General features: G+C 33.2%; 7 protein-coding genes and 1 pseudogene across 8 annotated transcripts; 3 read left to right on the top strand and 5 right to left on the bottom strand.

The window, feature by feature from the left end:
- The first annotated feature begins 2494 nt into the window (after positions 1-2494).
- On the top strand, positions 2495-3411 carry LOC114724341 (uncharacterized). Its single transcript, XM_028910681.1, has 2 exons — positions 2495-2653; positions 2746-3411. The coding sequence occupies exons 1-2, from the start codon at positions 2495-2497 to the stop codon at positions 3409-3411; spliced, it is 825 nt and encodes a 274-aa protein (XP_028766514.1).
- A 10006-nt stretch (positions 3412-13417) lies between these two features.
- LOC114724340 (uncharacterized) lies at positions 13418-14964 on the top strand. Its single transcript, XM_028910680.1, has 6 exons — positions 13418-13517; positions 13606-13738; positions 13822-13997; positions 14133-14421; positions 14535-14695; positions 14804-14964. The coding sequence occupies exons 1-6, from the start codon at positions 13418-13420 to the stop codon at positions 14962-14964; spliced, it is 1020 nt and encodes a 339-aa protein (XP_028766513.1).
- Positions 14965-16774: 1810 nt separating this feature from the next.
- LOC114724339 (uncharacterized) lies at positions 16775-18261 on the top strand. The gene is made up of 6 exons (XM_028910679.1): positions 16775-16868; positions 16959-17088; positions 17184-17356; positions 17472-17769; positions 17866-18032; positions 18134-18261. Exons 1-6 carry the CDS (start codon positions 16775-16777, stop codon positions 18259-18261), a joined length of 990 nt encoding a protein of 329 aa, XP_028766512.1.
- A 2302-nt stretch (positions 18262-20563) lies between these two features.
- LOC114724331 (magnesium-chelatase subunit ChlI, chloroplastic) lies at positions 20564-23669 on the bottom strand. Of its 2 annotated transcripts, XM_028910672.1 has the most exons (4): positions 23502-23669; positions 23167-23279; positions 20909-21977; positions 20564-20773 (listed from the first exon to the last, which is right to left on the bottom strand). In XM_028910672.1, exons 1-3 carry the CDS (start codon positions 23596-23598, stop codon positions 20925-20927), a joined length of 1263 nt encoding a protein of 420 aa, XP_028766505.1. In that variant the 5' UTR covers positions 23599-23669; the 3' UTR covers positions 20564-20773; positions 20909-20924. The 2 variants fall into 2 exon arrangements, with proteins under 2 accessions (XP_028766505.1, XP_028766504.1); XM_028910671.1 differs by having other exon boundaries at positions 20564-21977.
- Positions 23670-34944: 11275 nt separating this feature from the next.
- On the bottom strand, positions 34945-38248 carry LOC114724328 (GDSL esterase/lipase At1g31550-like). Its single transcript, XM_028910665.1, has 5 exons — positions 37949-38248; positions 37566-37796; positions 36735-36883; positions 35974-36247; positions 34945-35462 (listed from the first exon to the last, which is right to left on the bottom strand). The coding sequence occupies exons 1-5, from the start codon at positions 38238-38240 to the stop codon at positions 35263-35265; spliced, it is 1146 nt and encodes a 381-aa protein (XP_028766498.1). The 5' UTR covers positions 38241-38248; the 3' UTR covers positions 34945-35262.
- A 6058-nt stretch (positions 38249-44306) lies between these two features.
- Positions 44307-48750, bottom strand: LOC114724338 (GDSL esterase/lipase At1g28590-like). The gene is made up of 5 exons (XM_028910678.1): positions 48471-48750; positions 46968-47198; positions 46683-46831; positions 45314-45584; positions 44307-44620 (listed from the first exon to the last, which is right to left on the bottom strand). The coding sequence occupies exons 1-5, from the start codon at positions 48748-48750 to the stop codon at positions 44307-44309; spliced, it is 1245 nt and encodes a 414-aa protein (XP_028766511.1).
- Positions 48751-58548: 9798 nt separating this feature from the next.
- Positions 58549-61378, bottom strand: LOC114724337 (GDSL esterase/lipase At1g28610-like; annotated as a pseudogene).
- A 3044-nt stretch (positions 61379-64422) lies between these two features.
- On the bottom strand, positions 64423-69964 carry LOC114724324 (GDSL esterase/lipase At1g28610-like). Its single transcript, XM_028910661.1, has 5 exons — positions 69667-69964; positions 69059-69289; positions 67662-67810; positions 65385-65658; positions 64423-64685 (listed from the first exon to the last, which is right to left on the bottom strand). The coding sequence occupies exons 1-5, from the start codon at positions 69962-69964 to the stop codon at positions 64423-64425; spliced, it is 1215 nt and encodes a 404-aa protein (XP_028766494.1).
- Positions 69965-71548: the final 1584 nt, after the last annotated feature.

The raw sequence follows: 71548 nt of genomic DNA, 5'->3' as shown, positions 1-71548 counted from the left end.
GACCGACTTTGTGAGTTTGAGTGCCCTAGGTCCCCACCACCACTTCTCCATCTTCTTCCTCCGTCGTCCTCCACCGTGCTTCATCGTCCTCCACCGTGCTCTGTCGTGCTCTGTTCATACGCGCTGTCGTCCGCCAGCATTCACGATCAGGTTATTTCTGATTCAGCGTCCGCACGTTCTCGCTTTGAAGGAGCTGGAAAAACCCAAGTTAGAGAAGTGGAGGCTTGAAGGAAGAGGTGATCATAAATTTGAAGTTATCACAGTTCAAATCTTTTGGATTCTAAACAGGTAAATCATTCTCTGCTCATTGGATTCTAAACAGCTTTGTATCGGTAATCGGCTGTTTCAATGAACCTATGCTCTGTATTTTGCCAAAACCAAAGCTGACTACCAGTAGTGCTGATGGAGAAGATAGCGTTTGATGCTATATATATATATATTGAATAAGCTGTAAGCCTGTAACTATTTGATTTTGACCGATGTATAAGCTTATATATATATGTGTTGAGTGAGCTCTGAGCTGTGTGACTGAGGAATCCATGTTAGGATCCATTTTTCTTCGCAGCGAGCTGACCAACTTGTGTTTACTTCAACTACATCGTGATCTGATCTGTCTCCTAAATATGTGTTTAATCTAGGTTGAATGTACTGAAGAATATGATAAAACAATTCAGAAGCCTGTAACTGTCATATACGTATATATGTTTCCATTTGCATGTAACCAGGAGGATTTGTTGAGTTTGGAATGAAGTTAGAAAGAAATATAAAAATAAACGTGGGGACCTAGCTATGTGCACAGAGTCAAAGAGACAGGGACTTAATATTTTAGTTATCTTTTTGGCTTGGTATTCGAATATGGGGCATTTGAATATTTATATTTACTCGAATTCCAAATAACAAATATTATTCAAAAATAAGAAAATACTCACACAAACATATTAGCACATATAACAAGTGGAAAGTGGTTACCTCTCGCCAAAGCAATACTAAGGATTACCACAAGGTCAATCCTTTGCTCAACCAATAATTAATCTACAAATTAATATAACCACATATTAATATAAACTAATAATTAATACTAAATTACCAAAAATCCTTTCTCTAATTAATCTTTAATATTTAAACTGATAATTAATTAAATTTTTACTGATTTAATTAAAATCCCTCTTTAAAAACTCTCATAACTCAAAAATTATTAAGTATTTTAAAAACAACTTAAAATTTCTAACAACCCCAAATTATTTATTTACCACCTCCAAATTATTTACCTTAATAAAAGGATTTTCAACAATTTCTAAATATAAAATTATTATATTATAAACTCTAAAAATCCTCATTTAAGTTTAAACCTCAAAAATCAAACTATCAAAATTCAATAATATTTCAAATATTTATAAATAAATAATCTAATCAAAACTTTAATGGTATAACTACCATATATATAATATTTCCATAAATAATAAACTTTTAGCTACAATAATTATTTTAAAAACCTCCAGTCACCCAATAAATAAAAAATAAACCGATTAAAATCTTAATAATATGTTAAACACCTCAATTAAATTATTCAACTTAATTTTAATCGGTAAAATATGATATAAATCATATATCACATATTTTTCAACTAGAAAAATCCATTTAAGCACTAAAACCAACAAATGGACCAATCCAAACCGATTAAAATCTCAATAATATATCAAACAATCCAAATAAATTATTTAACTTAAATTTAATCGGTAAAAAATATAATATAAATCATATATAACAGATTTTTCAACTAGAAAAAATTTATTTAAATACTAAAACTAACAAATAGAGAAATCTAAACCGATTAAAGTTAACAACTCATTAACTTCTAAATTTCGATAGTCATCTTTTGTAAAAACTCAATACTTAGATCATATATAAGTCTCAAAATTTTCCCTAATCACTAGGGTAATACTACTATTATGAAGCATAAAATATATATGAAATATTTATGAAGAAAGTTTGATGAAAAGAGATAGTTTCATGTACCTAAAATATCTGCAAAGCTTGCCCTTTCCTTTACCGGTATGCTCCTTTCGCTCTTGCGCACACACACAAAACTCTCTTTCCTCTTCTCTCCAGCACGCACTCATTTCAGCCTTCCTCTCCCTCTTTTATCCTTCATTCCCCAACTACCTTCATTTTTTTTCTTCCCTCATTAATTCCTCTCCCCCAAAGTCTTCCTAATGCCAAATTTTTTTTCCACACGTCTCCCATCTTTCCATGCCTCATTTCCATGCATGCCTCAACTTTCCACAAACTAATCTTCCATGGTCCAAATTTTCAACGAAGGTGTGGAAAGTTGCTTCCTTCTTCTTCTTTTTTTTTTTTTTAATTAAAAAATTATTATTTTATCTCTCTTTTTTTTTTTTTTTCTTTTTTAAAAAATAATAAAATATTAGGATATTACATTTACTAGTTATAATTAATTGATACTATTGTGTATTTGTATTGTAGAAATTAGAAGATGTCATCCCAACCACAAGAAGTATCTGGTAATGCTCCATCTACACAATCTGTGAGATCAAAGGCTGATCCTGCATGGGAACATTGTGTTCAAGTAGCTAGCAAAAACCCAAGTGGCAAACCTCGCTTGAGATGTTGTATTGTGCAAAGGAATTTGGAGGTGGAGGGATACATAGAATGAAACAGCATCTTACGGGAATAAAAGGAGATATAATAAGTTGTAAAAAAGTTTCGGGTGATGTTCACTTTCAGTTGGGAGAAAATTTGAAAGAAATTGAAGAGAAGAAAGGTAAGAAACAAGATATATATGAGAAGGACAATCCCTATGGTCCTAGTGTCACACCATTTGAAGGGGATGCTCTAAATTTGCAAGAGGTTCCTCCGACACAGAGTCAAACTCCTACTCTAACTTCTTCTCAGCAAAATATTCAAACTTCTGCCTTAAGACCATCTCAAGCTATGAAAAGAAAGCCATCTGCACCAATAGACAAATTCTTTGCCCCAAGGACAAGTCCAGGTGCACAACCGGGAATTAGAAGTGCGTTTGCAGGTAAGGAAGCCGTGCATAGAGCAGACTTAGCTATGGCTAGGTGGCTCTATGATTGTTGTATTCCAATTAATGCTGTTAATTCTCCTTACTTCCAGCCTATGATAGATGCTATTGCAGCTATTGGACCTGGTTATAAAGGGCCATCTTATCATGCTTTTAGAACCAAATTACTACAAGATATGAAAAAGGAGGTTCAATTGTTAGTTGATGAGTGTAGAGGCTTTTGGGCAGAAATTGGTTGCACAATAATGGTTGATGGTTGGCAAGATCAAAGAAATAGACAATTGATTACTTTTCTTGTTTACTGTCCTAGAGGGATTGTGTTCATTAAGTCTGTTGATGCCTCAGATATTGTGAAGGATGCCTAAACTCTTTGTAACTTATTCTTGGAAATGGTTACATTTGTTGGTGTGGATAATGTGGTTCATTTGGTAACTGATAATGCAGCTAATTATAAAGCTGCTGGGAGGTTATTAATTGACAAGCATCCTTCTATATGTTGGTCTCCATGTGCTGCCCATTGCTTAAATTTAATTTTAGCAGACATTGGCAAAATGGCTCTTGTTACTAGTTTGGCATCAAGAGCTTCAAAGGTTTCAAAATTCATTTACAATCATGCATTTTTGCTTGCCTGGCTAAGAAAAAGAGAAGGTTGGAAAGAAATCATCCGTCCAGGACCTACACGGTTTGCTACCACATTTATTGCATTAAAAAGTCTTCTTGATCACAAGCATGATTTACAAGCCCTGGTAACTAGCAAGGCATTTTTAGATTCCAGATACTATAGAGATCAGAGAGCCAAAGATGTAACATTGATTATATTAGATAACAAGTTCTGGAATGATTGTAAGATTATTGTTGAAGCTGTGAAACCAATTGTTCGGTTGTTGAGAATAGTTGATTCTGATGATAGGCCTTCGCTTGGATATATCTATGAGGGTATGTATAGAGCAAGGAAAGCTATCAAGAGTACTTTCATGAACAAAACAACTTTATACAAGCCTTATACAAGAATTATTAAGAGAAGGTGGGATACACAGCTTCGTCAAGATCTTCACACAGCAGCTTATGTCTTAAATCCTGCTTTTCTTTATGACCAGGCTAACTTTTCTCAAAAGCCAGAGGTTATGAATGGATATCTTACAGTTATAAATAGAAAAATAGCTTCCAATAAGACCAAGTTCTTGCAAGAAGGCACACAGTACCAAAATAGAAGTGGTAGCTTTAGTCATCCTTTGGCCCTTGAATTTGCAAAATCAATGCGACCTGGTAAAGTTTTATATTTTAATGTTTGATGATACTTTGATGAGTCATAATTCTTGATTCTTAGGTATTAAGCCTGTGACTTAATCATTTGATGATGTTTTATTTTTGATATGACAGATGAACGGTGGCGATATTTTGGAGGTAGCTGTCCAAATGTGAAAAAGTTGGCCATTCAATTGTTAAGCCAAACTGCATCTTCATCAGGCTGTGAAAGGAATTGGAGTGTCTTTGAAAGAATACACTCTAAGAAAAGGAACAGGTTGAAGCATAAAAGGCTGAATGATCTTGTCTTTGTTCATTACAATTTTCATTTGAGGAATAGGTATATTTTTCCAACTTTTAGACTCTACTTGAATTTATATTTTCCAAACAATTAATTAAATTAATGCTAATACTATGTTATTGTCATTTGTTTTTTAGAGTTGTTAACAAGAACAAAACTTTTGATCCTATTAATTATGAAAGTATTGATAAGATTGAATACTGGATAACTGAAGAAGTTGATTCTCCTCCACTTTCAACATTTCGTGCTGATGAGATCGAAGAAGACATCATTTATGATGATACAACACTACCAATGCCAAAAGTTTTCATCAATGAAGAAGGTTAGATGTTTTCTAATCTTTCTATTTTTTTAATTTATATTTTACATTTGACTAATTTCAATAATATGATTGTTGCAAACTATTTTATAAAGATAATTATGAAGAGAGAGGCAATGAGGCTCAAGTTGAGGATGGATGCTTTGACATTGGAGTTGGAGCAGGTGTTGATTTGGGATCATTTTCTCAACAAGACATTGATAGTCACAGTGTGCAGAGGCTACAAACCCAGATGCTTTTTTGGAGACTCATGCTTGGCTTAATCAAGATCCTCCAATATTTGACAAGTCATCAAGTCATTTGTCTTAGTGCATTATATTGAGTACTTAGGAGTCATGTAGTGTTAGATTGCTAAGGACTTAAGAAATTTTATTTTGTTAAAACATATATAGTAAACATAATTTTACTATAAATTATGCTAATTATATTTATCATATTATATATACTATATAACTATTTTTAATTTAATTATTATCTTACCGGTCCGACCGAACGGTCCAACCATTTCAACCGTTTGAACCATGACCCGCTGCTCTTTCCAGCTCGACTTCCGGTCCGGCTTTTAAAACATTGATTATAAGAGACGAATAACCGAATTACGTTAATAAAAAAAATAGTTAAAAGTAGTTAAGAACAATCAATGTGTAAAAAGTATAATTTTTTTTCCAAAAATGCCCTCATTAATAAGGAGAGAGAGTATGAGAGAGAACAATTAAATTATTAAAAGAAAGAGAAGTGGGAGGGATAGAGAGTGTGAGTTGGAGACAATAAATATGGGTAAAATAGGAAATTAACACAAAAAAGTAGAGACAACTTGTAAGTGTCTCTTATATATAGGAACATGCTATAAGCATCAAATGTCTCTTATAATAAGGAACGGAGGGAGTAATTTATAAATAGAACAAAAAAAACCTTCTATTTCTGCCTTATCAATAGGACTAGAGGAGTAATATATATTAAATAGGGATAAAGTTAAAAAGCTGTCAATTTTTTTTCTAAAGCATATGTATCTTCCTATTCGAGACATTGTCACACATGAAATGTCAGCACCTCTCCTAATAGGGATTTGAACATTAGTTTGTCATGTTATGAAGGATTAACCTTTTTCGTTAGATCGGACCCCTTGGTGAAAATTGTCAGATTTTAAATTAAAATTAATAAAATTTAAATTTTTTTACTTACATAAAATAAGTTAAAAATGACGTATAAATAAAAATATAGCAGTAACCTTTTATTCTTGTTACAGCGAACTCACTGCACTAATTGATCTTGAGATGGGTGTTGAGGCCGCCAAAAATAAATTCGTACTCTCAAAATAATAGTTTTGCAGGTATGGTGAATCAATAGGGTCAAAATCAAATAAATAAATTTAGAGAGTAGTATTTTCGAGAAAAGAAACGTCTACTCCCGATAAAGGCTTTTAAGATCTGACTCAATCAATATGACCCTTCAGTGCCAAAAATAATTTGATTGGCTTGATTTATGATGCAGCCTCGTTTTTATAAGTTGGTTAAATAATCTGTAGGCGAAATTAAAGCAGAACGAAGTAGCCATTTCTAACTTTCCTTTCTTTTCTTATTCTTCCTTTTTAGATGTTGGTTACGAAGTTATTGATGTGGGTTTGAAATTCTGAGACTGGGTTTCGAATTTTGAGGAGGGTGTGCTTTGTTTCAATGTTTTCGGGAAAAAGGTGAAGAAGAAAATGGTCCAAGGTCTAGGCCAAAAAAGAGTCAAGGGTCAAGCATGAGAATGGCGTTTCAAGGAATCTGCAAGTTTTCATTTATTAAAACATGATTTGTATAATTAAAAATTACAGCAATTAAAATATTGGTACATTTTAACTTCTCCATCACATCAACATTCTTTAATATTTACACATGTTTAGAGATAAAATATACCATACGGGCATCCTTAGTTCCTAATACACTAAATAGAGTAGTACGGAGAATCTGCCCTCTTTTTGAAAATGGGAATTTTAATCGGGCATCCTTGCCATTGTTGAAACTTTGTGTCTCTTTGTTAGGGCTGAAAAGGGAGCCGAGCAGTCCCCTTTAGATTATTTTATAATTTTTTTCTAATACTATTAAAATTTTTACAATATTAATGATATTTTGAATATTTAGTTTTATCATCACAATAATTTATCCAATTAAATTTTTAAAAAACAAGTTAATTTGGACTCTAATAATGATTTAATTTATATTATGTGTTGCTATTTTTAAACTATATATATTTGATAAGAAAGTATTTTTATAATTATATAGCTTGTGAATGTATAATTTGAATTAGAAATTTATGAGTTTCAATAGCAATACTTCTCACATTAAGTAAAACAATAGTTAGATTACAAAATTTAAAAGTGAAATTTATACAAAGAAGAAAAACTTGATATTTTAACTATTCATGAAGAAGAGCAATTGATTATAGTGATGATGAAGTTTTAAAAAAAATTAATGATAGTGTTTTTCTATTACACATTTGCACTATTTATGAAACTTTTGGATGTTATCTTATTGATGAATATTTTAGATATTTCTAGATGTTGACAAATATTTAGATATAATGATACTTTGTATTTGTGATTTTATTTTCTTCATATTTATGTCTTTTATTGATAACTTCATTGGTTTATTTTTATTTTTTTGATAAAAAAGATAAGAAATATAAAAAATAACATTTTTTTTCCTTAAAAGAGCCAAAAATCAAGCCTAAAAAATTAGAATATTTATGAAATTTTGACTCTATAAGATTGGTCCTTTTAAACCCATCGACCTTACAAGACTGTAGGGCCGGGCCAGCGAGTACTCTCACTTCTACTCTTAGTAACCATCGTTAATAAGTATTATTAATTCTCACCCTCACTATAATTTATCTTTTGATCTTCTGAAGTCACGAACATACATTTGTTCACCCCAGAAAAAAAAATCACATCTAGTGGCGATAGTCCTCTCTCTCTCTCTATATCTATATACATATATATATATGCTTATCTACAAATTATGGACGTCTTTAGACGCACGTCAAGAGGTGCGGCAGAACAAGAAGAAAAAGGAAGGAGATGAACGAAGGGATGAGCGGTAAGTACTTTCGAAGATGACAAAAGTTTGGATTTCTTAAAGTTTCATGTAAGGGAAACATATACAAGACATGGTCTGAATCTGTACAGGAATCATGCAATATCATAGAGGATATCGACCAGCTCACTACGTGCTTGAAATTGGGTCATATTCAGCACTCGCTGCCAGCAAGATCGATCGATATGAATCTGGTGCATTTCGAGCTGGTGGTTATAACTGGTAATTAATTAAAGTCATTATTATTATTATCGAATCTGCACCCTAATATATGCCTTCTTTAATAAGTATATTGTATACCTAATTTCTCACGAAATCTTTGTGCATTACATCAGGAGGATGATTTTGTACCTTAATGGTAGGAGTGAAGCCAACAAGGGTAAACATATCTCACTGTACTTAGCAATAGCAGAAACACAAGATAAGGAACTCCCTGTTGGTTGGGAAGTTTGGGTTAATTTTAAGTTCATTGTTCATGATCAGATCTCTGACAAGTATTTGGTCATTCAAGGTACATGACTTTTTTCATTGTAACACACAAACAGCACAGATTAGTGGATTCTTGTGGAGGAAAAGCAGAAGATAGATCATTTTATATCAATCATCAGTTCAATGGTCAAATTTCTTGTTTCTTTTTGTTTTTTTAAACAGATGCTCATAATCAGTTAAAGCGATTTAGTTCAGCAAAGAGTGAATATGGATTTGATGAGCTGCTTTGTTTGGATGTATTCAAAGATGTTAATAATGGATATCTTGTTGACGATTGCTGTGCATTTGGGGCTGAGGTCTTCGTGGTCGAATGTTCTCCTCAAACGTTATGTGTTTCCACACTATTAAAGACTCCAGCATATGCTACATATACTTGGAAGATAAACAACTTCTCAAAAATTGGGACAGAATTTTGTTGTTCTGAATCTTTCACTGTTGGAGGAAAACAATGGTAAGTGATTTCGATATTTTCTTTTTTAATTTTGAATATGTATTTATAAAGTTTTTTTTCCCCTTTTGGGTTTCTCTCTTGAAGGTTGTTGAAAGTTTATCCCAAAGGAGTTAAGGGGGACAGCAATGGTGGTGACGGTAATGGTTTTCTATCCATTTTTCTTGTTTTAAACGAACCTGAGATGTCAGACAATGAGTATTATGCCGAGTTCACGTTGCGCGTTAAGGATCAGTTATCTACGTTGAGAAATTTGAATGTGAATGGTAAGGTTCAGATCAATTAAAAGTTGATGATTGCGCACATTTTTATATTGGTGTTGAAATTCAGTTTAAGTTGATGTTATAGACGACATTAGATTAGTTATCCACATGACCTGGAAAGTACCCGGTTACACGTGGATGTGGATTTTTTGTATCCTTGATCACCCTCCATCTATTAGATAAATAGTGGGTTTAAATGGAGGACCATACTAAACCTTATTTGATGTTACACTTTCTATTTGAAAATTAAGTAACAGGTAACCAAAGCTCATTCTATCTAAACCGTCCAGCTGAACGGTTTAGGAGTGAACAAAATTATTTTTCAATAAAGTGATAGTTAATAGCTTATTTTTATTTTATATTATGTACCCATTAAAATAATTATTTTAAAAAAATTATATTTGGACTGTTTAGATCATATCTGGACCGGTTCTGGGAATTCATGGATTTCTTTTTTCTTTTTTTTCACTTTGAAAGAAAATCAGTAAGTGTGTGTAGTAGTTTTATCCATATCCTAAATTTTGGTTGTTGCAGGGGATAAGATCTTCAATGACTTGGAGGATTCATGGGGATTAAGGGACTTCATGACGCTGAAGGATCTCAAAGATACGACGAAGGGATACTACGTGAATGACACTGTCATTATTGAATGCCAGATTTCATTCTTAGTTGAGTTTAAAGATTTAGAAGAATGAAGAGTGATATGTGATTGCTGATGATGATACATGAAGCGCATTTTGTCACTTTTTTTTTAATTATTTCAATGGATCAGATGAGTTTGCTGATAGGGTTTTGTGATTATTGTGACACTAAATGGAATGCTCTGATCGTTATCAGTCTTAATTGGGTTTCAATTATTTGGAAGCGAATTGGAAAAGATTAATGGGTCCTTCCCTATTTGCATTGCCAATACAAATTGTTTTTACCTTAACAATTTTACTTATAATTAAGATGCTACATCCCTTTCAGATATAAGTTTTTTACGTGTTTCAATATATGATGGGTGTCCATTTAGTGTATTTCCATTAAGTGTGAAACCAAACTATTTCTTTTGTAGGTGTCCGTGTCAGGTGGGAACCAATTTCGTTGCTCATTACTTTGATAAGCACCATAAGTCCATCAAATCTGGACCGTCTATATCTCATTTGGATGGTCCAAATCTGATTTCTTTTTTATTTTATTTATTCAAAATAATTATTTTAATATGTATATAATCTAAAATAGTGATAATCTCTTAACTATCATTCTTTCAAAAAATAGTTTTTTTATTTAAAAATAATTAATTAAAGAAATCAAATCTTGACCATCTAAATAAAATATAAAGGTCTAAATTTGATGAGCTTAGAGTGCTCATCAAAACAAGCTTAGGTGATTAATTAGAAGATACTTGTAATGGGAAGTAGTAGCTCGACGTTGGTTGAAAATAAAGTCTATGCATTCTACATGAGGTAAGATCATAAGTATTAACGAAATTACCCCTTTTTCCTATATAATCATAATTATATCAGATCATTTCTACTGCCTCTTAGTGGCCATCTTTATCATTAATTATCTTTCCCTATAATTTTTATCGTTCTCTTTGCCCTTTTTTTTTTTGGCTCTTTTGTTCGTTTCTCGTGCTTGCTGCTGAAATCCAATTCTGGTTGCTGAGTTGGAATTTGGAAACCCCATGCCAGAGCACATTCCATGCTCATCACAATTTGGACGATCCAGATCAATTTTAGATGGTTCAGATTGAATTTAAATTTTTTATATATTTTAATCAACTTTTTGTTTTAATAGAGACAGGATTTAAAATAAATATAATATCATAACTAACATGTTTTTTAAAAATAAATTTATCGTTGCAAAATTGTATATTAAAAATTTAAATCTAAACCATCCATATTATATTTTGGATAGTTTAAATTGCACAGTACTGAACAAAGAACCCCACATGCAATGGTGCTAAGTAATATTTCTTTGCCACGTAGGATAATGAGTGGCTCAAATTAAATTATATGCATAGGATGAAGATGCAATTCCGCCAAAACTTAAAGGATGAAATTATTAAATGTGAAAGGATTAGCAACTGAGTTTTGGTAGAGTTGTAAATGAGTTAAAACTTATACAATCAAAACATTAATTTTTTTCTCTTTTTTTCCCAAAAATATAATCTTCTCACAAACTAGGCAACCTGCGCACGCCTGTTTAGTTTATAAATAAATAAATATATATATATAGAGAGAGAAAGAGGAAAACTAATTCATACTCTTTTGTTCCTGTTTATAAGGCATAGAGAAATTTCTTCTTGTTTCAATTTGTAAATCATATCATTAAATATTTAATATAAATATACTATTTTATCATTTATTTATTGTCATGTAGACTGCTATCATATTCTTAAAAAAATATGTATATCAAACAGAGATAAAATTGTAAATTTGTTAAATTTTAAAGAAGAGTCAATGATATTAAATTTTCTCTTAATTTTGGTGAAACATGTTAAAAATTACTTATTGATAGAATTAAAGGATTAGAATGCATTGTATGGAATTAAGATAATTAAAGAGACTTCGGTGCCATAACGTATGAGATATATTCACATGCTCATCGACAAGTGCAATGAACATTCTTAAAAATTAAAGTTACCATGTTGAGGGGAAGGTTTTGGTTCTGAATGTATTTGTAATAGCCTATTTAATATTTGTTTTTTAATTTTATTCTTATTTTTTTATCAGAGAATTTTATTCTTATCAAAAAGGGTTTATAATGTAAAGAAAGAACTTCTTTTTTTTTTTTTTTGTAAGAAAAAGTTTAGGTGATTTGAGTTTCGGGGGCTCACTAGGGTTAGGGCATGCCTCCAGGCTCAAAGAGCTCTTATAGAAGTACTTACAGATCGCCCACCAACAAGGTCCTCATATCGGCAGCAGGATTGTAAAAAGAGAACTTTAATAAGGATAAAATTAAAATTGTTGGTTAATTTAACGCACGTTTTGGTCTGTGAGAATGTATTACAAGACAAACTTGTAATTGTTTCAAAGATATAGATATAACAAAATAACTTACACGCGGAATTTGCGCACCCATTTGAAAATAGGAACTCTCATGTTTGGCATTATTCTTTTTTGGGAAAATTGGAAAATCCCCATTTGAAAAATTAATTCTAGAATAGGACCTGAACTTTTGAGGTCCTTTTAAAAAATTAAAAAGGAAAAAAATTATCACAATACTCTTAATGAAATGCAATTAGGATCAAGCATATACAACTAGGGATCAAAGATATGCAATTAAGATCAGCGATATGCAGTTAGGTTCTATATGCAACTAAGCGTATGTAATATGCAATTTGGATCAAACATATATAATTTGGGATCAAGTATATATAATTTATCACAATACTCTTAATGAAATGCAATTAGGATCAAGCATATACAACTAGAGATCAAAGATATGTAATTAAGATAAGTGACATGCAACTAGACATCCTCAATATGCAATTAGGATCAAGTATATATAATTTGGGATCAAGGATATGCACTTAATTAAGATAAGTGATATGTAATTAAGTACGATATACAGCTAGGCATATAGAATATGCAGTTAGGATCAAGCATAAGCAACTGGAGATTAATAATATATAATGAGGATTAGTGATATGTAATTAAGTCGTATATGCAATTGGGTATCCTCAATATGCAATTAGGATTAAGTATATGTAACTTGGGATTAAGAATATGCAATTAGATCATACATGCAACCAGGCATCCTCAATATATGCAATTAAGATCAACTATATGCAACTTGAAATCAAAGATATACAACTCAGGTTATTTGGTCTTTTTACCCTACAAACTTATTGTCATTTAAAGTTAGGTCCCATTCTACAATTAACTTTTTAAATGGGGATTTATCTCTAATTTTACCCTCTTTTTTGTTTTTTTTACCAGAACATGTTTACCATTATTTGAAACAATAAATTATAACAGTAGTGGAGAACCTCTACAATAACATCATCATTTCTCGAAAATCTCTAAATATGTAAGAAACAATGCACATCTTTAATTCTTTTACACGTATAACTAAGGGACTTTTTGTGCCTCATTACTTCTCACTGTAATCTGAATATTGCAACTCACGAAAAGACGTCTAGTGGCTCAATCAATGTATCTGTAAGTATATATTGGAAGACGTATTATTTATGCGTGCATCAAGAGACAAGCACAGGGAGTGCCTTAATTGCCGACTTCGAAATGAGGTGGAGCAAGGTGACAGCGAAGAGAAGGAAGGATACCAGCCATGAGATATTCCAAATGGAAGAAAATCAGTATGTTACGTCTGAGATTAGCAATGGTAAATGTCCGTACCTTGATGCTGACAAAGTTTGTGTTTCAAACATCACAGAAGGCAACGAAATACATCTGCTTTTGTTGTTGTGCAGGAATCATACGATATCACAGAGAGCTTCCACCATCTCAGCATTTGCTTCAAATAAACTCATATTCTTCACTGTCAGCTAGTAAGCTTGATGAACAACTTAAATCTGGTGTATTTGAATCTGGTGGTTACAACTGGTAAATAATGTCACTGACTCTTTAGTTTTCGCGATGATTATATATTTATCCTTGTACCTAAATCCTTGTATATAATTCTTCAGGAGGATGATTGTGTATCTTCGTGGACATAGTGAAGCCAACAAGGATAAATATATCTCACTGTACTTGGCAGTAGCAGAAACCCAAGATGATGAACTCCCTGTTGGTTGGGAAGTTTGGGTTAATTTTAATTTGTTTGTTCATGATCAGACCAATGATAAGTACTTGGTCGTTCAAGGTATTTCAATTGTTTTTTTCCCCCCAAATTTTATACATTGAAATATTACATAGTAGAGAATTAGGTTTATATTCCTAAATCCATAATAACAGGCGAGTGTTATATCATTAATTGATAAAATTTTTGTTACTACAGGCTCTCAAAATAGGTTGAAGCGTTTTTGTTCGGCTAAAAGTGAATGGGGATTTGATGAATTTCTTTCAATGGACTCATTTAAAGATACAAAAAATGGCTATCTTGTGGATGATTCTTGCACGTTTGGAGCTGAGGTCTTTGTAGCCAAATGTTCTGGAAAAAGGGAATGTGTTTCCACAGTCTTAAAGCCTCCATCATATGAGACTTACATATGGAAGTTAGAGAACTTTTCACAAATTAAGACTGATTTTTGTTATTCTGAGTCTTTTACTGCTGGAGGCACAAAATGGTAAGTATAACTAAAGTTTTCATTATTTTCTTTGCGTTCTTATTTTACTTTTTCGCTATATGTACTATATATATATATGCATCAATTAGTTTTGCCTGTGCTTTAATCTGAAGGAAGCTGAAGTTTTATCCGAAAGGTGATAAGGGTGGCAGAAATGGGTTTGTGTCTATTTTTCTGGTTTTGGATGAAACTCAAATATCGGAGAAGTGGTATGCTGAATCCACATTACGAGTCAGGAATCAACTATCTACACTGAGAAATAGGGTAGCGAATGGTAGGTTTCATTGTTTTATACATGAATGATGTATGTATTAGACAAGCTTTGAAGTCTTTATAAATTTGAGTGTATATATAATTAGGTTTTTTTCCCTTCTTTTTGCAGGTGGAAAGTGGTTTAGGTATTGGTTCAGTTACTGGGGATTAAGTGAGTTCATATCGGTGCAGGAACTTAAAGATACAACAAAAGGCTTCTGTGTGAATGATACTGTCATTATTGAATGCCAGATTTCACTCATAATCCAAGCTCAACTTCATGAAGATTGATAACTGATTTCACAAAGACTCGATTTTTTGTGTTTGTGTTGGTGCATTTTTATACTTTTCATCTTTGAAAAGAATTGGGAAATTAAAAGCTCCTCTTTGTCTGGTTTTATTTAGTCATTATAAAATATATTAATCAGAACTATTTTGTTTTTTTTTAGTGTTGTTATTCTGACGTAAGTTTCACTCTTCAGCGCGTTGTGTTTCAGCATAATTAAAGCTATCCAGAAATTAATTCCTATACAAGGACTAGTCAAATTATTGAACTGAAAAATAATTGAAGAAAATAAGAATTTCTTGGAAAAAAAGGGGGGTTTTCTTGATAATTTTAAAAAAGAAAAATTAAATAAAGTTAGTGAACATTTTGTGAGAAAATAAACTTAAATGCAAACCTCAGTATTTAAAATAATTTCTACATGTTGCTTATGTTAAATCATGGATAATGTCAGTAAGAAAAGCCACCAATCACCATTTAATAATACACAAGCTCGTACGTTTAAAATAAAAAGAAATATTTCCATCAATACAGAGACCATTTTAATTCATGAAGGTATTGAATTGTTACTCTACTAAATATAATTAAGAATGATGAATTGAGAATTCACATAGCAATGAAAGAACATCAAGAAAGATGGTCCGATTTTTATTTTTTGTCATAACAATTTTTTAATTTTTCACAATACTTAATAAAAACACATTTTCAATTACATTTTTTTAATCATTTTCTTTTGTTTCATTTTTTTGTAACTTTTGTCTAAAATCACAGCTCTCAGCCCATCCTTCTTTCATCAGCAAATCACTCTTTTTCTTCCCTTTTTTTTTTATTTTCTATTTTTTCTTCTTCTTCTTCTTTATAGAGAAATTATGGATAGAGATAACAAAATTTACCTCAATCAAAGATACAACTAACCGAAAACCATAAAGTTACGAACTCTGGTCAAGCAGCTAATTTTGATAAAGTACTCAGAAATAGAGTTACATTATCTCTATAAATAAAAATAAAACAAAAATCACATCCCAATCTGTACCAATTAAGCTGATTTTGTAACCATAATTCGCGCGCACACACGGACGCAGATATATACATATATATATATATATATATATCTATGGCGGCGATCGAGTACGAATTAAGCAGCCGTATTAAACTCCCTCCCTTTCTCCTGCTCAATAGAGGAATATATAACGAAAACTTAACAAATGACTGAAATAGCTGATCCGACTTCGAGATAAACTAGCTTCACGGTCATATATGAAGTCACGCTTTTATGCACAACAACAATAAAGAGATAAGGGATATGCATATTAATTGAAGGTACTTATCTTCTTCTTCTTCTTCTTCTTCTTGGAGTCAGATACAATGAACATTCTTAAATATTTACACAGTTTTACAGATAAAATACCTTACACATTCCTAATTCCTAGATACCCTTAAATATAACAATACATGGAATCTTTACTCCTTTGAAATCGGGAATTTTCAGATGCACGCTTGCCATCATTGAAACTTTGAAACTTTGAATGATAAAAGAAGTGCAGATCGTCGGGACTTAATTATCCCTTAAATATCTCTATCTCTAATCTCTAATCTCTAATCTCTAAATATGAGTAAAACACATGTACATGTCTAATTAATTAGTTTCCACAGGTCACGAAAAGACATCTTGTGCCTCTTAGTGGACACCATTAGTCATTATCTTTAACTCTCACTATAATCTATTTTTTGATCTTGTCTATGTGTGTGTGTATATATAGACACCGTTTAAACACATTTCAAAAAGTGCGTGGACGTAAGGGCTTTTCAGACTTCCAAATGAGGCAGGCCACAAAGAAAAGGAAGGAGGTGAACGAAGAAGCAGTGGTCAACGACGTTGAGGGAAATGAGTCAGGTACTACAATTTGCAAGGGTAAGTAATAATGTGTACTTTCAATGCTGAGTTTGCATTATTTCAAGTATCCTTCAAGGTAAACGTAAAACATGGTCTGAATTTGTGAAGGAATCATAAGATATCATAGAGGGTGTCGACCAGCTCACTACATGCTTCAGATTCAGTCATATTCAGTACTGGCGGCCAGTAAGGTTGAACGATATGAATCTGATGTATTTCAAGCTGGGGTTTATAATTGGTAAATAACGTCATATTTCACTCTTCACTTCAATATCTGCATTAATATGTTTATTGTTTACCTAATTTTTCACAGAATCTTTGTGTTTTCGTCAGGAGGATGATTTTGTATCTTCATGGAAAGAGGGAAGCCAACAAGGATCGTCATATCTCTCTGTACTTAGAGTTCGCTGAATCACAAAATGAACTCCCAGTTGATTGGGAAGTCTGGGCTCATTTTAAATTCTTTATACATGATCAGATAAATGACAAGTACATGGTCATTCAAGGTATTCACACACACACACACACACACACATATATCTGTTATAGAGCAGTAACATATTTATTTTATTTCATCACTGGATCAATATGATCAAGTTTCTTTTCTTTCCTTTTTTACAGATGCTCAGAATCAGTTGGAAAGATTTTGTTCAGACAAGACTGAGTGTGGTTTTGATGAATTGCTTTTGCTGGATGCATTCAGAGACCCTAATAATGGATTTCTTATTGGTGATTCATGTGCATTTGGGGCTGAGATTTTCGTAGCAGAATGTTCTGCTAAAAGGGAATGTGTTTCCACAATTTTAAAGCCTCCAGAAAATGGTACTTATACATGGAAATTAAACAGCTTCTCACAAATTAAGGCGGGTCATTGTAATTTTTGTAACTCTGAATCTTTCACTGTTGGAGGGAAAAAATGGTAAGCGATTTCATTATTTGCTTAACTTGTTTTGTGATTGAGTTTTGAATATAATAAATTTATAATAATGTGCTTGTTGCTGCTTCTGTGTTGAAGGTTGTTGAGAGTTTATCCTAAAGGTGCAAAGGGTTGCAGTGATGAATATCTCTCCATTTTTCTTGTTTTCAATGAACGTGGGGGGATGTCAGAAAAGAGGTGTTATGCTGAGTTCACACTGCGTGTTAAGAATCAGTTAACTACATTGAGAAATTTTACAGTGAATGGTAATTTTATGCTGATAATTTACATTTTGATTGGTGTTAAATTTGAGTTAAAAATGTTTTGTAGGTATCTTTTCCCCTTAAAAGTTTTCGTTGTTGTGCAGGTGAGAAGTGGTTCAGTGGGAGGGACAATTCATGGGGATCAAACGACTTCATGAAGCTTAAGGATCTTAAAGATACAAAGAAGGGGTACTATGTGAACGACACTGTCATTATTGAATGTCAGATTTGATTCATGAGCGAAGCTGAACTTTTAGAAGAATGAAAAAGTGATATGGGTGGTCGCTGACCAAGTCAATGTTTGTCGTGTGTTTTGAGAACTGGAAATTCAGATTTTAATTTTGTATCATTTTGTCTAGTTTGTTTAGTAGTGTTACATATATAGCCATGCAAAGTTGATCAATTATCGATGATAAATCAATTTTGATGACTTCTCAATTTTTGTTATGATGCCGTTTTTAATATCCAGACCATGAATTTTTCTTATGCAGTGGGGTTTGATTAGAATTTTGAATTTTGAAATTGTCTCCGTTGTGGACTCTCCCTTTCATTTTAGAGTGTCTGTATTTTCTCTTTTTTCAGATCAGACACAATCAATTTGATTCTTGACCGCCAAAAATAATTTCTGATATAGTGATTCAAATCATGGCTAATTCAACTGTAATTAAAATGATATTTGCCTTTTTGATATTTGGATAAAAAAAGATAGTCATGAATAAACCGTATATAATCCAACAAAATAAAATTATTAAAGCATGAGTTTAATGGGCTGGTGTTTTTTCCCCTTAGTTTATTAACTCAAAAGAATGTTATTTCTTTGTAAGAAAAGCTCGAAACTTTTGATTGGCGTGATTAGGGACTGGTTTGTGTTCACAATCTAAATCCATCAATGTGGGTTGAAGTAGTAAGATTTATTCTCATTTTGAGAAAATTATAGGACAATTCTATGGCCCTCTTTGGTTCTAAGAATTGATTAGAATGGAAATAAATGAAAAAAAATTGAAAGAAAGGGGATGAAAAATGTTCAGCCGAGTAAACGTTTAGTTCGTATTGAAATTAAAAATAAATTCAATAAAAAAAATTTATATTTAGTTAGATGGAAAGACGTTAGAAAATTGAGTTATTTTACCAATATTACCTTTAATGGAAGAATATAATATTATTAAATAAAAATGTCTTTTTTGACAAAAAGACAAAAGGATATAAATAAAAAAAATGCTTTTTAACCTCACACAACAATAATAATATTTAAAAAATTCATTAAATTATAATTTAAATTAATAACATGAATATTCAATATAAATACAAAAATCACTACAAGTATTAAATGATTAAAAAATAAATAAATAAAAATTAAATAACAAAGTGTAAATAAAATATATTGAAGAAAACAAAATACACAATTTGAATATGCAAAACAAAGAGATCATCTAAAGATTATACATTCTGATTTTTGGTTTGTGGGAATCATAATGTTTTTCAATTCCTTGTTTATGTTTTTATTAATTGAGCATTTTTGTTGTAGACGAAAATTATGTAATATAGTTTAAGCTGATCACATTTTGTCTTTAAATCGTAAGATGTAATATAACAAGGAGAGAACATATCTTTCTTAATTTAAATACAAATTAAGCAAATGACATATCATTTAAAAACTATCTAAGCCTGGTTTTTAATGTAACAAGACCCATTCGATTTTTTTTTTTTTTTTTCAAAGTTACATCGGGAGAAATTTAAGCTTTGGGTCTGATTCTAGCAAGTAATAACCTAATAACCAAAGTAAATTAATAATCAATTCTAGCAATTCATATTGTGGAATATAAATATACAGCACGTCACCATACTCTTGTTACTCTTGTGACTACTTTCCCATGATAACGCAAATCAACTTTTCATGTATAAAATGTAAAAACACAGCCCCTTGTCTTGCATACTATACCACATGTAATAACATCTCACAAAACATGGTTACTGTATAGTTGCAATGCTGCTCGCCCAAGTCATTATAGCTTGGCCTCAACGATGGCTAAACAGGCTATCACAATTTCAAAGCACAAATTTTTAAACTCTTAATCATCTACAAATTTTTTTTTTGGCCAACATTCAACTTGAATTTCCAAATCAATTCAAATATCATGACTATGGGATCAAACTTGCGACCTCCCACTTACAAGTCACACCATTGAGTTACAAGGCAATAGGCAAACCACAGACTTCAACACGAACGCATTCGGCTTTGACATTTTTCATTCCAGATTTGTACACTGTAATTTTTCAGATCAGTTTTTCTTAAGAAATTTGTCAGATGAGTATTACCGACCTCAAATCGGAAATGCTGGCTAGTTGATTAGGTGAACCAGATTGTGCTACTGACATGGTCAAGTTTAATCTGATTCCTGTATATTTTAGAAGTTCATAGTTTGATTATTTTTATTCCAATAGTTGGTATGTGCAGTAAGCCAGTAACTAAAGGATTCCTTAATGAGCTGGTGTACGTAATGAAGCTCCAGTTTTTGTGTTAATAATGCAAGTAAAAAAAAAAGGGTTTGTACCCCAAATTATAGCACTATTTATAAAAAATTAAATCACATTTACCTTGCACATTCAAAATTCATGCTAATATGACGAGCAGTTTAATGGCTTGCTCTTCATTATCAGACTCTTCCAAGTTATTCCCCGCTGATAAGCGTTTGGGAAGCAACCTCTTCTCAAAAATTAGAGTATGAAGGTCATCCTCAGAAAGCCTACAGTTTCATTTTATATGTATAACTTTTAAACATCGACGTTCAGGGAGAGTGAAAATTCCCATAGCAATAGAATATTAGAGTGCAATCAAAGAACACGGTAAGAACATTAGAGCAAATGGATCCGTGTTGTACCTATGATGCAACACCTTCAGCTGAAGACCTCATAAAATTTCTCAATGACAAGTAATCCTGAGTCAATTGATTCCAAGGGATCCTTCCGAAGACGGTGTCTCAAGCAGTTGGGGATGACAGTAGCAATATCTTCTGCACTTACTTTGTCTCTTCCCTTGAGAGCAGCCAAAGCTTTTGCAGCTCTATTTGTCACTATGTCTCCTCTTAATCCGTCCACGTTAAGCTCAGCACACACTTCAGAGATTTTTACCTTGAGATCTTGATCAATTTGGACAGAAGGAAGATGACTCCTTGCTAGGGCTATTTGGTTCTGCAGCTTCTCCTGCTCTGCTTTATAGGAATCTCGAAATTCCTGTGGGTTTTTGTCAAATCGAGCTCTCTCCTCCACAATCTTAACTCTTAGCTCAGCATCCTTTACAGTCCCCACTTGAGCATGCATTCCAAATCTATCAAGCAACTGTGGCCTAAGCTCCCCTTCTTCTGGGTTGCCTGAGCCAATCAAAATAAACCGAGCAGGATGTGAGATTGAAATACCCTCTCTTTCCACCGTGTTCCAACCAGATGCGGCAGAATCCAATAAGACATCCACTAAGTGATCGTCTAAAAGATTAACTTCATCAACATAGAGGATTCCCCTGTTCGCTTTGGCTAGTAGACCAGGCTCAAATGCCTTGACACCTTCAGTCAAGGCTTTTTCAATGTCAATTGTTCCACAGACTCTATCCTCTGTTGCGCCTAAAGGCAAATCAACCATGTTAATTTTGGTCATGACAACCTGAAGTTGATCTCCTCTCATAACACGCTCTCTCACTTCAATACCCATGAACTCTGGATCTTCTGGATCTGAATTATATGGATCACCAGCAACAACTTTAATTTCAGGAAGCAAATCAACCAATGACCTTACTGTCGTGGACTTCCCAGTTCCTCTGTCACCCATGATCATTACACCTCCAATCTTGGGATCAATCACATTAAGGAGAAGGCAAAGCTTCATCTCATCCTGTCCAACTATAGCAGAAAATGGATACACAGGTCTCTGGCTATCTTCATAAACAATCTTCTGAACCTGAAAGCAATAAGTTCATATAGTTCTTCTCATGTGACTAAAGGCATACACAGAGGGACGGGGAGGTATATAGGTACACAGCCCTATAGATAACATAAGAAACAAGAAACCAATCTTCTAAGCCTGAAAACAGTAAGTAGACAGATTTCACATGTAATTAAAAACATCCATTCAAAAGGAAAAGTGAAAAGGTCAAGATTCAATCATATATCATGCAATCATGATTTGGAAAAATTAAAAAGGTTAAAAAAAAAAAAAACTCGTGTTGGACAAAACCTTCTACATCTCCCCAACAACATCTACATCTACAACTACAACTACACGATTTCTTATGGATGCTGAAATGAAATATAGAATCCTCAATAGTCCAAAATTTTATCTTCAACATATTTGCTTAGTTGCAATTGTGGATTTTCATCGAGTTTCAATTCATTGGTACTGGAGTCTCAAAGGCTAAAGGATCTGAATTTAAAACTAACCCAAGAAAACTATTGATCTGCAATGAGCCAATTAAAGCCTCTGTTACAAACAAAGACCAAAGATCAACTATTGATGTTCAAGGAGTGCGAAGTGCTGTACACTCAATCAACAAGACCTACCATGGAAAGATAAACTAAACCATGATTAAAGGTGAATTGCATCGCTTTGACAGGAAGCACTCATTAATATATAAATGGCAGTAGCACCAAAAACTAGCACAATGGAAGGCCATATGGTACAGAACTCTTTTTAATAAGTGCTCCCCCCAAAAAAGAGAACATTCAGATGACTCATAGGTCTCATGTTGATAACCTCTGCAAGGACAAACGTTTCTTTAAATATGAAGGAATTATAGAAGATTAAATTACCTTTGAAGATGATCCGCAGGGCATGGAAGCTATTTAAAAAAACGAAGTTTCAACTTGAGAAATGCTGGCTGAACATCATTTAAATACTAGCAGTTGCGGAGAATATGTGTCAATAGCTATAGCTATTTCCTATATTATTTATCAAATAAACAAACAAATATCTAAATGAAGTCTTTCTAACAAACACCCTGCGTGCTGAATTTTTTCCACCCGCTAAGAGCCAGACCCCATTATTTTAGTCTAACATTTATTTCGTCCCGATGAATGTCCAACAAAATGCTGGCAGCAGAAGAATGAACAAAAAGAGATCACTAATCTCAGAAATGAATATTCTTGCCTACCTGTTGTTCTACAGAGATCACTTCAGTAGCAACACTTGCAACTGAGAACTGAGATCTTCTCTTTATGCCATGAATTCCAAATCCACCATAAAACTTCGGTCCACAATTTTGCCCTGCAAAGCAAAGCGACAAACACTCGAGATTGTCAATAAACTACATGATATCTGTTAGCAACACCATCGACCCTAAACTACAAACCCTAACAAGTAGCAATCCCATAAAAGTTTCAAACTTTTGGCGCAAACAGCTCCCTATTGGCCTGGACGCAAATACATTCCAAACAGAAATAGTATGGAGTGAAGTGTGAATTTTGATATGGAATGAGTATTGCGTACCTGGTAAAGAGAGGGAATAAAGCAAATGCTTGTGAGAAGGAGAACAAAGGTAACGGGGCGAGGTAGCAATGGAAGAATTGCCCAACATGGATGCCATTACCCGGAAAGGAGTATCAGTGCCTGGCGGTAGCGAAGTGTGTTTTCTTCAGTCACAGTTTGCCATGATCTCCATTCGACTCGGACAAAGGATTGGACTCATAGGCTGTGTACTGTGGATAAAATCTCTGAATTGTCGCTTCTGTCAAGTCAATTTGTTTGGCAAAGGATTTTTACCTTCTGTTGCCTCCTCCGAGTAAGTAATTTAAATAGATTAAAAAAATTAAATTAATTATTTATAATAAATATATATTATCTTTTATAAAATATTTTTATTAATTAAATATATTAGTTAAAACTATCATTATTAGAAAAATTATTTTAAAAAAAATTATATAAATACTAAAGACAAAATAAATATAAAATAAAAATCAGAAAAAAATAATTATCATTATTAGAAAGATCGAACATGGTTGCTATGTAGACGTGGACAAGATGATGATGTCAGGATGCCAGCATGGCGAATGATGAGGATGAGGATGCTGCCTCTTCTACCAATGCGGACAACGTGGCATGGTTATTACTTGGGAGGAAAATTACAATAAAATCAGAAAAAAATAATTATTAAAAAATTTAAATGACAACTAAACAAGTTCCATAATAGAAAATAATATTTTGGCCAAAAAAATAATAGAAAATAATAACTTTTAAAATTTATTTTGTAATTATTTTTTTTAGACCTCCTTATAATTCTTCCTTAACTGGGGACAAGTTAGGATGATGATGTGTTTGAACTGCATATGTGTACAGTGGGGTAGTGGATGACATGCCAGGATGATGCCAGCCACGTGGTTTGATGACATGGATGATGACTGAGTTAGGGAAAATGTTGTGACTGTTGGGTCAAAAACCGACTAAGGAATATAAGGTTGGAAACCAAGCACTTTTTAAGAGTTTTTTTTTCTTTTCCAATTTTTCAACCAAAACCTCCTGGGATGATGACGGCAACATTGCTGACTGTATCACTAATGTTGATGACATCATGGCAGCCACATGGTCAGTGACCTAAAAGATGACTCAGCCGACAATGATGATGTGGCTGCTGAGTTGGACCCACTGGTGGTATCATTTGCGTTTTTGTTCAATCGAGATCTGGAAGGTTGCCAACGGACGTCGCCAGCAAAATTACAGAAGTCGATGGATTTGAGAGCGGGAAACATGAAAGCGCGAAGCATGGAATGACGTTATTGTTTGCAGGTATTCATCAATTCCCACGGCGTTCACACTATTTGATCACCCAATGGCATGTGATTTTCTCAATTTTGATCCGTCTTTCTTTATGCCTTTTCATTGACTTCCATTACCAAATTGGCTTATCATAGAAGGATGAAAATTTTCTCAGCTGAATATTCCTTCACTTATATTACTTTCATATTATTTTAAGTTATGATCTATTTAGGCTGTGTTTGTGATCATTTTTTGAGATCTCAAGCTCACTTCTCACAAGCAAAAGTAATTTGTAATCAAAATTTTTCGTTTAGAAACACAGTGAAACAAAAGAGCTTCATGAAAGATGTGATTTTCATCTTGAATTTATTTTTTGTACCTTCTCTGATGCATCATGGTACGGTGAAAATTAGAAAATTATACCCTTTCTCTTACTTCAAAAAGAGTGCCATTTGCATAGAAAATGACTATGCCATCTAGATTAAGGGAGTGTTTGGCAATCTTTAAAAGTGCTTTTTAGAAGTACTTTTTCGTAAAATGAGACAAACTCCTTTATATATTTATTTCGTAAATCATAAAAGCACTTTTGAAATCATAATTTGGTTTCCATCCAAACACCCCCTTATTTATTGTTATTTTTATTTATTAATGTAAAAATAATAATTAAAATAAGAAATATTTTACAACTTTTCCAATAATACATCAAATCTGTTTAGTTTTATAATTTTGATTTTAACATTTTTCTTAAAATTATCACATCATACACATATAATATATATGATAAAATTCATATCTTTTCAATCATTTTATATCTAAATCTACTTTTTCATTAATCATCCAAATAAGTTTTTGTTTCTAATTAAACTAACTTTTTTACAAAAATCAATCCAAACACAAATCACATAATATTACCTGAATTTTACCTAATTTGACTTTTGCAAAAGTCATGTTGAAAAAAGCAACTTCTATTCCCTCTGTTGGTGTGAACATGGATGTTCCCATGGACATCCATAAATTATGAGGCACTTTTTATATTCCTTCCAATTATTAAACCTTTGGCAATGTATCTATATGCAGCTTCTGCCAAATGCACGCCATCCCAGCTTATGAATTTGGAAGGATCCTCACAAGCAATCACTCCAGGATCCCCACGTGAGGCTGAACCATTGAAATTATACGGACCTCCACTTCCACAGCAAGCTCTGTCGACACCTGCAAAACCAGTAATTTATTGCATAAGATTTGAACAAATCTTAGTACCAGTTGCAGAATTGCCAGTGCAGTGATGTATCCTTCAAGTAATATTGAAAAAAGGTACTGTGACAGCATAATCTGGCATGAGGATGAAGCCCTCGAAGTCGATTTAGTTCAGATTGGAGCTTCTTTGTCAAGTATTGTGTAATTTCTGTTAAGTTATTTCTCATTATATTTCGGTTAGGCATTCAGTTGTATATCTCTCCGGACTCTTGTGTATATATACCCATTTATCATTAATGAAAGGCATCTTATCATTTTCCATTGAAATGATAAATGGGTAAGATGCCTTTCATTAATGATAAATGGGTATATATACACAAGAGTCCGGAGAGATATACAACTGAATGCCTAACCGAAATATAATGAGAAATAACTTAACAGAAATTACACAATACTTGACACTTCTCGTTGTAGAATTCAGCTAACTTGTTTAGCCACTTAAGTTAAGTAGAATGATGCATTGCATCCAATCGGGAAATTTCCAGGTACCACGAGCGTTTGAGCACCTAGATCAATCAGTTCCTGCAAGCACAAATCCAACTGAGCTCATCCATGAAAAATTTTCAAGACAGACTAGACTTGGTGCATATAATATAAAGGATGTCATAAAAATACTCTGTCCAAAAAGAATTTTGGAGAGGGACAATGATACAGCCATAACTAGATTTCGGAGTCAATTTAGTTATAACTAAAAAAATATTAATCCACAAGCTCATAAAACATTTCTGTATAAGCCACACATATTCAGACAAAATATAATTTTAAAACATAAATCCGATAGACATATATTTTTTCCTTAATTTCTAAACCCAAAAATCATGGTGTTGGGCTTAACAAAGGATGAAAAAACATATAAAATCCAACTCGGTCAACTTGTCCAAAACCCTCCATTGACAAAAGGATTACTTCATTACTTCGCCAATTTAACCAATCAACACAATTTGGATCTTAGTACTATGCTAATCATTAGTTAACGTATAAGTTTGATAGCTAAACTTTTATTTTAACCTACCTTTATTCAACATAAGAATTATTTAAATGTTTATAAAACTCTTAAATTCTTCAAAACAATTTTAGCCAATATCAGAAGTTAGTAAAACTATAGCTTTAACTCCACACAAAGTTTTATTTTGCTTGCTTAATTTTATAAAATGTTTTTTTATTTATTTTTCTTGCTTAATTTTATAAAATGTTTTTTTTAGTCTTTACCTTAAAATTTTGGACGTTGAGAAATTATTCTCTAATAACTAAGACCAAAACAAAAGGTGAGAGTATTTTTATTACTGAGAGGATTATGAGCTGGCCGCAATTATCATTGCAAGCATTACTGATAAATTCTATGATGAGAGGGCCATCGGAACACCTCCTAGTGGGGCGACGGAAATAGGTGTCCCCGTTGGGGGGGTAAGAAGCAATGAAACGACACCGGTGGGTAGGAGCTGAAATACAAGTTTCCAGTATCAGCAATGAAGTCTTCGAAACTGAAGATGGAACTGTAGGAGGAAGCTTCTGTAATAATGCTGGGAATTAACGACAATAAGGCAACCACTGGGAGAGCGACTGCCTCTGTACTTTGTCGTCCTCATTGCAGAGAGCAGAACGGAGAAGATGAATCAGAAAAGAATCCATCATGGGAAGGATAAACAAAACCCTATGTTGGGGTACGTAACCCATTATATATATACATATCCTCAATCCAAGTGAAGCCGTAAAGAACCAGAGAAACTAAACAATACTGATATTATTGATGAAGGCCACATGGCTGGAATACAACACTCAGAATGATGGACCTTGTAACCACTATTTATACATAACAGGCCCAAGACTATCTACCGTAGGCCCAATTATAAGCCCAAAAACAATACACCTGACTCTAAGCCTCTCAACACTCCCCCTCAAGTTTGGGGTGCGAAGAGGTTCACAACCCCTAACTTGCTCAACATCCTATCATGATCTTGTTTACCTAGTCCTTTGGTAACTATGTCACCCTATTCCTCCTTACTCCTTACATGCTTAAGACTTATGACTTGTTGTTGTAGTTTCTCCCTAACAAAGTGTTAATCTATTTCTATATATTTAGTTCTCTCATGATACATATTTGCAATACAGATTGCATATTTACTATCACAAAATAACTGCACCAATCTTAAGTTGGTAATTCCAAGATCTTCCAATAGCCTTTTAATCCACACAACCTCTGATACAACACTATCAATGCTCTATATTTTGCCTTTGTGGATGACTTAGAGACTGTGTTCTGCTTCTTTGATTTCTAGGATATTGGTGATCCTCCAAATTTGACTACATATCCGGTTACAAACCTTCTAGTATTTGGACACGTTCCCCAATCCACATCGACTAACATTCCAAGTGAATATCCTGATTCGCTGCAAGTTTGATCCCAAGTCCTGGACAGCCCTTGACATATCTAACCACTCTCACTGCTGCCCTATAATGTGACTTCCTTCGAGCATTCATGAATTGGCTAAGTGCCATGCACAACAAAGCTTATATCAAGCCTAGTCACAGTGAGATATGATAATTTACCTATTAGTTGTCTGTATGTGCTTGGATCATTCATTAGAGGGTCTTCCTTCCCATTTTTCGGTTTGCTGCCGAGTCTCACATTCTGCTCAAGAGGTATACCAAGTGGCTTTGCTGCAGTCAAACACATGTTAGTCAAAATATCTAGAGTGTACTTCCTCTAATTAAGTATAATTCCATGTTTTGACCTAGCCACCTCTATTCCTAGAAAATATTTAAGTTGACTCAAATCTTAATCTTGAATCTGTTATGTAAAAAATTCTTTGCCTCATTAATCTTTTCAGTTTGGTTTCTTGTAATAACAAGATCATCCACATAAACTAGAATCAAAGTCATTTCAGATTCAATTTTCCTTATAAACAGTGAATAATCATACATATTTTGCCTAAAACCACACTGAACAAGAGCCTCACTAAACTTGGCATTCCATTGTCTGGATGCTTGCTTTAAATGCTACAAGGATTTGGTCAATTTGCAAACTTTGTTGTTTCCATATTAACCAAACCCTTGTGAGACTCTCATGTATACCTCTTCCTTCAAATCACCTTGAAGGAAAGCATTGTGAACATCCATTTGGGAAGGATTCCAGCCATTTATCACAGTAACATTAAGGACAATCCTCACTGTAACCATCTTTACTATAGGGGAAAAAGTCTCAAAATAGTCAACCCCTTCTTGTTGACTATACCCCTTAGCTACCAATCTTGTTTTAAATCTATCTATCTCACCTTTTGCATTATACTTTACCTTGTAGACCCACTTACACCCAATGGGTCTCTTTCCTTTGGGCAGTTCTACGATTTCCCAAGTCCCATTATCCTCCAAACCCTTTATTTATGCTTTCATTGCATCAACCCATCTAGGATCCTTGGCTACTTGCTCAAAACTGGTTGCTTTTGCAATGTTGTCAATACTAGACAATACATGTTCATATTCTTGTGATATATAAGACTAAGATAAATATGATTGCATTGTGTACCTTACCATTCTTGTGTTTGCAGTTGGTGTGTGTGATCATTATTCACAATGCAAGCATAGCCTACCAATGATTTAAAAGTGGTGTCAACATGACATATATAATCTTTCATCTAGGTGGGTTTCTTTCTTTCTGAAGCTGGTCTCCTAGAATATTGAGTAATCTCAGTATTTACTAGATCTCCAATAGTGTCCTCCATTTCTTGTTCGTGATTATTATTTTCTTTAAATAAGGGTGGAGGTTTTTAGTTCAGTATCATAGATCCTGCTACCATTGCTAAAGGGATCAATCATGTGTTGGTTGTTGTCTCCCCCTTGATTGGGATCGACTGCATCTTTAATGGGGAATCTTGACTTCTCAAAGGTTACATGTCTACTAACATGAAGAGTTTTAGACTAAATGTTATACAGTGAATAACCTTTTTGGTTATTGGGATACCCAAGGAAAACACATGGAATAGTATGACTCTAAAATTTGTCATGGGTTTCCAAAACTATGACAAAGGCTAAACATCCAAAAACTCTTAAAAATGACAGATCTGGAGGATGATTATAGAGAATTTCATATGGTGTTTTATGCCCTAAAACAAAGGAGGGTGTCTTATTGATCAAGTAAGTGGCTGTGCGAATTGCTTCCCCCAAAACTTTAAAGGAACGTGTGACTGAAAAATGAGGCTCCTAGCAACTTCTAGTAGGTGACGATGCTTTCTTTCTACAACCCCATTTTGTTGTGGTGTATAGGGGCATGAAGTTTCATGGACTATACCCTTACTAGTGAGATGAGTTTTGAATTCAATCTTAACAAATTCTAATCCATTATCTATTCCTATTTTCTTTACAGCAAAAGAAAACTAGTTAGCAACATAAATCAAGAAATTCTTAAGATGATGAACAGCTTCATTTTCATTAATCATAAGAAATGTCCATGTACAACAAGAAAAATCATCTACGACAGTCAAAAAATAGTGAAATCCCTTATAACTAGGAACCCTATAGGCTCCCCAAACATCCACATGAATCAATTCAAAACAACTATGTGTGACAGAATGACTAGAGGGAAAAGGTAAACAGGTTTATTTAGCACAAGAACAAACAATACACTTTTCATTAGTAATAACAGGAACTTCTTTCCTAATCAACTCAAAATATCAAAGCTTATTCATAGGGACATGTCCTAATCTGTTATGCTAAGTAGTCTGTTTAATTGAAACATGTAACACATTATCCATCTTGTTAACTCTTTCAATGATATAAAGACCACCATAGAGTTTACCAATCCTCCTTGTTTTCCTAGTTGAGATTTCCTGCAGTGTACAATAAGCAGAATAAAAGGAAGCCACAAATTCCTTACTGGCTGTTAATTTAGATACTGAAATTAGGTTATAACAACAACCAATAGCATAGTAAACATCTTTCAAAACAATGTTGTCAAGGATTTTAACTGTATCTACACGGGTTATTAACATCCTATCACCATTAGGCACCTCAATTACTCTAATGGCACCAACATATTTGTTTACTATGGTAAACATACTCAAATTATTCACAACATGGCATGTGGCACCCGAGTCAAGGATCTAGTTTGATTCACAAAATGATCTAGGGACAGCAAAAATCATACTTGAGATGGTTTCTTCCAAATAGTCAGTTGTGCCTACTGCAATATCGTCCTGTTCCTTTCGTAGAAGCTTCGGTATCTAGTCATACTACTCTTGGGTAAGGGGTATCTGACCTGGTAAAGTAGAGGGTGAGGATGAAACACTAGTAATATGACTAGTGTTGGTGGTTTGAGCAGGTCTCCCTCGAAGATTGGTAGGAAAGCCAACCAATTCATAGCAGTTTTCTCTCTTGTGGCCCTTTCGATGACAATATGAGCACTCTTCAAATGATTGACTGCGTCCTCGTCCTCAGCCCCTTCCTTGCCTTCCACCACGAGCAGCCATAGTTCTATTGTCAAAAGATGGATTATTGGTGCGTAATGAGATATACTACTGAGACTCATCTTGACAGATCATACAATAGGCTTAGTTGACTGTGGGAAGTGATGATTAAAGCAGAATTTGCGTACAAGCCTGATGGAAATTATCATTCAGACTAGTTAGAAATTAGAATAACCTTTGTTGCTGAATAGTCTTGGTGTACTGCTGGGTAGTGTCACATTTGCATGTCGAGAGAGGTATGATAGCATTGAACTTGTCCCAGAGATCCTTAAGCTTAGTATAGTATTCTGAGATGCTCATAGTGCCTTGGGTAATGGAACTAATCATCTAGTGTAGAGCAAATATGCACATACCATCAGCTTTATGAAACCGATCTTTCAAATTGAGCCACACTACTTGCACTACTGGAAAACATAATGCTGGTGGCTATCTACTTGTCTACTCAATTAATAAGCCAAGATAGAACAATCACATTACATTTATCCTAGAGATCACGAAGATTAGGATCTTGATCTTCTCTAGTACATGTGCCATCAATAATCCCCTTTTGTTCTTGGCAAGCAGGGCAAGCTTGATGGACCAGCTCCAAACCCAATAATTTTTAGCTCTTCACAGTACTTGGGATAACAACGTCATAGACTAAGTGTTCAATGGATGGAGATACAAAGGATGAGTAAAATCCACGAGGGTATGGGTGGTTGATGCTGCATCATCTTCTTTGCCCATATCAGATGAAAAATTGAAAGAAAAAGGAGGGAAACAGAGGACTGGCAGAAGAAAGAAGATACAAGAACAGAGACTATAAGAAGAATTCGTTACTAATGACCTTCACCGGAGATATGGATGACGATAGACGTGAGAATCTCCTGAGGTGAAAAGAAAGAAACTTCAAGAATGATGGGTCAATGTGATCAATCAGCGACTGAGGTTTTCAACAAAGTGAGACAGAGACAATAGCTCTACAACGACGTTGTCATATCCACTAGACTTCAACCAGTTAAGTAGACTATCAGGGCATTAAACTTCAGTTCTTGTGAGCCCAAACAACCTGGCTACTAGATACCATGTAAAGAACCTGAGAAACTGAACAATACTGATATTATTGATGAAGGCCACATGGCCGGAATACAGCACTCAGAATGATGGACTTTGTGACCACTATTTATACATAACAGGGCCCAAGACTATCTACCGCAGGCCCAATTACAAGCCCAAAAACAATATACCTGACTCTAAGCCTCTTAACAAAAGCCATGTACTATAATTTGAAGTGTCTAAATAATCTGCACATGGATAAGAAATTAAGAATGACGACCATTAATCTGGTTTCTTTTTTATTGTCTATATTGAGGATGTGTGTGTGTGTATAAAAGATCAAGCTTGTCGGCTGTTATCAGTCTTGGCAAATTCGTGGCTAGAATGTAATTACACGCGAATCCTGAGCTTGTATAGTAAAATTATAAGAATTTAATTTCCATCAATAAATTCATCAACCCTTCCTCAAACTCTTGAGACTCAATTCGTACTTGTGCATCTTGTCATTAACCCTTTTTTTTACCCATTTTAGATGGGTTTTCATTCAGTGCTCATCACAATAATGAGCATCATGTGCTCATCACTGTATTGCAATTTAAACCATTCAAAATCCAATATAGATTATTCAAATTTAAAATGTTTAATATACAATTTTTTCAATAATAAATTTAGTTTTTAAAAATATGTTAGTTATGATATTATATTTATTTTAAATTTTATATCTATTAAAACAAAAAGTTGGTTAAAATATATAAAAAATTTAAATTCAATCTAAACTATAAAAAATCTGTCTAGATGGTTCAAATTGCGATGAATACTTTATAATCATCATTAGTGCTTTCATTGCTGATTTTTTCACGGGCTGCTTCTGGCCTATAAGCATCCTTACCTTTATACTCTGACAGGCCTTATACTCTTTTTCAGGTACTTCCAAACATTAAAATTTTTAAATACAAATTTTTCAAGGGAATTTGGTAAAAAATCCCTATTTGAAAATTTAATTAGCTAAAAGAACCTGAATTTGAGAGCGTGCAAGGATAATCCGTTAGTATAACATATCTTCTGCTATATGTAAATAACTTTTGTATTAATTATTGTTACACATCATTCATAATATACCGCACACAGCCAAAAATATGTTGCACTTACGAAACATAGTTGTACTCATTCAAATTCAAGTCTTTTTAATCAAATAAATTTTCAAATAGGGATTTTTTACAAATTTTTTCAATTTTCACTGATTTCCCCCAAAATAAAACTCATTGATAAAATCATATTAATAATAAAGTATTAATATAATTTTTTTGTCTTTAAAATTTGGATTTATTTTTATTTTGGTTTCTCAAATTTCAAACCTATAATTTTAATCTCTAAAATTTAGTTCATTTTCAAACGTTAGTGCTTAAAGATATATGAGTGTTCAAATCTATTAAAATGTTGTAAACAGTATTAAAGCGGTAATGTGAACTTATTGGACGGTACCTAACTAGACATTGCATAGATAACACAAAATTGGGGGCAAAAATAGAATAGATCCTCAAAACGTAACTACTTAGCTCTCTCTTTTTCTCATTGTTCATTTGAGGAGCTATTCACTACTTTGTATTTTGAGAACTCATCCCTTTTTGTATAATATGTTATCCACACAATCCAATTAGGCCATCTGATTAGTCCACATTACCACTGTAATATCATTTATGACATTTTAACAGATTTTAATACTGTCATATTTTCAAATAGTAACATTTTAAAACAGATTAAATTTTACCGACTAAAACCACATGTTTAAATTTTAAGGAACCAAAATCAAAATAACCCAAATTTTAAAGACAAAAAATTACTTTAACCTAATAATAAAAATGAAAAGACAAATCCAAAATTTCGATAGTCATGCAGAGAAGATAGAGAACATAGCTTCTCAGAGAAACAACGGCAAATGGCAAATTCAAATTAGAGCGGCGGTGAACGAAGGCAGGCAAGCTCCGACAGTGAAAAGAATGGATGTAGACGAGCGGACATTGACCTCACCTGAGCCATATCTTAAATGTGTAAGTTGTTACTTTGGCTCTCTGCATTGAACTATAGAATACGAAAATCATGCATAATTTATATATTCCTCGTTTTCAGATTCATACCCCCTTTTTCTGTTAGTAGAAGTTTCACGTCCCAAACACAAAAACGTGACCGGCACGGATGCAAGACGTCAAACCTGCAAGCCATTAATAGCATATAACCAAATTGTTGTTTAACAATCACAAACTGTTTAAATTAGACCATTGATAAAATACGAGGCAGTATTTAGGAACAGAGTATTTTCGTTCAGATACTAATACAAAAAGTAACAAAGACCAGGCAGTAATCCTAGTAATCAGACAAAAACTAGGACAAGCAACACTTATGTTCAAAGAATATTCCCCCAAACAACCAAGTAATCAGCACAACAATTAACATCCATGCATGTAAAGTGTAACTCCACATGCCATCAATCACATAACATGTCACTAATCTACAGAAAGAAGGGTCTGGATGGGTGATTAATATCACACTCCCTCATCAAGATATTGAAAGCATAGAAAGAGTCGGTGTACATCACGATATTGTGAAAATCCAGTTGTTTACAGACTTGAAGCCCAGTTGTGTTAGCCAACAACTCAGATTCTGTGACTGAGCATATCCCAACATCTTTCTGAAATCAAATAAGCAAATCTTAGTACTACCCGACACGCCAGCTTCTTCTGATTGCCAAACTATTTAGGAACAGCAACTTGTCCAATTACCAAACGTTTGGCAATGAATCTGTAGGCAGCTTCTGTCAAATGCAAACCATCCCAGCTTATGAATTTGGAAGGATCTTCGCAAGCAAGCGCTCCAGGATCTCCACATAAGGCTGACGCATTGTAATTATATGGACCTCCACTTCCACAACAAGCTCTGAGGCCGGTAAAACCTGTAATTTATTGCATAGGATTTAACAAATCTTGGGATCAGACTTCCGTCCAATTTTGTAGGTTAGAACCAGCTGCAGAATTGTCAGTGCAGTGATGCATCCTTCAAGTAATATTGAAAAAAGGAACTGTGGCAGCATAATCTGGATTTAAGTCCTTTTGAATTACTAGTTGTAGAAATTCGATTTCAATCTGCTAGGAAATTTGATCAATACATAGAAAACTTTCTAATTGCAAGAGACATGTTATGGGACAAAGCTTCAGGGAACCAAGATCTGTTTATAAGAAACTAGGAATTATCAGCATTAATCAAACACAACATCTTTACCACAATCACTCAAGGTTGGCAGACAAAGGAAAACGTTTTCTGAAGTTTCTTTTTTTTTTTTTTGGCACAAAACAAGGAATTTGCTCAAACAAAATAATCTCTCCAATGTACCCTGAATATTACAACTACAAAAATGCTTTAAAGAAACTGTAATAAGATATTAGTAGAAAATTTGTGATTATTACCAAAAGAGGTGGGAGAAAGATATAATGGCAAGGCAGCATTGTAGTAATCAGCAAAGATGATATTGGCATGAGGATGAAGCCCTCGAAGTTGATTTAGTTCAGATTGAAGCTTCTCATTGTAGTATTCAGCAAACTCGTTTAGCCACTTCAAGCAACCAGCCTCATCATAATCCTTTTCATTTTCGCTTTGATAAAATGTTAAAAAGAATGCATTGCATCCAATCGGGAAATTTCCAGGAACCATGAGGGTTTGAGCCCCTATATCAATAAGTTCCTGCAAGCAAAAATTAAACTGAGGTCATCCATGAAATATTTTCAAGACAGACCTGGTGCATATAACAAAAAGGATCTCCTAAAGTACTCAGTCCAAAAAGATTATTGGAGAGAGAGAGCGATACAGGGGTTGCACCATGGCCCCCGTCCCTCTCCCAGTCTGCATAAATCAGTGGAGAAACTACTTCAGACAAGCAGTCCCATACATCTTACATTTTTCAGCAGTTAGCAGTTCGGCTCAGTCGATTCACTGCAGCTAAAAAAGGGAAAGACCAACTGAAATGAGGAATATATGGGTTCTTTTAAGTTTTTTTTTTTGGTCCTAGCCTCTCCAGGTAAATATAAGACATGCCTACCTGGTGCTCATTTGGAAAGCTTAGGGCCTTGGGATTTGATGACAAGCCATAGCCAAGAATTTCTTGCATTGTATTTCAAAAATTTTACATTTTCCAAGCTAAAGAGGTTGCATAGCATTTTAAGAATCTTACACTTATAGTTGAAGAGATTGCATTAATCACAGGGGCCACGTATGTCTTAATCTCTGTTAAGCTCTTTCGCAAAGCAAAAGGATAATTAAAGTCATTGCCCCCAATTTCTCCTACAAGAAACAATGACTTCCCAAGAATATTCTTACAGCCTGCAAGATTGAACATTAATTCAGATATAGGTATAACTAAGCTTTCATCAAAGAGACTTTTGAATCTGTGAAACCTTCTATTTTCATTTTTCCTTATTTAATGGAATGTCAGGTACAGATATGAATCAAACAGTTAAAGAATTGATCTACAAACAATTTGTATACTATTCATTAAACTTAATATAAGGAAACATGAAATGCATTTTATTCTTTTTGAATCTCAGCCGATTTTTTTGCAGTTTCGATCAGATGCACTCTAAAATAAATGGCCACATTATTCTTTGTAGAATGATCAATGAAGTTACTAAGAGTATATCCAAAATCTGGATATTAGATACTCAGCTACAAACTATATAAAAGGGTATATATACACAAGGGAAAGAGCAATCCTGATAAATACAAAGATTATTCTAGAATAATTACAATTAAGGAAATAATAAATATAGGGATTTGATTAAAAGTAATAACAGGAAAATCACCCAAATCAAATCACATCAACTATAATTAAAACGATTAATGTGTAAAATTTTCATGTTCAACGAAACTGGAAGTTTGATCAAAATGTAATTGCTGTTTCATGAATGTTGTCTAGGTTCACCGAAATGGGATTGCGTAGAACAGAATTCAGCAAGTGTATAGGCTATATATTCATAAGGTTATAAGGGAATAACTAGAAACTTACTTGAGGAAGAATTGCACAGAGAAGGCAATAAATCCTTGAACCAACCAAATTGAATTCTGAGAGAATCATTCGTGGGAACATTGTGTATCCCCTTCTCTTCGAAGAAATCTGCATCCAATGCTGTTGATCCTACAACAGCAAAATTCGCTCCCTCTTCTATTTTCCAATCGCTGAATTGCCCATTCTTGATTCCAAGATATGGTTTCACTAATGGAAGCCCCAGAGACTCAGCTACACAACCCAGAACCACAGTTCAACACAGTAACAGAGGGGGGGCTTTTTTCTAATTTGGAAGAGAGAAATCAACGAAGCAAATTCACAGCATCAGTAATTGAATGGATTATCAGGAAAATAACTATCTAAGACCGTAATCGGAGTATTACCGATAAAATCGATGATGAGACGGCCATCAGAACACCTTCCAGTGGGACGACGGAAATAGGTCAGTCCGTTGGGTGGGAAGAAGCAATGACACGAGATCGGTGGTTGGGAGCTGAAATACAAGTTTCCAGTATCAGCAATAGAGTCTCCGAAGCTGAAGATGGACGTGTAGGAGGAGCGTCCGGTAATGCTGGGAATGAAAAACAATAAGGCAAACACGTGTAGAGCGAGTGCCTCGGCACTTGGTCGTCGTTGCAGAGAGCGGAGTGAAGAAGATGAATCAGAAGAATCCATCTTGGAATAAACCAACGTTCATGCTGGCGGTAGGTAACCCGTTATTTGTATATATATATATCAATATTCGAGAATGCTCACTATTGAATGTAGCTCCCTGTTCTTTCAGACGAGTGATGTACAAGTACAAAGTTCCCTGGTCAAAGTATAGTCCATGACAATTACTACACTTCTGCTTCTTCTTCTTTTTTTTTTTTAAATGTAATACATATAATTGAGTTACGTAGGCAATAAATTAATTAAAAATAATAAACATATAAACTATAATTATCTTTTGAAAAACAGCACAATGAGTTAGAGAGAGCGTAAATGAACAAGGAATCAGGGTTCATCCTGTGGTAAAATCTGATGCAATTTTAATAGTTTAAATTTAAAATTTTTAACAACTAATGTTTAAATAAAAAATTATGTTTTAAAAAACTTACGATTAATATATTACATTTATTTCAGATTATGTACATGATAAAGTAAAACATTTTTAAAAAATATAAAAAAATAAAAAAATAAATCTTGACAATTCTTATTAGATTTGAATAGTTGAAATTTGATGAGTACTATGGTAGCCATCATTACGAAACTGGTTCTGTTAATAACTGTGTTTGAATAATGTAGATCTTATTATAATAATAAGCACCAAGATACTCATCACTATGATGAGTACCAAAAATTATTTCCTTGGTAAAGCTAATGAATAATTAATAGAAACAAAAATGAAAAATTATATTAAAAATTTTAAATAAACCATTTATATAAACATATCATTCCTTCAATAAACATTTATATGCGAGACCAAAAGAATGATCATTAACAATTAATTCAATATTTTATACTTAAAAAATGAGAAAATTCTATTAAAAAAAATCTTAAAATGTCAAAAGCCCAATTACGTGCCCTAAATATCAGTAATACCAATTCAATCCTTTTGAGTTCTACGTCTCGAAAAGAAAAACCCTTCATCAAATAACCAAAAAACCCTAAATATCACTAAACACTAATGCCAGTTGGATATTAGGCAAAGTAAAGTAGGTGGCCAAAACCAATACCATTTTGTGGTTCGCAAAAAATTTTGCTCAATGATTGGACCTCTAAAACATATTTAATTAAATAATGCAAAATAACACAGCGTATAAGATAATTATGGTCTTTCAACCACATGTTTCCGACAGTCTCTAGCTATGCATTACAACGTATTAGCTATATGACATAATGTTTTAGCTGTTATTAGCAAAATTTTTCTAAAATTCAAACTTAATTAATTAATTAATCTAACATCTCTTTTAGGTGATTTATCACAATTGTTTAGCAATTCATTACCACGCGTATTAGCTAGTTTATTGACATATTATAATTATAATATTAATTTTTATTTACAATTGAATTTTTCCCAAAAAAATCCTTCTCAATTTTTTATGTTGTGATTTTTTTTACAAGTTTTATAGCTGACCTTTTAAACGTATGTTTTTACCTAAATAACCCTATTTAATGTAAATATTATTTTAAAATAATTTAAATAATCAATTCAATATTTTATACTTTTAAAAGATGAGCAGTGGATTCCTTTTTTCTGCACGAAAATATTGGGCTCCACATTCTATAAATTGTAATGATAATTTTTCTAGTTATAGTTATAAACTTTTCAAACTTTTAAATGAAAGAAGAACTAGGTCGAAATTATTTTTAAAATTACTTATAAAGTTTCAAACTTAACTTCAAAATAGGAAAAATACCAAATATATATAGTAACTTAGCTCGAGGAGAATGTTTTTGAAATTAATAGTTTTTAATTGACATTTGTTTCATACAAGCTTAGTTAGACTTCCAAAAGGTTTGAGAACTATAAATAAGGTGTTACACAAAATATATATGTAGTATAACAACTATAAATACTTTGGAGAAATGATCATAAGATATGCAAGAAAAGTTGAGGAGTTAACCATATAATGAATTACTCCTCCGGTCCTTATTATAAGACCCAATTTGACTTTTTATTTGGTCCTAATTATAAGACCCAATCCATTTTGTCTCTTATATTTATACATTTTTTTTCAAGATAATCCTTCTAATAATGATAGTTTTAGCCAATATACTTAATTAGCAAGGATATTTTAGAAATGACAACACTTATTTATTATAAATAACCAACTTAACTTACTTTCTTAATCTCCTCAAATAAGTCAATTGGGTCTTATAATTAGGACCGGAGGAGTACCATTTTTAGACACTTCTTAGTACTTTGATGCTTAGATTTTGTTAATTATTACTTTTGTATAAGACCTAAAGGAGAATACAGGTTTAATATTTGGATGAAATAGTCATACGAGGTTAGCTCAAATGGTAAGGACAGAGGAAAGTGTAGAATTAGGTTAAGAGCTCAACTCAATTCCTCCTCATGCATAAAAACATTTGTAGACCAAACATACTTAACTAATGTACACTCAAATCTATCTTTAAAATTTAAAGTTTGGTATTTTTTTTTGGAATATATCTTCAATTCTTCTTAATTTTAAAGATAATTAATAGTATTGTATTAAATATATTTTTGATAAACAAACAATGTGGCAAAATCTAAGAACAAAATAAACTTAATTTACACACTTCCCGTTGGACCATGGCTCAAAACTGAAGCAAGACAATCCCATCATGATATCTGGCCCATTTTTGGTGCGAACTCATTTCCCAAAACTTTGAGCCCCGATTTTTGGGGGGATATCTGTTTCTCATGGACCACTTGCTAATGAGTTAAGAGCCTGTAATATTAGCGTCGTGACCCACTAAACTTTGAATTTCTGTCAACAAGAATTTATCTTAATTGGCTCAAACATAACTTACAAGTCGTAAGTTCTGTAACATGCTATTTTTTTTAAAAAAGAATTTTGTAATTCTTAAAAAAATCTTAAAAAATTATTAAAGTATTATTTTATTATTTTTACAAAAAAAAAAAAAAACCCACCCTACTTTTTTCTAGCGACAGTGGAAAAAGGAGGAGAGTAATTAATGAAGAAGAAAACAAGGGGAGGGGTAGGTGAAGAAGGATAGGATAAGTTGTAGGCAGAAGAAAATCGAGGAAGATAATCAAATATGAGGATATTAAATATCTGCAATCTTCTTCTTCCCTTCATTTAAGCGAGAAGTAAAAAGAGAGAGAGAGCGAGGGGCAAAGAGGAAAAGAGAGCAAGCCAGCTGCGTTGCAGAGTACGTGACAAGTTTTGAGAATTATTTAGATACATAAAATTACTTCTTTTTATGAAATTTTTTATGAGTATTTTCTATATGTTTAGAGCTTTACATTATTAGTTTCATTATAATGTTTAGAGAAAATTTTACCATTTGGGTATGGAGTAAATATAGAGTTTTGACAATATATAATCGTAGAAATTTATAGATATATTATTAAGGAATTTTATTATTTTAATCAATTTATATTTGTTTAATGATTTTTTTGAGAATTTTAAATTAAGATTTTTAGTTGAAAAATTTGTTATTCAAAGACATATAGAATGTTTTAACCGATTAAATTTAAGTTGAATATTGAATAGGTTAAATATATATTTTTGAAATAATTTTTGAAGGCTTGAAAAATTATTAATTGAGAATTTTAATATAAAATATTTAGATTTTGAATAATGAAAATATATTTATTTAAGTTATCAAATTTAAATAGTCTTATATGTAAATTATATTCTCAAAATAATATTATATCTATTATAAACAGCTAGATCTGGGAGAGTTAATATATTTTTGTAATTTTAGTTTAAAGTGTAGTCTTAAAATTTTAGAGTAGTTTTGAAATAGTTTTGAGTTTTATATTAATAAATATTTATGTGTAATTTTGTAGACTCTTGAGAATTTAAGAGTAATCTTTGTGCAAATATTTGTAAGCTAAAAAGTACCAAGTAACTCTAAAAATTCTTTCATGTATATGTGAATTGTGTAGGATTATATTGTGGATTTACTAATTTTTATTATACCATATTGAAGTATATGTATATATTATGATTTTTCAAATAAATATTTTAATATGCTACTTTAATTTGTTAAGATTTATTGCTATTAATTATGATCAATATTTAAATATATTGATAGTTATTGATACAAAAATTTTACTGCTATCTTATTTTAATAATATATTTGAAGACGTACTTCTGATGTAACATTATTTACATATGACATATGCATTGTTAGGCTAAGAATAGGAGAAGATTTGTATGGATATAAAATTAGTGAATGGCATTTGTCATGACTCCTTCTTCCATGTTTTCCTTTGGTTAGGAATGTATCGGAGCTGTGGGACATGTGACACCTCCTTATTTTATTTGCAAAGGAGGGGAGTCATAGTCCGAACTTGAGCTCTATATCTTTGGTTGGATATATCTCCAGTATCAGTGAGTTTGGAATAATTCAGTAAAATGGATTAGTTCCTATTAGACTTTGTGTTAGTTTATGGCTTCAGTCAGTAGTATAAAGGTAGATAATGATATAAGGGGGATGCATATTGCATTATTTTTGTATATTGGAAAATAATGTTGGTATATTATTAAATTGGAAATGAAATTGAGTTGAACGTATAAATCTGTGATTTTCATACACAAATATATATATCATCAGCTTTTAGTGTGTCATGTACGATTTGCTTGTATAGGTTAGAATTTCAGTAGTTATTAAGACGTTAGATCTCATCCCTTATATTAACATTTTCAGGTGAATGATCTAGTAGGAATCAAGGGAAGGCACCAATGGAGTGAGCCGTAAAGACTTTTATGCTCCTCAAATACATGCTATGTTATATTTTTATTTGCCATTATTATAAGATTTTAATAGTTTATTTTGTTATGTCAGAAAAATGTTTTGAAATTATGACCTGTTTTGAATGCTAAAAATACAAATGAACTTTTAAATGAAGTATTTTTATCGCATATATGGATATAATTATGTGAAGTGTTACAAGTTCAAGTCCTACTACTAATATGATGACTTTGTTGATGGGCGTTTTATAAGTGTCTCTGCAAATACTATTTGAGCTTGAAAGCATGCTCTAGTCCTCATAAGCCCTTTTGACTCAAAGTACTTAAACTTTTTGTAATGAAAAAAAAAACTTTGAATTTCTACTAAAAATAGTTGCCTACGTTTGGTACATGACAACAGCTTAAATATGATTGCCTTCAATAAAAAAAATTATCTGTACGCAAACCCAAAAAAAAAATCAACAAGAATTAAATCTTCTAGACAATATAATGTGAGGCATGAAAATCCTTATCGTAGAGGAAATGTCACAGATTTGATCTTGTAGTGTATGTGCCTGCATTTGTATAGTTGCCCCTACTAAAAGAAAAAAAGAACAAGGAAAAAAAGAAGACAAATTGAAGCTAAGGGTAAAGTATATATATGATTTTTTTTATTTCTCACAGAAAAAAATAAATTTGAAACGATGTGAATGAAATCACTGCCACATAGGATTAAAATCATCTAAGTTGTTTCATTTCTATTGGTTAGAGCAAATGTGTGACATGGTACCCTGAGTGTACCCTATGCACAATCATACCGTTTGATTACTATAAAATATCACAATGTCATGTCTCTCATTTTATCCTGAGGCCATGATAAAAAGGAAAAAAAAAACAATTGAGAGGTTGGGACATTACAAAGAGCATTTTTATGTAGTTTTGCTATAAATGATGACATGAGATCAAATAAGTAAGAAATTTCTTTCCTCCCAACTTTTCTCTTGGATTCCTTTTGTTTTCTCTCATCAAATTACTCTGAAGAGATAATAAATCTCTTCATGCATAGTTGTTAAAAAGTTGACAATGGTTACTTTAGGTCCCCAGATACAGTGAAATTTTTGTAAACTTCCATATTCAAACGAAGAAATTCTATATACGACAATCATATAACTTGGAAATAATACTTCTTAAACTTGTAAAACATACGTTTCATCGTACTTCTTAATTCATATGCATCATATTTATAATAACAGTAAAGCGATACAATATATTGAATTATTTGTTCACATTGAATATAAGCATCCACTACTTATTTGTAAATACATGAACATGAACCGTCAGAACTTTAAGCTAGACAAGCTAAATCGTTTGAAACAGACTCAAGCTGGCTATTGAAATTACATTCAGATTTAACATTATTCATCGGATCTAATAAGGTATCAAGTTCGTCATCAGCAACATTGTGGCAGTGTCCATTATTTGATAATAAGCCTTTGATAATCCATCTATGTGCTGCTTCTGTCATATGAATACCATCCCAGCTAATGTATTTTGAAGGATCATCACAGGCTTTCACTCCTTCTTCCCCATATTTTCCTAATGAAGCATTGAAATTATATGGACCTTCACTTCCACAACAAGCTTTAAGACCTGAAAAACCTGTAATTTTATTTGTTTAATTTGTGATACTGAGATATCAAAACCTAACAAAGTTAATAAATCTAAACTATTATTCCAATTTAATCTAGGTTATTTTATATTCTGATATAAGTAGAGGAAGAAGGTGAGACATGAGAAGACAAGCCATTTTATTTGGGACACTCCTCAAACCAACCCATCAAGACAATCACGTGACATTGGCAGTTCCTTTTTCTGAGAAAAACAAAATTTATTTTCTCCTACGGATCTTAAAAATGTATACTCCCTTTTGTCCTAAATATAAAAGCTAGTAGAGGGGATTATTGCTTTTTATCATAAATATAAGACTTCAATCTACTTTTATTTGTCTCCTAATTAATTTATAATTTTTTCTGAAACTCTTCCTACTAATTACACATATAATTAAGAGGATTTTTAATCAAGGGAGTTGTTTTCAATACAAATAATTAAGATAGATATTTTATCAACTAAAACATTGGTTTTTTTTATAAATAGCCAACTTAATTAATTTTTTTTAATACATGCACATTAGTAATCAAACTTTTACATTTAGAATCAAAGGAGGTATTTCAATTTAAAAGGTAAAAATTTTTTTACAAAATGTTGATAAGTGTATTTCGACTACTACTACTATGATGCTTGAAATGAACCAACTATAATAAGAAGAAGTGGATGAAGATAGGGAAACATTACCAAAATTGGTGGGAAAATGATATAGTGGCAAAGCAGAACTGTAGTAATCAGCATAACTAATTTTGGCATGAGGATGAAGCAATTGAAGCTGATTTAGTTTAGCTTGGAGCCTCTCATTGTAGTACTCGGCAAAATTGTTTAACCACTTCAAGCAGCCAGCTTCATCGTACTCATTCTTATCTTTGCTCGCATACATTGTTAAGTACGATGGAATGCACCCTATTGGAAAATTTCCCGGAACGATTAGGGTTTTAGCCCCTACATCAATCAACTCCGGCCAACACATAGATACAACTTCACTCATACCGAAATAATGATCCAAGAAAATTTCTAGGATATACAAAGATTATTTAATGACCTATATATTATATTGAATAAAATTAAAGATGGATAGAAATTAACTATTACAAGGTAAAAAGTAGTGAGAGATTTCATTCCATATAAAAATAAAACTTAGAGTGCCTCTCTATACAAATTTGTAGACCAGAGTCTTCTTATTATTTTTTAATAATTTATATTAATAATACTTGCAGGTTTTCACAGGTGCATCTCATTAAATGTCCCTAATTAATTTATTGTATGTATATTGGGTCCCATGATGTAACAACTAGTAATAACTTCATTGTGTATTGAAATTATCCAAGAAAAATTCTAGGATACAAAAACTGTATACACAAAAACTTAATGAATTAGATGTTATGTTGAGTGGAGTTAAAGAGACATAGAAATATTTCTCTTTAATCTTGCAAGACTAAAAATTTGTAAGCGATTTCATTCCACATAAAATTAAATTAGGTTGCCTCTATACATTTATGTAGACCATAATCTTCTTATATTTTAATATTTTATATTAATATACTTACAGATATTTAGGTAAGGTAATAAAAATATATACTATTCCAGTCTTAAATATAAGACTCATTTTGTAATATAAATTATACTGTCAAAAAAGTCTTATTTTTAGTACCGGAAGGAGTACCGTTCTTTCAGGTGCATCTTACTAAATGTCCACAATTAATTGCTGTATGTACATTGGGTCCATTGATGTAACAACTAATAACTACATTGTGTATTTGTAAGCAAACACTTAAGTATGAGCTTGAGTTCAAACTTTTTACTTTTTAGATGAGAAAATTACTACATTGAAAAAGTTTCCACTCAACTGAAGCCTAATCCAAATTGAATCCTTATTAGACTCTAATATCTAATATATTAGATAGTTTAATTATAACCAGAAAAAAAATTCACAAATCTCATATTTTGCTATATACACATAAAATTAACTTATTAAAATCATAAAGACCAAGTAATTTTTTTATCTTTCTAGAATCTTACATTATGCTACCTGAGATGGCCTAAGAAATCTTACACTTATTGCTGAAGATATTGCATTAATAACATGAGATACGAAACTTGTAATCTCTTCTAGACTTCTTCGCGCAACAAGAGGTTTATTAAAGTCATTGCCTCCAATTTCTCCTACCACAAATAATGACTTCTCAAGAACTTTATTACAGCCTGCAAATTTATTAGTCGAATATTGTAAGTTATTTCATCATTTAATAGATAACACGAAGCCTGCAAAACCTTTGAATTGGTATATTTTTTTCATGTACTACTAAATATAAAAGAATTAATAATAATGCACACTTACTTGAAGAAGAATTGCAAAGAATACGCAATAACTCTTTGAGCCAACGTAATTGAATGCTTAGAGAATTACTGGTGAGAAAACTAGGAATTCCCTTTTCTTCAAAGAAATCTGCATCCAAAGCCGTTGCTCCTGCAACTGCGAAGTTCACTCCTCCTTCTCCCTTCCAATTTTTCATTTCTCCCTTCTTGATTGCCAGATACGGTTTCAGTAGTTCCATCCCTAGAGACTCAGCTATATATACACAGCCCAAGAACAAATAATATTCAATATTAGTTCTTTTCATAAAATTCAGTTACGTCCAAGACACTAATGATCATAACACTGACAGTTTTGAGCAAAGTTGGACTCGCAATAATTACAGTAGGACTAATATATTGGTACAAAGTCTAAGACACTGCAGTTCTTTATGTTATTTACATTTTATGCTGATATTATTTAGACTCTTTTAATAATCAAATTATACATATTTGGTGCAAAGTTCTTTTTGCTGATGATATAGTTCTTGTGACTAATCAATAGAAGAGATTGGCTTTAGATTAGAGTTATGGGAAAAAGTTTTCACTTGAACAGGAGCGAAATAGAATATATGCATTGCAATTTTAGGAGAAAGCAAGTTAGTGGTGATTTGGAGGTTAAGATCAAATCATTCCTAGCTCAAGTGTCAAAGTTCAAATATCTAGAATCCATTATATATGAGAATGATGAAATTGATGGATACGTTTCTCATAGAATACATGCTGGATGGTTAAAATAGAAGAAGGCTACTAGAGTTAGTTGCGATAAGAAGGTACTTGAGAAGCTTAAGAAAAAATTCTATCAGATTGCTATAAGAGCAGCTGTGTTATATGATAGTAAACGTTGGGCCTTAAAGAAAAAATAAGAGCATAAAATTGGGGTAGTAGAAATAAGGATGTTGAGATGAATGTGTGGTCATATAAGAAAAAATAAGATTCGAAATGAAAATATTTAAGTAAGAGTATGTGTGATGCCTATCGAAGAGAAAATGGTTGAACACCATCTAAGGTGGTTTGAGCATGTGCAGAAAAAGCCATTGAAGGCGTCGGTGAGAATGGTAGCTTAGACAATTTGAAATCCTTTAAAAAAGGGCAGAGAAAGACCAAGGAGAACGCTTAATGAGATCATTGAATTAGACTTTATTGATAGAGTATAATGACGTCGTGTAATTCATATAGTAGACTCAACTTAGTGGGATAAGACTTATTATTGTTGTCATATCTTTTTCTCTTGAGAAGTCTATGCATTCTTTTCTTAAACAAAAATAGAAAGAATGATGAAACATCTCATTTAAGTCAATCATGATTAAAAGAACAATCAAATCGATCAAATAGATGCTTCTGGCTAGTAATAATAAGTGTGTTTAATGTATTGATGGCAAGTGGACTAATTAATAAGGTGACTAAGCTACTGACTCTATACCATGAGAAAAGGAAACTAACAAAATGGGCAAGCCGCAAAGCTTGAAACACAAGAGTTATATATTACCGATAAAGTCGATGATAAGACGGCCATCAGAGCACCTTCCGGTGGGGTGACCGAAGTAAGATTGGCCAAAGGGAGGGAAGAAGCAATAATGGGACCATGGTGGTTGGGAGTTGAAGTACAAGTTTCCGGTATCAGCAAGGGAGTCACCAAAGCTAAAGATGGATGTAAAGTGGGATCCTGTAGTGCTGTGAATGAATGGTATCAAGGAAGCTACATATAGTGCTAAGACTACGGTCCTTCCCAGTGATCTAAGTGAAGAAGATGACTCAGAAGTTGCCATTAGGAAGAAAGTTGAATTATTGACTTAAATAACTATAGGGAGAATAAGGAGAGAAAATAATAGGATCTGCAAGGGGAAGGAAGCAGGATGGTTATATATATTACTCGGTCATGTCAGTGAATTATCTCCACTTTGTTCACACTACTACAGAGTGAGGAATACTTGACGCTAAATATTTGACGGTTATTACAACAAACCGTCAAATATAGTATCTCAGGGAGAAAACTTGACGGTTTTAATAGAAACCGTCAAGTTTCATGGGAAAATACTTGATGGTTTTTAAAAAAACCGTCAAATATTCTCCAACAATACTTGACGGTTATGTTATAACCGTCAAGTATCTTTGAGGTAAACTTGACGGTTTCTCCATAAACTGCCAAGTTTGATAATACTTGATGGTTTTTTACTAAAACCATCAAATATTATTGTAAGATACTTGATGGTTATAACATAGAAATTGTCAAGTATTATCTTTTAAAACCCCTTCCTCTGTTCATTTTGCTCTGCCCAGTTCAAAATTTCTAGCGCCCCCTTCTGCTTCGAACTCTCTAAGCTGCCATACCCACCTCATTTTCAGCCCTTCCCTTTTGTTTTTATTGATCGTCCTCCATCATCGTCCCTCTCTGTGTCCTCCTTCATCACTGCGGCGTCCTCCTGCATCATCGTTGTCACGCGTTGTTCTCCAGATTTGATAGCTTCAGGTTGGTCCTCCTTCGTCACTCGCTTCCCTTATTTCCTTTAGTGCTTCCTTCGAAATGATTGTAGTTGAAAGAGGATGATAGGATGATGTTAGGACCGTTCACAATGCTCACACGGAAAATGGGTTTTTTTTGTTCGGCTGAATGGGTCTTTCGCATTTTGATCAGTTTTTGGGTTTAGGGTATTTTCAATTTTTGTTTTCGCCATAAATTGTTTAGTAAATAATCGAAATTGCTAATGTTTCAATTTTTGTTTCTGTAATTGAAATTGACTAACTGCTGGTTTTTTGCTTGATTAATACTTCATTTGAAGTTAAATAGAAGGCATAAAGCCTGAGGAATGCTAAGTTATAAGCCGTTATGCCGCCAAATTTTTTTTAAATGGAATAGCACATCAGTAGTAGTAGAATATTTTTCAAACTGAAGTAAAAGTGAATTTTTGTTGAATTACTAGTTGCTAACAACTAGAATTACTAGTTGTTAACAAGTAGAATTAAAGAGGGATAAATGTGATCAATAGTGCCTCATGTGTTGACTTTCTATTTTTGTTTAATTCTCACAATATCTTTGAGTCGATGATCACATTTTCCTCTAAATGATTCATCTTAGTCGGGGACCATAGGCAAGGATTGGATGTCCGCTAATCGTCTATCAAAAGAATATTGGGATGGGGTAGAACATTTTATTAAGTTTGCGATTGAGCACGCCGATGATCGCAACAGGATTATTTACCCCTGTCTTAAGTGTTGCCTTCTAAAGTGGGCTTCGCCATCCAATTGTGAGAGCCACTTAATTATCAATGGAATTGATCAAAGTTACAAGTGTTGGACAAAGCACGAAGAGACAAGAGATGCGAGTAATAGTAGTCAAGGGCATAGTAAAAGCTGTGGATCATCTAATCTTGGCATGAGTACATGTGAAGCTGATCGTCTTGAGGAGATGACAAATGCGATTGAACGGGAACTTGATGATTGTCCTGAAATGTTTGACAGATTGAAGTGTGATGCTGAGACACCTCTATATGAAGGTTGTACTGATTTCATAAAATTTTCTGTAGTGTTGAAACTGTACAATTTAAAAGCAAGAAATGGGTGGAGTCACACAAGCTTCACAGAACTGCTGTTGCTTGTTAAACAAATGCTATTAAAAGAAAATGAGCTTCCAAGTAAAACGTATGATGCAAAGCAAGTGTTGCGCTCTATTGGCCTTAGCTATGAGAAGATACATGCTTGCCCCAACGATTGCATTTTGTTTAGGAAGGAGTATAAGTCACTAACTGAGTGTCCTAAGTGTAATGCATCGTGCTACCAAGAGAATGGGAAGAGCCCGAAGAAGGCATTATGGTATTTTCCCATTGTGCCAAGATTCAGACGTTTGTATAGTAATGTAGAAGATGCAAGAAATTTAAGGTGGCATGCAGATGAAAGGGTTAAAGATGGCATGCTTCGCCATCTCGCTGATTCTCCAGAATGGAAGAAGTTTGATATTGAGTATCCTGAATTCGGGGAAGAAGATAGAAATCTACGCCTTGCATTAGCCACCAACGAGATGAACCCATCTGGGATGCAAAGCAGCACCTATAGCACATGGCTAGTGACTTTGTTTATGTATAACCTTTCTCCATGGCTATGCATGAAACGCAAGTATTCAATGATGTCTATGATAATCTCTGGGCCAAAGCAATCGAGAAATGACATAGATATATATCTAGCTCCATTAATTGAAGACTTGAAAGTATTGTGGGAGAATGGAGTTGATGTATATGATGTATATAAGGAAGAAACATTCAAGTTGAGAGCTATGTTATTTGGCACAATTAATGACTTTCCTGTGTATGGTAATCTCTCAGGGTATAGCATTAAAGGGCAACTTGGTTGTCCTATTTGTGAAGAGAGCACAGATTCCATAAGGTTGAAGCATGGAATGAAAAATTCATATATGGGACATCGTAAATGGTTGCATCGTGATCATCCTTACCAGCAATTCAAAAAATATTTCAATGGGAATTCAGAAGAAGGTAAGGCACCTACACCGTTGATTGGGGAGGATGTATTTTAAAAGGTGAAAGATATAGATTGTGAATTTAGAAAACCTTTCGTGAAGCATGTTGGGACAAGTGGGTGGAAGAAGAGGTCTATTTTCTTCATACTGCCGTGTTGGATAACCCTAAATGTGAGACATTTTCTTGATGCTATGCATATTGAGAAAAACGTATGTGAAAGTCTGTTTGGCACATTATTCCATATTCCTGGGAAGACTAAAGATGGCATAAATGCCAGGCTAGACATGGTTGAATTGGGGATAAGGAAGGAGTTGGCACCAGAGGATAAGAGAACTCGTACATTTCTTCGTCTGGTAGCTCACACGCTTTCTTGAAAAGAGAAAAGTAGGTTTTTTGAGTTTCTTGCTTTAGTAAAAGTGCTGGAAGGTTACTCTTCTAATATTAGTAACCTTGTTTCATTAAAGGATATGAAGTTAAAAGGTTTAAAATCTCATGACTGTCATGTCTTAACGGAAAACTTTATTCCAGTGGCAATACGGGCTATTTTACTCGATAAGGTGCGAGTTACGATCACAAAGTTATGTTTCTTCTTTAAGTCTCTTTGCAGCAAAGTGATCAATCCTAGTAAATTGCCAAGATTGTAAACCTGAATCATAGTTACATTATGCGAACTTGAAATGTATTTTCCTCTAGCCTTTTTTGACATCATGGTCCATTTAACCGTCCACTTAGTTAGAGAGGTCTAACTGTGTGGCCCAGTGTATTTAAGATGGATGTACCCAGTTGAGCGTTACATGAAAATATTGAAAGGGTATGTGAAAAATCGAAGTTGGCTAGAGGGTTGTATCGTAGAACGGTATATTTGTGAAGAGGCCACTGAATTTTGTACCCATTACTTAAAAAATGCAAGTGACATTGGGGTTTCAATGTCTCGTCATGAGGGAAGGACAGATGGAGAAGGGATTATAGGAAAGAAAGTTGTAACTATTTCAAACCAACAATGGGAGCAGGCACATCTATACGTATTGCACAACTCCGAAGAGATTGAGGACTATGTGGATGAGCATATTGATGAGCTAAAGAGGGATAATCCCAATAAACTTAAAAGTTGGTACACCAAAACACACAATAAACAATTTACAGTATGGTTGAGAGAGCAGGTGCATGGCAAGTATAATAATGATCCTAATTCTGTTTCGAAGAAATTAAAGTTGTTAGTAGATGGACCAAGCAAACATATGATTTCTTTCACAAGCTACCTTATCAGTGGGTTCACTTTCTATACTAAACAGCAAGATGATCGAAGTAAACAGCAAAATAGTGGCATAACTCTTGTAGCTAGTACCATGCATATATCGAGTGCCAAAGATAAAAATCTTATCTATGCACGTATGTCATACTTTGGAGTGATTAAGGATATTTGGGAGTTGGATTACATTGAATTCAGAGTTTCGGTATTTGGTTGCAAGTGGGTAGATAATAATAATGCATTGAGGATTGATGACTTAGGGTTCATACAATTGAATTTGAATAAGGAAGGATACAAGGAAAAGCCATTCATTTTGGCTTCTCAAGCTACACAAGCATTTTATGTCCCTGACCTGGCTATTAAAGGATGGTCTATTGTTTTGTTGACTAATAAAATGAATATTGAAGAGACGGGGTATGAAGACAATGCAGTTGAAGATGATCCATTTCAAGGGACATCACTTGATTCTCATTTAAATGAAGATCAATTCATGTACGTCAGGCACGATCACAATGACGGAATATCGATTTCAAAGAGGGGGAAAGTGTTTCGTAAGAAGATCAAAACAATTCAAACCAAGAAGAATATGCAAAAACATAAGAGTAAAAAAAGAAAAAGGTCTTCTTAAACATGCATGTAAATTCTCTTATTATTTTCTTTGATTCTTTTATTTGTTTTAATTTTGTTAAAGTCAATTTCGTCATTAATGACTTTATTTTCATTTAATGGATTCTAATTCATTTTGTTTAATTGAATTTCATTGCAGATGGCAGACGATAGCAGATCTAGCACCAATAATCCATCTCAGCCAAGAGATACCTCTGACGAGGAGAGATAGTTGCAAGACGAGGCAGCACGCATACAGAGGGGCCTTTGTGTCATGCAAGAGGTTGTGAAAGCTCGAACGGAAGGAAAAAGATTTGCCATACAGTGGAATAAGAAAGGACAAGCTGTACGGTCAAATAAGTTTATCAGCTATATTGGGGCAGTGGCATGAAGCACCGTGCCCATTACAGCGCAGCACTGGAGGACGGTTGATCGTTCAGTGCGAGATGCTATTTGAACAGATATATTGGTAATATATTATAACAACTCAAATTTTGTTTTCTTACAAGCTGCGTGACACTAATGTGTTGTTTTATATGTTTTGCAGTCTGCATTTGATATAGATAAGAGCAGGAAGAAGTTTGTGGAGGGGAAGCTGGGAGGGCACTGCGCTCTTTTCGATACTTTGTGACACACAAGTACTTGAAGGATCCTTCCACAGCCGATGAGTCTGAGGTTCCTAGCTTGATACGGGACTTGGTCAAACTAGAGGATTGGGTTGCTTTTGTGACGTCACGTCGTGATAGTCAATTTCAAGCAATAATCCTCGCTCTTTTCGATATTAAATAGTCCATTTTGTTTAATCTGTATACTATTTAATTGTGAATCTACTTTGTTTTTGCAGGCATTAAGTACCCAAAATAAAGAAAGGGTAAAGAAGAATGAATATCCCTACTGAAAGAAGCGCCTGGGTTATGCGGGCCTCGAGCAAGAGGTGACTTAGAAGGAGGGATCAGATGTCACTATATCCCTTCAGATGCTGTGGGCATTGGCCAGGCAAAATAAAGATGGCCAAATTGATAATCCTCACGTTAAGGAGGTCGTGGACAGGATGGTGAGTATTATTCTAAATTAAATAATCCTCACGTTATTGTCAAAGATCTTTAAGTATGAATAACTATGTCAATGTTTGTTGCACATGAGAGTTTGTCTCAGGAAGTTTCACAGGGGGCATATTCTGCAGATGACCAGGATATATTGAGGAGGGCATTGGGGACTCCGACCATCCTGGTCTTCTTAGGGGCGTCGGTTATGGAGTCACCAAGAGGGATTACTTGGGGTACTAACAAAAGCCCTCTTCATCGTGCACGCCTTCCTTTACTGAGTTCATGGAGCTGAAGGAAGAAACACACTGGCTAAAGGAGCAAGTTAAAGCACAAGCACTCTCAATCGAGCAGTTAATCAAGAATCAAGCACCACAGCCGACTCCGAATCAAAGCCCAAGTGGCAAAGATAGTTGCACATTCCCCTTGCTACTTGAGGTATAATACTTGTGTTTATACAATTACATTCAATAATTTATATATCTAGCTAACTTGTCTCTCATGTTAAATCAGGATGAAGCGGATGTTCAGTGTATGGCGATAACCCTAAACATCACACTGTTGCAACAGGCCGTATGTTCAATTTACCGGGGTAGAGTATGATTCATAATGTGCCTCTCCCTGCTAATCATGTGAGGGTACAATTGAACACGGCTGTTGATGTGAATTATGCCCTCCTGATACCCACCCCAGATGCAGAGACAGTGGCTCAAGAAGTGGGTAGCTTTGTCGCTTGGCCTGGTTGTCTTCTTACAGTATGACATCCTTCAAAGGTATATAAGTATAGGTCTACACATTCAGCTGATTTAAAATAAACTCGGTTTTAATTACTAACAGTTTGCTTGTCAGTCTAAGGGGAAGAAGAGCCTATTAGGTGATCACTCATTATCATCGCCACAGAAGTAGCCCTCTGAGCCCATTCAAGCGGTATCATCAAGATTCCAATATGTCTTGAGGAATATGCAGTTGGGGCCAGATTAGAACATAGCGAGGATTTCATGATTCCCCTAGAGTTTGAGCCAGAGGTCTACGGTCAACTCTCGTCAAACTACGTCACGAATGAAGTATTAAAACAAATTCTGACACATGGAATGGCCAGCACAAATGCCTATAACTTTTATATCAGGTATTTGTTAAAACCTTAACTAAATACTTAAGTACTTGAGCATTTATCCTATTAATATCTTTGTTTGTTGATTTAGATATCTTTTCAAGAACTTTATAGCCCCTAGTGGCCTTGATGACAAGCTCAAGATTATCAGCTCCCACACTTTTGCTGGCCACAGACCTGATATGAAGAAAGACTTATCCAGAGACTTGTTGGATATCTTCATTTCTAGGGCAGTACCAGGGGCTCAGACTTTGTTTTTGGCGCCTTAGTATCAAGGGTACATACGTAGTATACTAAACTTTCCTAAATTCTTTCATTTTCAAAATAATTTGTAATTGTTCTAATTGTCTTTCTTATACTTAGGGGACATGGGAAGCTAATTGTGGTCAATCCCACAAAGTCGAGGATTTGGTATCTTGATTCTCTTCATGGGGATCCAACTAATCGACCATTTATGGTTTTATCGTTCAACAAGTAACATTTATATCTATTATTTAAAGTAGTATGACAATACTTGCAAGCTGCTAAATGAACTCCATTAGTTTCTTCTATTGGCAATCTAACAAAATATTCCCAAACCTCTGATGTGTGCTTAGTTTCTCTTGCCTTTCTCTTTGTACCCCTTTCATCAATACTTGTTTCCGGTGTGACAGAATTTGTTTGTGGGGGAGTAGGGGTAGGAGAAGGAGCAAGGGGAGGGAGGACAGGATGAGATGGAGGTTGAACAGGAACAATAGGGCTAGGGGCAGCAACTTCACTAGGTCTATTAGGATTTGGTGTTTGATTAGGTCCAATAGAGATTGGTGTTTCAAGAGGGGCTGAAGTAGCTTGAGACCTTCCACCAACAACCGGGGATGGTGATGTAATAGAAGTTTCATCATCCATTGCAGCTGCAATATCATATGATTGAACAAATAGCAAGAAATTTTAAATGAATAGGAGCAGAATCAAATAGCAGAAATTTCAAATGAATCAAAGCAGAATCAAATAGCATTATATCATACAAACACAAGTGGAGACTGAAGAAATACTGTGAGAAATGAATCATGGCAAGAAATTTGAATTGATACAATAATACTGATATAAAGTACAGCTCCCATGATATACCATTTGATTTAATTGATTCATTTAAAATGATTCTGCTATTCCAAATACTAAAACGAATTATTAAAAAAAAATCGAGCAATGCTTGGAAACTAAAACGAACATGGCAGTAATTACATGAATTATTTTTGAATAGACACAATAGAAGCAATGACCAAATACTTGGAAACTAAAATACTCTGCCACTAAAATCGAGCAATGCTTGGAAACTAAAATCGAGCAATGACCAAATACTCTACCACTCATTTCACGATAGAAGCACTGAAGCAGAACCATAATTGAGTCAACTCAAATTCTTGCAAACTAAAACGAACATGGCATTACATGAATTTTTTTTTTTTGAATAGACACGGCAGGCATGAGCTTGTAGATACAATTACAAAACACAGCATTAGATGTTGAATCTGAATATCTCATGCACCTCCATAGAAACAGCATTATATGAATTGTGAAACAGAAAATCAGAAATAATCCAAGCAGAATCAAATGGCACAATCAGGCGACTGAATCAAACCAGAATCAAATACAATCATATGTTACAGAGACATGCGTGGAGACTGGAGAAAGGAATCCCTGCTGTCGCAACGCACCGAATGGAGATTGGAGCCGTGGAGCAACGAGTGACTGAGAGACGTGATGGTGGTTGAGGTGTTGCAACCGAGAGATACCGAGAGACTACTCGATGAGCTTCAGATCGGAGAGACAGCAAGGTGAGGTAGGAGACTAGGAGTGACTGAGACCAACAAGGTGAGGTTTGTAAAGCATAATATTTCTCCAGATAGTGAAAAAGGAGGAAGAAATGGTCTATACCGAGAGACTACTCGGCGAGAGGCATGATCCAAGCGAGCAACGACTCGTTGAGCTGGAGTATTTGGCGAGCTTCAGTCTTCGAATCAGAGACAGCAGTGAGCAATCACAGCACACGGAGGTGGGAGACTACACTGGGAGGGAGCGACCGAGACCGAGAGGCAGGGGAGTGACCGAGACCGAGAGGCAGGGGAGAGACCGAGAGTCTGAGACCGACAGGCAGGGGAGCGTCGGAGCGACTCAGAACTGAAAGTAGGGGGAGTAACCGTGTTGCCGCGTTGGGTAAATAGGTAGGGTTCTGAATTTCTGATGAAGTGAAAGGCGGACTAATGGAGTGGTCAGTGGAGAGTGGAGACTACCATGGAGAGTGAAAGTGAAAAAAATAATAATAAAAACTTCTGGGCAGGGCCAAACGGGCAGGGCAGGGTACCCTACCCATCGCCCGACCCTGCCCGTGTTGGGCCCTGCCCAAAAGTGTTCTTTTTTTGTTTGGGCTACATTTTTTGGGGCTAGGCCAGGCATTTTTTTCCCGGGCTCGGGCGGGCACACCGGGCATGCAGGCACTATGAACACCCCTAATAATAATTGCAACCGACCGGCTTTTCTTTGTTCACTTTTTTTTTAACATGGGAAAATTAAAAAAAAGGGTTGAATTTTAAAATTTTAAATAAAAAATCACTATAAAAATATATTGATATTTGCTTTTTGAATGAAATTATTATTTTTTAATTACTATAGTAACTAATACTAATTTAAAATTTTAAAATTTAACAGTTATTTTGTGAGATTTTTTTCAAAAGAAATTGTTAACCAGATTCTTTATCCGCCCTTTCGAATTCGGAAAATTTATACGCAGCACCGAACCATAGAAATTTATGCGCAGCTTCATACGAATATTAAAAAATTAATTAAAATAATTATTTTTTAAAAAAACGGCATTGGATTCCTTGGAATATCCCCTTCAATCATTTGAATTAGGAGCTACCCAATTGATATAGAAATAGAAATCCTTTTAACATATATGTGTGTAATCAATATTAGGGCTGTGCAAACAGTTATTTGGTTTGCTTTTGGTCTAGAAACCAAAATAACTGATCACCGAATTGCAATATTTTTAAGCACCGAACCGAACCGAACTTCTATCACTAACTGAAATATTTCGGTTTGGTTTGGTTGGTTCATTCTGTTAATGCTACTAACTTTTTCCCTTGTTTAAACGAGCCATAAAATCCCAAGTGTGAGGAAGATGAAGCGGTAAGCACAGCCACAGTAGCAGAGATTGTAGAGAAGAATAGAAGCATCAATATGAAGATGAAATGGAGAAGAAAAGTGGAGATGAAGTAGCAAGGAGAGACACTGCAAAGAATAAGAGCAAAAGCATTAATATAATGTTTTTAGAGAGAGAGAGAGAGGTGCTACTGTGTCAGTAATAAAGAATAAGAGACTGTGAGAGAGAGAGAGTAGCAATGAAGAGTAAAAGAGTGCGAGGGAGATGGCATTCTACCTGAGATCGATGAGCGAGAAGATGATGGTATTCTTTTTGAAATTGAGAGAACACTGGGAGTGGGAAGAGGCCTGCAGCAAGAGAAAATGAGAGATGATGAGCTATCTTACATTAGCTTAGGGTTTGAGATACGTTGGGGCGTTGGGCTGGGTTTAGAAGCATACGAAGCATACTTTGGGCCTATTAGTTGATGGCTAACTTAGTTTCATATTACATATAATATTATATACCTTGGCAAAAAAATATATATGCAAACACACATATATTTCGGTTTTTTGGTTTAAAACTGATTTTTTTTTTTAATAAACCGAACCGAAAACCAAACACTGAAATTTAATAAAAATAAAAACCGAAACCGAACACCAAAATAACCGAACTGAAATAACCGAAAATACATTCGGTTCGGTTCAGTTATCGGTTTCGGTTCGGTTCGGTTTTGCTCACCTCTAATCAATATGAATTGTTTATGAAAAAAATTTTATCAATTTAAAAAATAAAGTAGATTGAGGTTTTACATTTAGCATTTAAATAAACCCTTCAATTAGCTTCTACATTTGGGAAGAAGTACTAAAAACAGAATTTATAAGGATGTATGCAGCTTCAGTCAAATGAGCACCGTCCCAGCCTATGTACTTCGAAGGATCTTCTCGAGTTTTCACTCCTTCATCTCCACAACAAGCTTTGTAATTGTATGCACTTCCACTTCCACAACAGGCTTTCAAACCCATAAAACCTGCAACATATTTCATTAAATTAGCACAAATTAATCAGAATATTATGATAGCTAGCTAGCGTCGGTATGATTATGGAAATGTGGAATCAGAATAATACCAAACTTTTTGGGAGAATGATAGAATGGCAATGCAGCGTTATAATTATCAGCGTAAATGACATTGGCATGAGGATGAAGCTCTTGAGAAGGTGATTTAGTTCAGCTTGAAGCCTGTGATTGTAGTATTCAGCAAACTTGTTTGACCAATCCAAGCAACCAGCTTCGTCGTAGTCATTCTTGTTGTTGCTTTCATACATTGTTAAATAGCCCTAGCTAATGGGAAATTCCCAGGAGCAAGTAGCGTTTGAGCACCTAAATCTATCAAATCCTCCAAATGGAAATCTGATTGAGCTCCTTCATGACAGATATGATAAAAACACTAGCACTTATTTTGCTAGCAGACATTATTGCAAAGCATTTCAAGGATTAGTCTTACTTTTACTGTTGAAGAGATTGAATTAATCACATGAGGCACGTGAGTTCTGATTTCCGCTAAACTCCTTCGTAAACCAAAGAGTCCATTTAAGTCATTGCCTCCTATTTCTCCCACCAGAAATAATGACTTCTCAAACACGTCCTTACAGCCTGTAAAAATAAAAACGTTAATATGTTCCACGATGCTGGTATCAAATGGGTAATGGGAAATTTGACTTGACCGAATTTCAATTATAGTATGCTCTGCTTTGGATAACTAATTTGTATGTATTAAAAAAAATTAAATTAATTATTTGTAAAATATATGTTGGTTTCTCTAAAGTATTTACCATAATCATTCACATCGAATACATTTTCTTTAGGAAAAACACCTCAGTAAAAAAGAATTATGAATTTAAGAAATAAAATGAGTTAAAATCTTATATTTAAGATAAAGAAAATTAACACTAAAACATTGGGTAACATGCTTAAATGGTTTTAATATTTGGTATAACAATTAAAACTTGGAAAAATCATAAAAAAGACCATAAAATTTAAAAAATTACAGATAAAGACCTGTTCACAAAATTGTTGTCAAAACTTGTACTATTATTGTTAAAACCTATAATAATATTATTACTGATCTTTATTTGTAATTTTTCAAATTTTACGGTTTTTTTTTGTGATTTTTTCTTAAAAATTTAACCAATGTCTGGGGAAAAAAAAAACAAAGAACTTGCTCGAGGAAGCACTGCAAATAGAAGGCAAAAATTCCTTACACCAGCACAGTTGAACTCTGAGAGAATAATTAGTACTCCCAGTATAAATACCTCTCTCTTCAAAGAAACTTACATTCAAAGCAGCTGCTCCATCAACAGAAAAATTAACTCCATCTTCTTTGCTCCAATTTCTGACTTGACCATTCTTAATTCCCAGATATGGTTTCACAATGGAATTCTTAAAGACTCAGCTGCTCAGCAAGAAGCAATTTAACACAGAAAATCCCAGATGTTGGGAGAGTAAGAGGGAGAATCGGTGATATATTTTATGTCCAAGAAAAAGAACAATGAGACCATATTTAAGGTCTGAAAGTTGCAAGGTTGGTAAATAGATGCAATGATAGTGTCCAAAATCTGAGCGTTATCGATGAAATCAGTGATAATACGTCCATCGAGCATCTTCCTGTGGGGTAACTGAAGTAGGATTCGCCGTAGGGAGGGTGGAAGAACTTGTGCGGCGGCGGCTGTTGGGAGCTGAAAAACCAGTTTCCGGTGTCAACAATGGAGTCTCCAAAGCTAAAGATAGATGTGAAGGTGCGTCGGCAATTTTATCAAAATACTATAATCAGTAAAATAATTACCCAAATGCCATAGCGTGGGAACTATTTACCCATATACCACATTTTTTTAAAAATTCGATCACTTCAAGATGAACTTTCACTCTGACAGGTAATTTTTCCAAGAGAAAAATGAAACTCGCTGAGGCCGTGAACAAGTTCAATTATCTCCATTTTCATTTTCGGCAAAAATTACAACTAAGGAAATAATTTCGTCGACGTCCGCCCTGGGTCCCTGCCTTTAAAATTGTGGAGCAAATTACAGTTAAGACCCCATCTTATCATATCTCCCACTCATTTTCTTTCACTGTACATCTTCTCCTAGATGGAATAAATATGAATAGATTTTGTAGAAAAATTGCTTTCTATCTTGGTAGTTAAATTTAGAAGAAAATATATGAATAAATTAAATAAACAAATATTTAAAAATTAACAGGTTCACAAATTTTATGAAATAGCTAAATAAAAATATTAAAAACTTTAAGTTCTTAAAATCATTTAAAATATTCTTTTTTTTCTTCAATACCCATTCTTATCTATTTCATTTTTGTTTTTTCATGAATTATTTAAAGTAACATGACACTCTCACTGTGAAAGAAGACCCGGTAACATGACATTTTCTTATTTATTTCATTTTCATTTTTTTTTAATTATTTAAGATAACATGACACTCTCACCATGATAGCTTTCAGTGTTGGTTTATTAAATTATTTTAAGTGATTTTAAGAACTTAAAGTTTTAAATATTTTTATTTAGCTATTTCATAAAATTTGTGAACATGTTAAGTTTTAAATATTTGTTTATTTAATTTATTCATATTTTTTCTTCTAAATTTAAGTACCAAGATAGAAAGTAATTTTTCTACAAAATCTACTCATATTTATTTTATTTAGGAGAAGATGTAGAGCGAAAGAAAATGAGCAATAGATATGCTAAGATAGGGTCCTAACTGTCATTTGCCCCACAATTTTAAGGGCAGGAGGACGGACGTTGATGAAATTGGCTCAGTCCCTCGTTGTTGCAGAGACCTCAGTGGAGGAGACGAATCGGAAAGAGCCATCAGAAGGGAAGGAGTGGGCCCTCTGGCCTCTGATCACTGATCAGACTATTGCAACAAGCCATGTGCGTTCGCTTGATTATCCAAAGTACGGCACTGTAACTAGGACCTACTTTTCTTTGTTCACGCGTATCAACCAGAGCCTTTAGAGTCTTTATTCACCCTTTTGAATTTGGGAAAATTATGCTAACAGCCAAGTAAAAGAAGTTATTTAGGGACGCACCCTCAAGTTTTTTTTTTGTTGGAAAAAATCATTCTGATGTCCTCAAAAAAATGGAACATTACAAAATTTCATTACCGGGAGTAGGATGTAATGACAACTTTTGGCACTTGAAATAAAGACGAATTCATGCTGCTTATTTGTTATTAAAACTTTTTTTATAGGCATATGGGTTTAGATGTAGATTTGTCATGAAAATTTTTATTCAGCATTTTTAAACTGTACGAAGTAATACTGTTATGATTTTAAATTTTTGAGAGAAAATTTGTATAAAAAAAACTTTTATATGTATTGTGCTCCCAAATGAAAACTTTAAAGATAAATTTGTATTTGAATCAAAATTATATTCTTTTATTGATAACTTATAATGATTTTATTTTAAAAATGGTTTATTTTGTTTGTAAAAAGTTAGAATTAATTTTGGTCCTCATGTTTACACAGTTTCCCATTTTCTAGCCTCCCACATGTTAATATCTGGATCCATCATTTATCCCTCAAGTTATTTATAAGTTAAATTGTTATCAATGATAAATTCATGAAATTATTCTAAAGAACTAAAATCCATATCTAGAAAATACAAGGGATAAATTTTGATGACTATATTATCTCTGCCGTCACAATTAAATTACTTTTTAAAATCTAAATTAAATTTTTACTATTTATAAAAAAAAGTAAATTTACAAATTTAAATAATATTTTCTCTAAGAGGTCACCAAGTTTTCATTTCACTTTCATTTTACTTAGCCTACTTTATGTCACTTTATATGGTGATAACCTTTTTTTTTAAATCATCGTTGGATTAATTAATGAACTATCCAAATGGTATACTGTATACACAATTTTTTTTTTGTTTTAAAATAATCATTTACTATCTCTTAACTTTCTAACCGAATGTTATGAAAAATATGTAATAATAAAATTAAATTTTTCCAACCTGAAAATAATTTGAATTATATATATATGTTTGATTACAAGCTTTACGGGATTATGATCATTACAATTGATTATTTTTTTTAAATAAGTAGACTTATACTTGATCAATATCGCAATTACTAATTTTTTTGGGCCCAAATCGCAATTACTAATTTATAACAACTTTTTAGGAACTTTTATTTTGAAGAGATAATACATGATTATTTAAAAAATTAAAGGCCATAAAACCCAAAAAAAAAAAAAAAGGATAGGGGAGGGTATGGTGCCGTAGGCGTAGGCCCCATGTAGGATTAATCAAACGGTCCATAATTGATGCGAAATTATCCATGCAAATATGATCATCCGGTCCATCACAATATGATGTGAATCAAACATAATAACATGCAATGCAAGAAATCGCACACACGCGCGCGGCAAAAGTGCATTTTTCATGCATCCTTAAATTTTTATATAGGATTTTATTTTGATCCCTTAATTTTACACTATATTTTTCAGTCCTCCAATAGAGCTAATTTTTTGAAAAAGAATGCTGTATAAAATATTAAATGTTAATAAAACTTCCTCAAATACTGACATATTAAGTTTAAATTTTTTTTTTAAAAATAACAATGAGTGCAACAAATAATCATCATTTAATGAGACCACCAATGATGCTAGCGTTATAGGACTGAAAAATATTGTATAAAATTGAAGTATCAAACTAAAATCTTATATAAAGTCAAAGGATGAAAGCAATGCAATAATGTCTTTTATATATATATATATATATATATATATAAGCATTTAAAATACAAACAGCTAAGTGAATAAGAAAAACTAAGCAGATTGATCCATATAGGAAGAACCAGTAGTGATATGGTTGTTGAAGTGCAAGGCATCAAATTTAGGAGTAGTGAGACGTCCATTTACTAAAGCTTTGGCAATGAATCTATATGCAGCTTCAGTCAAATGAACACCATCCCAGTTTATGTACTTAGAAGGATCCTCACAAGCTTTTACTCCTTCATCCCCACATATTCTTGAAGTTTTGAAATTGTATGCACCTCCAATTCCACAGCAAGCTTTCAGACTTGTAAAACCTATCATTAATTTGATTTATTCCATGAAACTAAAAATATGTTAGTGCCGCATTATTCATACGATTTAGATAATGAGTGCTATTGGAAAATATGTTTTTTTGATGTATAATGTGCAGAGAATCTATGGTAATTAAGTCATGCTATCCATAGAAATCATAAATAGAGTTTTTTATTACTCAAATTCTATGCAATAAACGGAACCCGCTTAGCTAGAGATAATTTATATATCAAACTAGACATATACAGAAATGGGTCTTGTGTATTGCTGAAAATTCAAAAGTAAATCTCACTATTCATTGTTTGTGAAAAGCATGGCTTGTAAGAAGTCTTATGTTTTATACTGACAATGATTATTAATTCTACTAATGCCTCAATTACATATTTTTAATATAAAACTATATGTAAAAAAGGGTTAAGTTGCATTTAACACCATAAAGTATTGTTTTTAATAGAGCCCTATTTATAACTAATTTTCAGTGTATTTAGCATCATAAAAGATTTTATCGGTAACAAAGAGTATCCTAAACTTAGAATACTAAATGTTTAGAACACGGGATGTTACTAGAAAAATATTTTATGGTGTTAGATTGTCAAAAATTAGTTTACGATAACGAGTGCTACTAGAAAAATATTTCAAGATGATGGATGCTACTTAACCTAGTAAAAGTGTTGTGAGTAATTTAAAGTGATAAATATTACCAAATTTGGTGGGAGAATGATAGAGTGGCAGTGCAGCGTTGTAGTAATCAGCATAAATGATATGGGCATGAGGATAAAGCTGTTGAAGGCGATTCACTTCAGATTGGAGCCTCTTGTTGTAAAACTCCACAAACTTGTTTAACCAAACCAAGCAACCAGCTTTGTCATAGTCATTCTTATGATTGCTCTGAAACCTTGTTAAGTAGGATGCACTGCACCCAATTGGAAAATTTCCAGGAACAATAAGCGTTTGAGCTCCTAGATGTATCAACTCCTACAATTTAAAACAACTAATTAATTTATGAAACAATATATATATATATATATATATATATATAAACGATGTAAAAGAAAACTGAGTACTGTATACAAACTTTTCAAATACTACTTCCGATCCTTAATATAAGAGCTAATTGACTAATTTAAGTAGATAAAAAAAGTTTGTTAAGTTAATTACCTGTAATAAACAGGTATTGTCTTTCATAAAATACTTTTACTAATAATTTGTATTAGCTAGAATTACCATTTGATGAAATTTGTAACATGTGCAACTACTATACAAGGACTACATTAAAAAAATAGATAAATATGAGAGACGAAGTGGATTGAAGTTTTATATTTAGAACCAAATTAAAAGTCAAACTAGTTCTTATATTAGGACTGGAAGCAGTAAAAAACAACAAGATATGCACTCTTATAGATCGATATATTACTACATTTATCAACAAGTGATATTCCTGAATTATTTTTGGAGCATCTTGAAAACGTATTAGTGAGTTTCAAACAGTGGGCATCTTGTAGAAGATAGTGCCGAAGTTATGATTTAATCATATACAGCCAATGATTAAAGAACCGGACCGAACCGGACGGTCGGACCAGTTGAACCGTCACCCGGACTCGTTAACGGCTCGGTTTGGACCAAAAAACCGTTCACATAGTTGAGCCGGATTGGACCGAAGTTGAGCCGTTATTAAGCCGGAAACCAGAGTTGGACCGGAAACCGGAACGGTTTTCAGAAAACCGGACGGTTTTTTAGCCTGACTGAAAAATACTAAAAAAATTTTAAAAAATAGAAGAAAAATAAAAAATTGATCCCCTTAAATATCCTAATATATTTTTAGACTATTTATAACCATATAGTATTATTTCATTGAAAATTTCATATATTGTGGTGTTAAAATCGTGAGTCGCTAGTCTTTTTATTTCGATATTTGGTCTATCTTTTAAAAAAATATTTTGATTTGAATGAATTGATAATTTGTAATATCATTAAATATTTTAAACATACATAAATTTAAATATATAAGGTTTTAGTCCATTTTCAATGATTTCATTATACTTTTAGATTATTTAAATGCATTTCTAAATTATTTAATAATTTGATATTTTTCATATATACTAATTATATGTATATAATATTGTTTTAAATTAATTATTGCGTCACCGGTCTAACCGAACGGTCCAACCGATCCGACCGATTGAACCATGACCCGTTGATCTTTCCGGTTTGATTTCCGGTCCGGCTTTTAAAACATTGTATACAGCAATGTCTTCATTTTTAAACATAAGAGTTAAATAACTAATTTGATGATATTGAACAAATTAATTAAGTTAGTTATTTATAATAAATGAGTGTTGGCTTTCTTAAATACACTTATTAATCATATGCATTGGAACTATTTCTTAATAAAACCTCTTAACACATGTAATTAATAGGAATATTTTGGAGTGAAAATTATAAATTTGAGAAACAAAATATAGAACTATAATGAACTTCTTGTTTAGTTCTTACATTAATGACAGGAGGCAATACGGAGTTTGCATAAAATGTGGGAGGGTAAAAAATATGTAGAACGGGGAGATCAGATGACATTTAAGGACCTTCTTAAGAAGATTAATGACGGTCAAAGAATCTTAAAATAAAAAAAATAAAAAATAAAAAAGACCACAGTTTACAACGTTCAAACATAACAATGAGCAATGTCCAACAATGGAATTAAGGAACCAAACTTAATTTATTAAAAATTAACATTATTTTTAAAATTATTATAGTTATCAAGAATTAAAAACTAGCACAACTTAAAGTTTAAACTTCATGAGTTAATTTTTTTTTTTGGGGCAATCATCAGCAGAATAGGGTACGAATTAATGAAGAGTTTATAGTGAATGTAGTACTTTTTTTTTTTAAATGTCAGGGATATTACATGTAACTGAATCATAGTCCATAGGAGTTTTATATAATTTAGCTTTTTTTTTCATAAAAGGAAGAAAAATTACCTTGATTGTTGAAGATATTACACTAATCACTGGGCCCACGTAGGTTTCCACCTCAGACAGCTTCATTTGCAAAGCAAAAGGATGATTAAAGTCATTCCCTCCTATTTCCCCCACAAGGAATAATGATTTTCCTAAAACTTTCTTACAACCTGCAACATTATAATTAAGATAATATTATATTATTGAAGTGAAATTGACAGACTGACAATATTTTTCTTAAGAAATTTAGATAGCCACTGAAATTTACAACAAAAGGATGCTAAAGTGTTTATCTCAACAGTTTCACTATTTTAACATTCATGAAAACGTAATTTCGTATGTGAGGATATACTAGAAAAGTGTATTATCCAATTAATAGTATCACCATAATAATAATAAAAAAACAGCTTAGAGTATTTCAGGGAGAATTTTTTTGTGAGCGAAAGCATAAATAGTTATGAATATCTTTTTGTAAATAGAAATAAATATAATAACTAGAAAAAAACTATTTTATGTAACAACATATCAAAAGGTTTTGTGTTATTTCCACGAAATTATATTCATAAAGCAGATGTGGAGAAAAATATGGCAATGTTGGGAGAATATGAAAATAAGGGAGTAGGGGAAAAAAGAAGATATTAATGGGAAAGGGTGTTACTATTTTTTTAATTAAAATCTTATCTAATTAAAGAGCAATTAAAAAATAGAAAGAAATGAAAATGAAAATAAAAATAAAATCATATAATACGTACGACTAGGACTAATAAGGGTTTAAATTAAAATGGGGGCATAACATAAACATTTTCTATGATATCCATGCGAATTTTGAAGGCAAAAATGACATATAGTCTCGGTATAAAAATCTTGATGACAGATAAGTCCCACAATTTTCATTAATTCTTTCTAGGACCAAAGTTATTTGTCTTTTTCCTTTTTTTCCCCGCCAATTTTAAATAGTTGACGGGGCCACCTTCAAGCTCACCTACATGTAGCTAGGTCCGGTGTCAACACTTGGTAGTCAGAGTCAAAGGGGACCATCTGCTTTTAAGGGACGAAACAAAAGGACAAAAGAAAAGTTAAACAATACAAATTACGTGAAACTAATTAATTATTTTAATGAATTGTAAAAACGTGCGTCAACATAATAAGTATTTGTAAAGTAAATAATAATATAAAAGCATCTCATTAATCAAAAGAACCATAGGTTCCAAACACCCTTTTAGACGGTGATTTATTCTAAACTTAAACTCTTAAGGTATGTAATATATATATATATATATATAGATATGGTGTCCAAGTAATTGACTAATCTGGGGTTCGTGGCTTATTCTCCCTGTAAAGGTTGAGTTATGCCTTATAGTATCATTAAGATCGCTAATTTAATTAATTAGTGAAAGAATGAATTGTAGAGAACTTACTTGAGGAAGAATTACAGAGAGAAGGCAACAACTCCTTGAACCAACCCAATTGAACTGTGAGGGAATCATTGGTTGGAACAGTAATTCCTCTCTCTTGAAAGAAACTTTGATCCAAAGCTGTTGCTCCTGCAACTGCAAAATTCACTCCCTCTTCCTCTTTGTTCCAATTCTTCACTTGGCCATTCTTGATTCCCAGGTATGGTTTCACCCGTGGAATCTCTAATGACTCAGCTGTACAGACCCATAACATAGTCAATTAATCAACAAAGAACAAATTTTTAAGTGGGATGGTAAAGAAAAGGATATAGAACACAAAAAAGTATAAAAAGATATCATTTGATTTGCACAGATAAGACAATAAAAATACCATTTTCCTTTCTCTTTTTTTTTTTTGGTGACAAATACCATTTTCTTTTATTCTTGTTCAGTAGTTGCTTTCAAAACCAAATATATATATAATTTTAGTGAGATTATCTCTAGCTTTTTAGCAAAAACAAATTATTTATTAATTTGATTCTATTATCAAGCCAGAAAGATACAAATCAAAATCAGAAACTATAAGGGGGAAGGGAAAGAAGAAATTAAAGGACATATATATAGCTATTTACCAATGAAATCGATGATTAGACGGCCGTCGGAGCACCTCCCTACGGGATGGCCAAAGAAGGTTTTGCCGTAGGGATGCCGGAAGCATTTATGGGACGGTGGTGGTTGGGAGCTGAAATACAAGTTTCCAGTATCAGCAATGGAGTCTCCAAAGCTGAAGATAGATGCGAAGCTTCGTCCTTCTGTGGTGGGAATCACTGATACTAATAATAACAACGCAGATCCATATATTATTAGCAATGACACAGGCCTTCGTTGTCGCAGAGACCTAACTGGACAAGATGAATCAGAATAAGCCATTGCAGGAGGAAACACAAATGCAGTTCCAAAATACGAAACAAGGGATCCTACAATAATAATCATATATGTGTGTGTGTCATGTAAGGGGAGTAAATACTATATGAATAAATTAATGGCGAAGAGTTCGGTGAAGATGAGAGAAGAAGGGTAGATGAGATATGGAGGCTTTGAAGTTGAAGCGAGTTAAACTTATAATTTTAAACAGATCTGTTGTCGGTTCATCCGCTGGTCTAACTTTGTGAAACCTTCGGTTAGATTTCATTTTCCTATAGGTGGGCTGGCCTATGCAAGCCTCTTTTCCCACAAAAGAACATCCTTTTGCCTCCTGTAGATATGATGTTTAGATAAAATTTCTTTCATTGGTATTTTGCTTCTCTCAAAATCTTCTGTTAATATGCTTTATCTTTTTGTTGTTGGTTACAGAATCTTAGCCCATGAGAATGTAAAGCCTCATCCTGAAAGCTGATTAAAGAGCAAAACTTTTGAATTACATTGATCTTCTTGCATACCTATCCCTAACCTCAAACTCTCCCCTCATTATTCCTCATTCATCAGTAGTTACGCCTTATTCAATATTTTATTTTGATTTAATAACTGCTACCTTTGATTTTAATGTAAGAGCTAAATAATTAACTTATAAATATTAAAAAATTAGTTGAAAAATTATTATAAAAAAAATGGCATCAGGTTCCTTGGAATATTCCCTCAATCATTTGAATTAGGCGCTACCCAATTGATATAGAAATCCTTTTAACATATGTGTGTAATCAATATGGATAGTTTATGAAGAAAATAAATTTGAAAAATAAAGTAGATTGAGATTTTACATTTATCATTTAAATAAACTCTTCAACTAACTTCTCTACATTTAGAACCAGAAGAAGTACTAAAAATCACACTTACTAGGATGTATGGTTATTCTATCATAACGCTGTTGAATTTTTCAAAGCTTTTATTCTTCAATCACAGGTCATCAAGTTAAGAGCGGTGTATGATCCTTTTATTAACACTCTTGTGATAAATTTGTATGCTGCTGCTTCAGTCAAATGAACACCATCCCAGCTTATGTACTTTGAAGGATCTTCACAAGCTTCCACTCCTTCATCTCCACATACTCTTGAAGCATTGTAATTGTATGCACCTCCGCTTCCACAACAAGCTTTCAGACCTGTAAAACCTGTAATTTATTTCAAAAACAAAAACAAATTAACAAAACCCAGAATATACTAATAGGCTCCATGGTTGAAGTTGAACTACCAAACTAGCTGTTATATTAAAAACAAGAGATAATAATAATTGACTTCTGCAATCTCAAATCATTATTAACAAGATATACTACAAAAACAAGTTGTAAATGTTAAAGCTGCAGGGGATATATATATTACCAAACTTTGTGGGAGAGTGATACAGTGGAAATGCAGCATTGTAATAATCAGCATAAATGATTTTGGCATGAGGATGAAGCTCTTGAAGATGATTTAGTTTAGCTTGAAGCCTTTGATTATAGTATTCGATAAACTTGTTTAGCCAATCCAAGCAACCAGCTTCGTCGAGTCATTCTTATTGTTGCTCTCATACATTGTT

The sequence above is a fragment of the Neltuma alba genome, unplaced genomic scaffold (assembly GCF_004799145.2).
Source record: "Neltuma alba isolate B1F8T4 unplaced genomic scaffold, ASM479914v2 tig00012185_pilon, whole genome shotgun sequence".
NCBI classification, from domain to species: Eukaryota; Viridiplantae; Streptophyta; class Magnoliopsida; order Fabales; family Fabaceae; genus Neltuma; species Neltuma alba.
The sequence above is the reverse complement of the archived record's forward strand: the minus strand, read 5'-3'. Positions and strand labels throughout refer to the sequence as shown.

Bases quoted from the DNA above. Each gene is read 5' to 3' on its own strand.
- LOC114724341 (XM_028910681.1), top strand. From the start codon at position 2,495: ATGTCATCCCAACCACAAGAAGTATCTGGTAATGCTCCATCTACACAA. The intron at 2,654-2,745 runs GTGGAGGGATAC...GTTCACTTTCAG, and splicing joins TTGTGCAAAGGAATTTGGAG to TTGGGAGAAAATTTGAAAGA.
- LOC114724340 (XM_028910680.1), top strand. From the start codon at position 13,418: ATGAGGTGGAGCAAGGTGACAGCGAAGAGAAGGAAGGATACCAGCCAT. The intron at 13,739-13,821 runs GTAAATAATGTC...ATAATTCTTCAG, and splicing joins GAATCTGGTGGTTACAACTG to GAGGATGATTGTGTATCTTC. The intron at 14,422-14,534 runs GTAAGTATAACT...TTTAATCTGAAG, and splicing joins ACTGCTGGAGGCACAAAATG to GAAGCTGAAGTTTTATCCGA.
- LOC114724339 (XM_028910679.1), top strand. From the start codon at position 16,775: ATGAGGCAGGCCACAAAGAAAAGGAAGGAGGTGAACGAAGAAGCAGTG. The intron at 16,869-16,958 runs GTAAGTAATAAT...GAATTTGTGAAG, and splicing joins AGGTACTACAATTTGCAAGG to GAATCATAAGATATCATAGA. The intron at 17,770-17,865 runs GTAAGCGATTTC...TCTGTGTTGAAG, and splicing joins ACTGTTGGAGGGAAAAAATG to GTTGTTGAGAGTTTATCCTA.
- LOC114724331 (XM_028910671.1), bottom strand. From the start codon at position 23,598: ATGGCATCCATGTTGGGCAATTCTTCCATTGCTACCTCGCCCCGTTAC. The intron at 23,280-23,501 runs GTACGCAATACT...TTTGCTTTGCAG, and splicing joins TTATTCCCTCTCTTTACCAG to GGCAAAATTGTGGACCGAAG. The intron at 21,978-23,166 runs GTAGGCAAGAAT...TATTGCTTTCAG, and splicing joins TGATCTCTGTAGAACAACAG to GTTCAGAAGATTGTTTATGA.
- LOC114724328 (XM_028910665.1), bottom strand. From the start codon at position 38,240: ATGGATTCTTCTGATTCATCTTCTTCACTCCGCTCTCTGCAACGACGA. The intron at 36,884-37,565 runs GTAAGTTTCTAG...TCAATCTTGCAG, and splicing joins TCTGTGCAATTCTTCCTCAA to GCTGTAAGAATATTCTTGGG. The intron at 36,248-36,734 runs GTAAGATTCTTA...TTTTGCTTGCAG, and splicing joins CAATCTCTTCAACTATAAGT to GAACTTATTGATATAGGGGC.
- LOC114724338 (XM_028910678.1), bottom strand. From the start codon at position 48,750: ATGGCAACTTCTGAGTCATCTTCTTCACTTAGATCACTGGGAAGGACC. The intron at 47,199-48,470 runs GTAATATATAAC...GTGTATATATAG, and splicing joins TCTTATCATCGACTTTATCG to CTGAGTCTCTAGGGATGGAA. The intron at 44,621-45,313 runs GTAATGTTTCCC...ATAAAATTACAG, and splicing joins TCATTTTCCCACCAATTTTG to GTTTTTCAGGTCTTAAAGCT.
- LOC114724324 (XM_028910661.1), bottom strand. From the start codon at position 69,964: ATGGCTTATTCTGATTCATCTTGTCCAGTTAGGTCTCTGCGACAACGA. The intron at 67,811-69,058 runs GTAAGTTCTCTA...ATAATGTTGCAG, and splicing joins TCTCTGTAATTCTTCCTCAA to GTTGTAAGAAAGTTTTAGGA. The intron at 65,659-67,661 runs GTAATTTTTCTT...TTTAAATTGTAG, and splicing joins TAATATCTTCAACAATCAAG to GAGTTGATACATCTAGGAGC.